Genomic DNA, 66,012 nt, shown 5'->3' on the forward strand with positions numbered 1-66,012 from the left:
ATGGTTTTATGTTTTACATTTAGGTCTACGATCCATTTTGAGTTAATTTTTGTAAAGGGTGTGTGTAAGGCCTGTGTCTAGACTGATTTTCTTACATGTGGATGTCTGGTTATTCCAGAATCTCGTTGAAAATAATATCTTAGCTCCTTTGTATTACCTTGGCTGCTTTGTCAAAATCATTGACTACATTTGTGTGGATCTATTTCTGGGCTCTCTATTCTATTCCATTGAACTATTTGTCTTTCCTTTCACCAACACCACACTGTCTTAATTACTATCGCTAGCTGCATAATGAGTCTTGAAGTCAGGTGGCATAGTCCTTCACCTTTGTTCTTCTCCAATATTGTTTTGGCTTTTCCGGGTCTTTTACCTCTCATATAAAATTTAGAAATGGTTTGTTGATATCTATAAAATAACTTGCTAGGATTTAGATTGGGATAGAGTTGGGAAGAATTGACATCTTGACAAATATTGAGTCTATATGTAAACATGGAATATCTCTCCATTTACTTATTTTTATATTTTGTTCATCAGAGTTTTTTAGTTTTCTTCATGAAGATTTTGTGTATACTTCATTAGGTTTATACTTAAGTATTTCAATTGGGGGGGTTATTTTAAGCAATAAATGGTATCATGTTTTTTATTTCAAATTCCACTTGTTCACTGCTGGTATACAGGAAACTAACTAACTTTTCTGTATTAACCTTATATCCTTTAACCTTGTTATAATTATTACTTTGAATTATTACTTTGAAGAATTTTTTTACTGATTCTTATAGATATTCTACATAGATGATCATGTCATCTGTGAATAAAGACATATTTCTCAATATGCATAATTTTTATTTCCTTTTCTTGCCATATTGCATGAGCAAGGACTTCTAGTTTGATGTTGAAAAAGAGTAGTGAGGGCAGCCTGGGTGGCTCAGCGGTTTAGCACCGCCTTCGGCCCAGGGCATGATCCTGGAGTGCCGGGATCGAGTCCCATGTCGGGCTCCCTGCATGGAGCCTGCTTCTCCCTCTGCCTGTGTCTCTGCCTCTCTCTCTCTCTCTCTCTCTCTCTCTCTCTGTGCCTCTCATGAATAAACAAATAAAATCTTAAAAGAAAAAAAAAAGAGTAGTGAAAGGGGACATTTTTGCCTGGTACCTGATTTTAGTGGGAAACCTTCAAGTTTCTCAGTATTAAGTATGTTAGCTGCAGGTTTTTTGCAGATTATTTTTAATCAAACTGAGAAAGTTTCCTTCTATTCCTAGTTTACTGAAAGTTTTCATTATGAATGGGTGTTGGATTTTGTCATGCCTTTCTCTGCTTCTATTGATATGACATACAGTTTTCTTTTTTAGTCTGTTGATGCGCTAGATTATATTAATTGATTTTTGAATGTGAACCAACTTTGCATACCTGGTAAAAACCCCACTTGGCTGTGGCATACAATTCCTTTTAGAATTTTCTGGATACTATTTACTCATATTTGATCGAGGATTTTTACATCTATGTTCATGAGATATATTGGTGTGCAATTTTCTTGAAATGCCTTTGTTTAGTTTTGATATTAGCATAATGTTGACCTCACAGAATGAGTTAGGAAGCATTCCTTCTTTTTCTATCCTCTGAAATAGATCGTAGAAAATTGGATAAATTTCTTCCTTAGCTATTTTATAGAATTTACTAGGGAACCCATCTGGGCCTGGTGCTTTCTCTTTTGGAAGGTTATTAATATTACTTATTTCTTTAATAGATCATCTATTCAGATCATCTGTTTCCTCTTGTGTTTTTCAAGGAATTCATTCATTTCACCTAGATTATTAAATTTACGAGCATAAAGTTGTTCATAGCTTTTCTTTATTATCTTTTTAACTTTCATAGAGTCTGCGGTATTATTCTTCTTTCATTTTTATTTGTTTCTTAAATAGCCTGGCTAGAGGCTCATCAACTTTTCAAAGAACAAGCTTTTAGTTTCATTGATTTCTGCTCTAATTCTTACTATTTCTTTTCCTCTACTTTGGTTTTATTTTTCTCTGCTTTTTCTAGTTTCCGAAGGTAGAACCTTAGATGATTGATTTTAGATCTCTCTCCTTTTCTATTATATGCATTCAATGCCATAAGGTTTCCTCTAAGCACTGTATCTCACAAATTTTGATAAGTTGTATTTTTACTTAGTTCAAAATATATTAATATTTATCTTGAGGTTTTTTTTCCTTGACTCATGTGTTATTTAGAAAGTGTGTTGTTAAAAAAAAAAAGTGTGTTGTTTAATGTCCATGTATTTTATGGTTTTCCAGTTATCTTTTGTTATTGATGTCTAGTTTAATTCCATTGTAAGCTGAGAGCAGACATTGTGGGATTCTATTGTTTTGAATTTATTAAGAGGTATTTTGTGGCCCAGAGTATGGTCTATCTTGGTGAATGATCCATATGAATTTGAGAAAAATGTACATTTTTATCTTCTGGATGAAGTAGTCTATAGATATCTATTATATTCAGTTGATTGATAGTGTGGCTGAGTTTAACTGTATCCTTAACTGATTTTCTGCCTACCAGCTCTGTCTGTTTCTGAGAAAAGGCTTTGGCACCTCCAACTATGGTAGTGGATTCATCTATTTCTTCTTTCTGTTTTATCAGTTTTTGCCTCATGTAGTTTCATGCTCTGTTGTTATATGCATACATCAAGAAGACATGGAGTTGACTCCTTTAACATTATGTAATGCCCTTCTTTTTTCCTGATAACATTCCTTACTTTTAAGTCTGGTCTGTCTGGAATTAACATAGCTATGCCTGCTTTCTTTTTGATTAGTGCTAGCATGGTGTATTTTTCTCTATTCATTTATTTCTCATCTACATGTGTCTTTATAATTAAAGTGGGTTTCTCATAGACAACTTATAGTTGGTTCTTGTTTTTTGATCCACTATGAAATCTTTTACTTGTTGCATTTAGACCATTGACGTTCAAAGTAGCTATTGATATAGTTGAATTAATATCTGCCATACTCATTACTGTTTTCTCTTTGTTCTCCTAGGTCTTTGTTCCTATTTTTTGTCTTCCATTCTTTTTCTGGCTTTTATGCTTTTAAGTGAGCATTTAATATGATTCCATTTTTTCTCCTTTATTAGCAAATCCATTATACTTTTAACTTTTTTTTAGTGATTTTCCTAGAGTTTGCCACATACACTTACAAAATTAATCCATGTCCACTTTCAAAAAACACTATATCACATTATGGGTAATGTGAGTACCTTATAATAACAAAATTATACTAATTCCTTCCTCTCCTCCTTTGTACCTGCTATTCATTTCACTTAAATATGAGGATGAATATGTATGTATATGTCCATAATACACATGTGTATACAAGTATACATAAATATCTGTGTGTATATATACATAATATATATAATTGAACACATTATTGCTGTTATTTTGAACAACCTGTTGTCTGTCAAATCAATTAGTAATGAGAAAATAAGTTTTTATTTTACCTTCACTTTTTACTTCTTTGATACTCTTTTTTCTTTAGGCAGATCTGACTTTCTGATCTATGTCATTTTCCTTCTCTCTGAGAAACTTCTTAGAAAATTTCTTGCAAGGTAGATTGACTGGCAACAAATTCCCTGAATTTTTATTTGAGAAAATCTTTATTTGTCCTTCCCTTTTGAAGGATCATTTTTCAGGGTACAGAATTCTAGGTTAGTGGGGTTTTTTTCTCTCAATATTTTTTTAAAGCTTTTATTATTTATTTATTTATTTATTTATTTATTTAGAGGGACAGAGAGCATGCACAAGCAAGGGGAGGGGCTGAGGGAGAGAGAGAGAGAGAATCTTAAGCAGAATCCATGCTGAGCACAAACCCAACACAGGGCTCAATCTCATGACCCTGAGATCATGACCTGAGCTAAAATCGAGAGTTGGACACTTATGCAACTGAGTCACCCAGGTGCCCTCTCTCAACATTTTAAATATTGCATGCCATTCTCTTCTTGCTTGCATGATTTCTGAGGATAAGTCAGATGTATTTCTTATCTTCATTCTTCTGTAGGTAAGATTCTTTTTTCCCCTCTGGCTTCTCGCAAATATTATTTATCTTTGATTTTCTATAATTTGAAAATGATATGTCAAAATATAGTGGGTTGTTTGACATTTATTTTGCTTGGTGTTTTCTGAACTTCTTGGATCTCTGGTTTGATGTCTGACATAAATTTGGGGAAATTCTCAGTCATTATTATGTCAAATCTTTTTTCTGTTCCTTTCTCACTTTCTTCTCCTGGCATTCTCATTATGTGTATATAACACCTTTTGTAGTTGTCCCACAGTCCTTGGATATTATGTTTTGGTTGTTTCTTGCTCTTTATTCTCTTTGTTTGTTGGCTTTTGAGGATTCTATTGAGATATCCTCTAGCTCAGAGATTCTCTCTTCAAATGTTTCCAGTCTACTAATAAGCCCATAAAAGGTATTCTTCATTTTTGTTACAGTGTTTTCATCTCTAGCATTTCTTTTTGGTTCTTTCTTAGGATTTCCATCCCTCTGCTTACATTGCACCATCAGCTGTTTCATGCTATCTACTTTGTTCATTATAGCCCTTAGCATATTAATCATAGTTGCTTTAAATTCCCCAATAACTCCAACATACCTGCCATGTCTGTTTCTGATGTTTGCTCTATCTCTTCAACCTGTGTTATTTTACCCTTTGATATGCTTTGTAATTTTTTCTTGATCGCCAATCTTGGTACATAGGCCTTTGGTAATGTGGGGGGCAGGGAGCATTCTACAGTCCTATGATTTTGTCTCAGTCTTTTACTGAGCTATGCCTCTGGACTGTGAACTTCACGAGTGTTTTTCAGCTTTTTGCCCTTTTTGAGTAGAAGAGGATGGCTAACATCCGTGGAGCTGGGTATTTCCCTTCCCCAGATCAGTTAGGCTCTGACAAATTTCCCCCAAGGGCAGGCTTTGTTCAGAATGACAGAGTGCTCTGGCTATTTCCGAATGGTTCCACTTCTCCTCCCTGTGCCAGAAGTCCAAGAAAGTTTTTCTCTGATACACATTATGGGAGCCTTGTGGAGTTCCTGGAGATAAATTTCACAATACTGTGAGATGCCTGGATCCCCTGGAGTTTTTAACTCCGAGTAGTCTGCACTGTCTCTCCTTCAGGCAATTCATCAACTGCAGTTCAGATTCTCCCATCCTGGCACTGGTTTCTGCAATATTTTTCTGTATGAGAGTCTCTGATCTCAAGCTTGTCTTTCCAAGGTTATTCCAATCTATATTTGCCTAACTTTCCAACCCTGAGGTTTGCCTAACTTTCCAAACCTTTGATGGGTTTGCCTGCATCCTCTCCTCTCTTACAGATCGAAGAAGAGTTGTTGATTTTTCAATCTGTTCAGTTTTTTACTTGTTGTTAGGGTGGAATAGTGACTTCCAAGCTCCTTATATGTGGAGCCAGAAGCCATAAGTACACTGCTGTTCTACACATTACAAATCTGCCAGGAAGAATTCTCTTTCCCTCTTGGCTAGAGAGACTTGGTGAGTCCTCAGGGACTTTAAGATACCACATTCTCCACACCATCCTGAAGAGACACTGAAGCCAGCAGCATCACTCTCAGCTCCAGGGAAAAGGCAGAGAGAGAGGGAGACAGTTGAGGGGGGTCATATACAAAAAGGAGACAGATTTCAACTTTTCTTAATGACTTTAATTGGAGACTCAATCTCTGTAAACCATAGTTCCAGCCTAGTTCTGTGGGACAGCATCTAGTTCTCCCTGAGGTCAGGGGAGGAGAAATGCATAATTGAGGTTGGAACAGGGAACCCCACTCTCCCTGGTCTTTAACTCCAAAGTAATTCCAGCAAATTATGGCTTCTGGGTAAGCCTTAAAGTAATTGTTAACGTCACCAAGCTGTAAGTTCCTTCCTTCTGATGCAAAATGTTCCTCCTATTTGGGGAACTCTTTCACAAAATATGTGGGATCAAAATATACCTCTGTACCTGCACTAAACATCTACAAGTAGGAAGCTTCTTGATGCAGTCATTGGGCTGGCTGCAACAACACTCAGGCCTGGAGAAGTTCACTCCCTCCCAAGTTCACTCACTGTGTCAACCCATTATCCTCTCCATCAAGCATGAGAATTTTCCCAGACCCTGTTCTGAGAGGATATAACCCTAGAAAACACCAAATACCCACTGCTTGATTTCCATGACCGAAGTTCTTTGAGGCCCCAACATAGGGCTGAATTGCAGTTTGCAGAGCTGTGTATGATAACAGCCATTATAGTAACCTTGAATTTTTATCTGCTGTTCTTCTTAAGAACAATTGAAAACACCTTCACAGTAACGATATCATCAGGTTTGCCCTCTCACCAACTCCAAAAAAGAGGAAAGAGAGCCCACCACTTCCCTTTACATTAAAAGGAAATATGAGGACTCGTCTATGGTTTCACTTCTCATCCGGGCAAAGGGCTACAGAAGGCTCCCATCTTCTCTGTGTAGACTCTATTTTCAAAATGCTGGAGCACAAAGATTTGAGTGTTTCTCTGTATTTTTCTTTTTTGTGTGTGTCTTTTCTCTCATTTCTAAAGGCATTTCTAAACTTAGGAATGCCTCCCAGTCTCCTCCATCCCCCTCCAGCCCAGAGCAGATAGCACCTGAGTCCTGCAAGAACTTTCGCTGCCGTCATGCCCCTAGCTGGCTCCAAGCTCTATTGGGTAGAAGATACCACATAGGCAGTGGCGATGTATTTCTTGCCATTTCCATAGGTGGACTTGTCCCAGGGATAGGTCTGGATGGCCAAGGGATATCCACCCAGGCTTAACTGGCACCTGTGGGGAAAGATGGCCAAGTCATAGGGTCCCACCGTGTCTTTCCATGCCCATCCCCTGAATGGGAAGATTAAGCCCAACCCATGTAGAAGGGCTCCACCCTGACTTGAACAGCCCCCAAGAGAACCGTCACAGCTTTCTCCAGCCATTGTCTCCCACTCCCCATGCCCAGGCAGCCCTTCAAAACCTATACCTTATTCTCTAGCTTCCTAAAGAACATTGCTCCGCATCTTTCCCAGAGCAGTATTCTAAAATCTCAGATTCTAGGGCAGCCCCGGTGGCGCAGCGGTTTAGCGCCGCCTGCAGCCTAGGGCGTGATCTGGAGACCCTGGATCAAGTCCCACGTCAGGCTCTCTGCATGGAGTCTGCTTCTCCCTCTGCCTGTGTCTCTGCCTCTCTCTCTCTCTCTCTCTCTCTGCATCTCTATGAATAAATAAATAAAATCTTAAAAAAAAATAAAATAAAATAAAATAAAATAAAATCTCAGATTCTAGAGCTGAATGCCCTGAAATTAAATGTCTGCTCAGGGTCTCAGAGGTAGTAGGACCCAAAGTCCTCAAATATTAGAAGGTGAAGCCCAGTGGTTTCAAGCTATACTCTCTGGGGCTTTCGAGTTCCCCCTCTCAGCCTTGGAGACCAAACAGAGAGGCTTGGAGCCCCAGGGCGACTCCATTTCTAACTGTTTCATCTATGAAGGTTCTGTACAAGATTTCATGTGGTTTTGCTGCTAAATAAAGTTTGACAACCACAGTCTTATCTAACAACTTCATCTCCCAAGTGAGAAAACTGACGTCCAGAAGGGTGATTTGTCCAAGCCAATGAGTTGCAGAATCTGGCTCTCCCGACTGTCCTGGCTGCAAACAGCATGTGGCCCCAGCCTGCTCCCCAAGCCTGGCTGGCCCAGTACTTACAGTTTGCCTGGCCTGGCAATGAAGCACAGGGAGTAGAGCGCAAATTCAAACTCGGGGCTGCTGCCAATGAAAGCTGAGCCCACTTCCTTATAGTAGCCATCCCAGTTGAACTGCATGGCAAGCACGTCGGGGTATGAATCCCACTGTGGAAGGTAGTAACGGGCCTGGTGAATATCACGAGGAGAGAGGTGGCAAATGGTAGCAGCTGGCCAAGATTTGGTGAGGGCCCATTAGGTGCTTGTGTGAGTTTTCTGGGGAAGCTAGATTTGTGACATCGACCAAGGGAACAGTCTGCTCTGCTAAGGTGTCTGAGTGTGACTTGGATCCTCTGTCTGGAGCTGTGCATCTCCCTGAGAGGCCAGAGCCAGCACTCCTGTGACTGGTACCAGGGCAGCAGAAACCATAACTGTTTCTTGTGGCTATCACATGTGGAGGAGAGGGACAATTTATTGTCCCCAAATTATTTCTTGGCACAGGGCAGCAAAGGTCTCTCTCTTTTGTTTTTAAATAAAATATATGGAGTTGAACTCAGACTAGCCAAGGCCACATTCTAAAGAAATTCAGGCAGGGGGTAACTACACATCTCTGAGACTCATCTTCCCATCTGAGAGTCCTCCCCTGCCCCGAGCCTCCCATCCAGAGACAGTGTTCTCTGCCTCCTGCTCTCTGCAGCTCTGGAGCATTCACTGGAAGGGAATCTCGGGTCCTGGCTGCCTAAACTCTGGCAGATAGGGGAGTCATCCTCACAATCCCCACTAGGCGGCCAACAAGAGTCAGGGTGAGAGGCAAGTGTGGCTGTTCAGAGTGCAGAGTGAGGGCTGGAAGTCTGGGTACCAATAAGGCTTCTCCAGCCCACGGGGTCCACACTCCGTACTCACAGGGCCGTCGTAGATGTGACTGTAATAGTCAACCAGGCCCTCCTTCTCCTGCATGTAGAAGCGGATCCAGTTATGGAAGCCGGTGACTTTGCCTTTTTTGATTTCACCTATAATAAAGAGTTCAAGGTGGGTGATATGGGCCTCCCCTCCAACACCTTTTGCCCCTCCCATGCCAAGGCTGTCCGCCTTCCTCGGACTTTGGCTCATAGAATGCCCATAGCCCAGAGGACCATGCAGAAGTAGAGAGCCACACCCCCAAACACATTTTTCTTCCTATGTGTATCCTTTGGGAGCCCCAGCATCTGGTCCCCTTTCCCCTTCAGAAACTCCAGAAAAGACGGTTCCTCAAAAACAGTTGCTCAGACCCCTTCCTCTTGGCCTGGGAGTGGACATGCCTGTCTCTGCTAGCTGCTTGGCAGCCGATTCATCGGTGCCTGATGCTGCCCTACTCCTGAGGGAAGCTGTCTCTCTTCATTCCTCCAACTCTTTCTTTCCAAGCAAAATGATCCCACCTGAGAAGACGTGTTCAAAGCCACTTGAGTCCTTCTCTTCATTGCCTCTTGAATAGAGCCCAAACCACATGTTCTTCAAATCATTGACAAACTCCTGTTCTGAGCTATAGCGATCTGCGCGGAGGAACATAGAGGACTTAAGAGAGGGGAAGGCGGGACCAGGTCCCAGGAAGCAGGGAAGGGCCACCTGCTCTAGCACATCAAGAGACACAGGGTTTCAACCAAAAGTGTATTCAATGGGGTGCCTGGGTGGCTCAGTGGTTAAGCGTCTGCCTTTGGCTCAGGTCAAGATCCTGGGGTCCTGGGATCGAGTCCCATATCAGGCTCCATGCGGGAGCCTGCTTCTCCCTCTGCCTGTGTCTCTGCCTCTCTCTCCATGTCTCTCATGAATAAACAAATAAAATCTTTTTTAAAAAACTGTCCTTTCAATAACTATGCACAGTGCCCCTGTTTTGTGCCAAGCCGTATCTACAGGCTGAGGATTCAACAGGGAATAGCAAGGACAGGATCCCTGCTTTCACAGTTTCCCTCCCAGTGGAAGAGACAGCTAATAACCAATATGATTGCAGATAAGTGCTATGAAAGAAATAAAGCAGGGTACCCCATGATGACCAGAGGTGGGTTGGGTTGGGGAGCTCTTCTAGAAAGGAAGATCAAAAAGACCTCTCTGAGTAGGTAGCATAGATCAGAGACCTCTGAAGGGTAAGGGATAGGCCACACAACATCGGGGGAAAGTTTCTTCTGCGTAGAGGGAACAGCAGGAGCAAGACTCTAAGACCACCTGGGCCTCGCGTTCAAAGAGCTAAGGGAAAGCCAGGGTGGCTGGAGCACAGTGAACGCAGGGAGGAGAGGAAGGACAGGAGGTCGGAGAGGTAGGAGCGATCAGGCCTGGCAAGCCATGCCCAGACGGATGGGTGTCAGTCACAAAGTAATAATACAAAAAGAGTTTAGAATTGCTAACCACGTTCTATGGGCCCAAACTATCTTAAGTGTTTCCAGTCCTCACATTGAATCTTCACATAAGGTGGGTGCTAATTACCCCCAATTTAGAAATGAGGAAATTGAGGCCAACTGGGGTTGTGTAACTCCCACGAGATCACAGGGTCGATAAGAGGTAGAAACGGCACTTGAGCCCATGTGACCATTACACATGTCAACTGTCTCTGAAGGACTTTACAGCTTCTCGGAGGCGAGAAAGCCACCGAAGGCTTTTAAGCAGGGGAATTATGTGATAGCTTTGTTTTTAAAGGCTCACTCTGGTTGTGTATATAAAAAGTCAGTGGGGCGTACGAGCAGCGGAGAGATCAGTTTTGAGGCTAACACATCGTCCAGGCCAGAAGGAGTGGTGGCAGCCGTGGAGGAGGGCTGAGAAGTGGGCGGACTGGGGGTAGATTTTGAAGGAGGGTGCGATGGACATTCCTGATGGAGGCCCAGGAGGCGGGGAGCCGTGAGGCAAAGAGAAGAATAGAATATAACTCCTGGGTTCAGGCCTGAGCAATGGGATGGACTGTGGTGTCATTGATGGGATGAGAAAGACCAAGGAAGGAGGGGTGGGAACCATGAGTTCTCTTCCCACTAAGTTCTTTTTTTCATTAGAAACACAGAGAGAGAGGGAGGCAGAGACACAGGTAGAGGGAGAAGCAGGCTCCATGCAGGGAGCCCGACGTGGGACTCGATCCCAGGTCTCTAGGATCACGCCCTGGGCTGAAGGCGGTGCTAAACCGCTGAGCCACCCGGGCTGCCCTCTTCCCACTAAGTTCTGAGTAGATGCATGAGAGAACCACAGGGGGTGGAGAGGCAGGTGGGACCCATGAGAAAGTCGGGGCCGGAGCTCTGACTTAGGGAGCCACAAGGTACCAACTGCTACTCAGACTCATGGGTGGAGGATACCAAGGAGATACCAGACACATTCCATCCTCTCAAGGACTTAAAACACGGTCAGAAAACGAGACAAAATGTACACAAAATAGCAGACAATGGTTTCACCCTCCGGATGGCTACCGCTGACCCGGTGCTAGGCCTTGCACTGAGCCCTTCATGTGCATTAACCCGCCAAGACCCCGTTTCACAGATAAGGCTCCGACAGGTAAGCTAATTTGCCCAGGCTCACACCACTAACAAGTGGTAGTAGAGTCTCCGTGGCCCAAGGCTATGTGGAGCTGCCCGCCCCCCACCCTCGCCCCCCGACCTCTGAGGACACGCTGGAAGCCAGTGGCGCGCTGGGGCTGGGGCAGGTGCAGCGTCAGCAACGCGGGATGTGAGCTAGAGCTTGAAGGACAGTCTGGATTTGGCCAGGGAGAGGGGTGAGGGCAGGATAGTAACGGAACAGCCTGGCCCCAGGCTAGGATGGGATCGATCCCTGGGTGCCTCATCTCAGACAAGTCACCTAGCCTGGGGCGGTGAGGGGAGGGTTTGCTGCTTCTCCCTGAGAAGCCTGCGGGCCTGCTTGGCCTCCAAGTTGTGTCTTGTGTTTGCTGCGGAGGAGCAGCAGGGGGCGGTGCTGGATCGCGCCCTCTGCACAGGGGCTGCCCGCGTGTCCCCAGCTTTACCTGCCAACCTCCTTGGGCCTCACTCGAAAGGGGAAAGGGACGGCAGGCAGGTGGGACCAGCCACCCCGAGCCCCGGGCAGAGGCCCGGACACAGCTGCCCATAGGGCCGGCCCCGGCGTGGAGGAGAGGACCTGCACACTGACCAGCACCACCTCCTGCCTTTCTGCGCCTCAAACCGTTTTTGGTCTGGTTCAAACGTCTCCCTATCTGGAGCCCCTCGAGCCACAGCCCCTCCCGGTAGAAGGCCCCTCTGGAACTCTTGGGGATTTTCTGTTGCTGCTTCCCCAGCCAAGATGCGGAGAGTCAGCATCCTTCCTGGACCCGGAGCGGGGGTGGGGGAGAGGCTTAGGGACCCTGCAGGCCCCCCACCAGGAAGGGGTCCGGCCCGGCGGGGTGGGGTGGGGTGACTCCCCCTCTTGCAGAGGCCCTGAGACTGAAGCAGCGAGTGGTGGGGACAAAGGACGCAGCTCCGAGTCAATCAAAAGAGAGGCGACTTCCAAGCAGACGGAGGCTCCCTCGGCTCGAGGCCCGGCCCGGGGCGGCCCGGGCTCCTCTCTGGCCCTCCCCGTCGGCCACTGGCCCCCAGGCCGCCCCCAGCTGCTGGCTTCAGCTGCCCCGCGGCGCCGCAGGGGTGCCAGGCCCTCCCCAGCCCTGCCCCGGGGCGGGGGGGGGGCTCACTCTGCTGGCGGAGGAAGCCGTCCAGTTCCTTGAGGACCGCGGTGCCCATGACCGCCCCGAGGAAGGCGTCCTGCTCCGCCAGCTGCTGCGCGCCCAAGTGCTCCCCGCGGCCCGTGGCCCGCTCGTAGTTGTTGAGGAGGTTGATGAAGGCCGCGTAGGTCGGCTTGGAAAACAGCTTCTCGTTGACGTACGTGAAGAGCCTGCGGGAGGCGGAGGGAGGCCCAACGCCGTGAACACGGAGCGGCCCCCACCCCACGGGGCGCCAGACAGGCCGGGGCGGGCATGCGAACGCAGGGGGCCTGGAGACGCTCTGGAAGCTTCCTCTGCTTCAGCCCTCGGAAGGCCAGTTCCATCAGCAGCCCAGTCAATCAGGAAACCCTCCCAGCTGGACGCCCACAGTCCCTCAAAATGCCTTTATTTGCCTCTGGGGACCTCGTTTTCTCTCTGCCTTGGATCCTGCCTGCCCCGAGGGGAAAAGTGCCAGGGTGGAAAGAAGCAAAGGCGGGGGCCCGGGGTGGCAGTGCTGGGGGCCACCGTGCGGGAAGACTGGGGGGACTCACGGTTCCGGGCAGCGGTCCACTTGGTCTCTGGCCTCCGAGGGCGAGATGCGGTTTTGGCTGTTGAGAATGATGTCCTGCTTCTGGGCTTTGTTGACGTCCGCCCTGTAGATCTTCTCAGAGATGCTCTGGAGCTCCTCCTTGGTTATGGCATCACTGCTGTAGGAGAAGCCCTCTGGGAGGAATTGGGGGGCTGTCTCAGCCTCAGGAAGGCCTGGGGGTGCGGGGCCTCCATGTGCCCCCTCTTCTGGGCACCTTCCAGAAGCCGGCAGCCAGGGAGCGGGGCCGCAGTCCGTCACCCTAGGGGTCGGAGGCCAGGGGCCTAGCGCCTAGAGGATACCTAAAAGCGGCACGTGGCCTTGCCCACAGAGTGGCCACACTGCCCCCTCCTCCTGGAAGCTTCTCAGACTGGCATGCCCCAGAGTGACCTGGAGGGCTTGCCAAAGCAGGGCAGTGGGCCCACCCCCAGCGTTTCTGATTCAGTAGGTGTGGGGTGAAGCCCTGGGGTCTCCCTTTCTAGTACATTCCCGGATGATACGGATGCTGCGGCTCCAGGGGCCCCACCTGGAGAACCATCATTGCCCCGGAGAGCTCCTCCGGCTCGGGGGCTGCGCTAAAGGGAGCGGGAGACTGACCGTGGTGGCCACAGAGGCCCTCGAAGTCCTGGCAGCAGTTCCCAAACTCTGGGCAGCGGGCATCGCAGTGGCAGGGCTGGTGCCTGTCGAAGGCCTCGTGGCAGCGGGCCTGGCAGGAGCTGGGTGCCGAGTACAAGTCTGGGACGACAGGGAGCCGTGAGTCCAGGGCAGACCCCTAGAGGTCGCCTGGCCAGCCGGTGGGGGGGGGGGGGGGTGTGTGTGCCTCCAGCACCCCCCCCCCCAGCCTCACTCCCTCCCTGCTCCTGTGCAAGATCTCCAGGGAAGGAAAACAAACAAGCTGAACTGGTGCACACCCTTCTGGGTCAGGAAGCCCTTTCCGAGAGGCCGAACACTACTTTGGGGCCTGTTGTTTTGCAAAGTTTCCCACTCTAAAAATAAAAGCTCTTCCACTTCCCTCCAGAGGCCCGGACGCCCTTTCCTGCCTACCCCCGCCGCCCCCCCCCCCCCAGCTGCCTGGCACGGCCTCTTACGCCGCCCTGCGCTGCCTTTAGGGTCCGCCTGGCTTAGGCCTGCGCCTGCTGCCACCAGGGTGGCTGCATCTCTGGGTCACCCCTTCTTTTAGCCTGAAGCCCCCCCCCTTTAGAAAGGCAGACTCACGGCCAGGGGGGGCCTCCAACATCTCTTCCTCCAGCTCCAGGAATGGCTCGGGCTCCTTGGGATCTTCTTCCACTGGAGGTCAGAGAAGTAGAGTCACTGGCCACCACCCCCCAGGCCCCCCACCGCCAGAGGGCGGAGAGGGGGGTTCCTTCCCTTCCCCTCCAGGACAAGCAGTGCAGGGGCAGGAGACACAAAACAGAGGCTAAGGCACAAGGAGTAAGTACCAAGTGACGAAGGAGACAAACTGAAGATGGAAGACAGAGGGGATGGGCCATTGAAGGCTGTCATTAAAAAGTGACAAGAATTTTCCAGGCAAAAAAAATTAAATAAATAAATAAATAAATAAATAAATAAATAAATAAATAAATAAATAAATAAAAGAATTTGCCCAGGCGACAATTCTCCCTGCCCCTCAAACGCTCTGGTGTCCAGTGTGGCACAAAGGGGATGGGGGGTGGGAAGTGGAGCCTTCTGGATTGACACCTCCCGTGTGGGTACGACTTCTCTCCAACCTAAGTTGACAGACGGAGAGGCTCGAGCATCTCCAAATGACAGGGAACAGGTCACTTAGGGAACATCCCTTACCTACCATAAGTCCCAGTCCCAGTCAAGGGTGAACTCCACCCAGGCCCTCGGGGACTAAGAACTGTTTCCTGCGATACCAACTTCCCTTCTTTCTTTACAACACTTGGCAATGGCGGTGGAGACTGGGGGGCGGGGGGTGCCCAGAAAAGCAGGTTCCTATTGCTGCCCTGCTCCCTTGGCCTGACTGTGGCCCGGGGCTCTGGGACCAGCAGGGTGGGTGGAGAGGAGGAGGAAGGATGCTCCTGGGGACTCTGGGCTCCTCTCCCTCACGCAGTGGGGGAACTTCCCCCAAAGAAGCAACACTATTCCAAAGAGCTTCAGAGGCTGTTGGTGAGTTTTCCGGGTAGTGTCCTGTTAGGAACATCGGAACCACGGGTCCGATGATGCATCGAGCCAACAAACCTCTTCTGATCACTGACTTCGTGCCAGGCCGTGTTCTGAGTGCTGACAACCCACGGGGTCCTCAGCCCAGCCCATGTCACGCTAACGAGACTCTCAAGGGCTGACTTAGAGTCTCAAGCATCAGCTGTATTTTTCCTGCCGGAAAAGGATTCAGAGTTGCAAATCAGACTTGGAGACGGACTGGCTCCTAAGCTAAGTGCTGTCCGCGCCGTGAGATGCCAGCCCGATGGTCCGAGGCGCACAGGCTCCCCTGGATCTGCCGGGCGCCGGGCGGGGGAAGGCGGCAGGCTCTGATTCTGGCCCTGAGCTCTGGACCAGGGCTTCCCTACGCGGGCCGGACCAACAAAATTTCAGCTAGTAGAGATGGTGTTTCCGTGTAAACTGAATGAGGGTTCCTTCGAGGTGGAAGCAGCTCAGTGGGCACATGGCTGGGCCAGCAGGTACCACCTTTGGGAAAACTGGAAAAAGGTACTCCTTTCTCTCAGCAGACACAGCTCTTTACCAAGGCACATGGACTAGCAAGAAGGGTACAGATTCGATTTTGGTCAACTTGCCTTCTCCGACAGGTGCCCTTGTGCAGTGCACAACCTGCACCACCATATGCCGTGGGCTTGCTGGCCGTTACCCACCGTGGCTTCAGTCAGTGATCACGTTTTGCAAACTGAGGGTCAGGGCACATGGTTTGACAGTGAACTTCACAAGGCTTCATGGCACAAAGCAGACCATTTATCTGGCGGTCTAACACGCTGGAAGCTTCCAAACAAGGGGATTATTCAAAATTATTTTTTAAAGCTATGTTGTTGGAGTAGCAGAGAAACAAGGGGCTCTTGAGAGCAGTGTGTGTGCCGTTTAATCACTGGACGGGGAATGACGGATTGGAGATGTTGCAGCCGCCTGGGTCCACTCATGCTAGGACGAGTGGTGTGAATCACAACAGTCCCTGTGACGCCGGGCGGTCTTCCTGGCGGCACACAAGCTGGAAAGCTCGACTCCATTTTTACACTGTTGCAACGTAAAGTGTTGAACAACGAGATGGGGAGTGTAATACGTGCTATCTTAATGTTTTATGGTTAATTATCATTTTGCCGTTTGGGGAATTACTTAAACTTTCAAGATAGTGTCGCTAATCCTGACCCTTCAGACAGATGTTCCAGGTAAATAACATCCGTTTCCTTGTAAGTTGGGGTCTTACACTGGGGACATCCTAGAGTATCTGGGACAAGTCCTGGCCAAATCCCCGACCTTTGCTCTGCCCTCAGTGTCCTCACTCAGGCCCCTTGAGCCCCACCACCAGGCTTGAACCCTGCTCCAAGCTGCTGGACACCCAAGCCAGCGTCCTTTCAGGCACTCTGGCCATGGGCATGGCCTGGCCCGCTGTGCCTCCTGGACCCTTCCCCCCCACGAGGAGCCTCACCACTGCACAGGTGCTCATAGTCCTCACAGCAGTCCCCATGCCGGTGACACCGGCGGTCACACTGGCAGGCAGCGTCCCGGTTGAATTTCTCATTACAGCGAGATGCGCATGACTCCAAGTTTCCTATGAGCAGTAAAAGTCACACACTCAGCTCTCTGAGGAGCCCATTCTCCTCATCGAGGTGCCCCCTGCAGTGGGGTTTGCAGACAGGGGCAGGGGCCCCACCTGGCAGGAAAGATCGTTGCTATCTGCAAGGAGAAATATATGCACAGCCACCCATGCGCCAGTATAAGCCTCATCCCCACCGCCCACCACCCACCACCCACCACCCACCCTATACCGCAGGGCTCATAATATAGATGAGGATCACAAACCTGAATGCCCAGGGAGGCCAGACCTTTAATATAAGCAAGTAAGAAGCGGGGAGGTGGTAGGAAGAGGTGGGGATCGTGACAAACTTGGAAGTGATGTTCGGTCTGAAATTGGCAGCCACCATCGGTCCCAGCCACTCCTGCCATATTGGGATGCAGGCTCAGTGTTGCTAGAGCCTCTAGGTTTTCAAGAGAAGCCTGAATTTTCATGTGACAGTTTCCAATTTTTACAAAATTCAGACAGACCGGGACGCCTGGGTGCCTCATCGGTTGAACATCTGCCTTTGGCTCAGGGTGTGATCCCGGGGTCCTGGGATTGAGTCCCACATCAAGGTCCCCACGGGGAGCCTGCTTGTCCCTCTGCCTATGTCTCTGTTTCTCTGTGTGTGTGTGTCTCATGAATAAATAAATAAAACCTTAAAAAAAAAAAATCAGGGCAGCCCAGGTGGCTCAGAGGTTTGGCGTCACCTTCGGCCCAGGGTGTGATCCTGGAGACCCAGGACCGAGTCCCATGTTGGACTCCCTGCATGGAGCCTGTTTCTCTCTCTGCCTGTGTCTCTGCCTCTCTCTCTCTCTCTCTCTCTCTCTCTCTCTGTGTGTGTGTGTGTGTGTCTCATGAATAAATAAATAAAATTTTAAAAATAATTTTAAAAAAATCAGGCAGACCAATGAAAGAAGTCTGTGTGCTGGTGGTGACCCACAGGCCACCCTTCATCTGTCCCATAGATGAAGGTAAGTCACTGCTGTCTCAGTGATCCCTCCTGCCCTCTCCCCTGCGACACCCCCTTCCTCTCATCCTGTCCCTTTTAGGTCTTCTGCTGGTTTGTTCTTTGTTCCCCTTTGTCGGGTCTCCCCTGCACCCTGAGTGCCCCGGGTCCCGACTTTCTGTTTCCTCTAGTCTTTGGCATGCATTTGAATTAGTTCATGCTTGGGTAGGGCATGAGGCGAGTATGGGTGAGAACTGGATTCTGGAATCGGATCCCTTGTGTAACCACAGACCACATCCCTTACTCCAGCCACGTGGCTCGCAGAAGCAAATGTTTGGTCCCAACGGGGCATGGACAAAAAAGCCTTTGAAAGAAATGGTACAAATCCACTACCACTCCTAAAATCACAAATGCCCACCCCAGCAAAGACAGCGTCGGGAGCACGCCAGAGCGACAGCTGGCTTTGGGGGCCCTTTCCTTCCACTTTGAGCTTTAAGGGTAATTACAGAGTCTTTGTTTCCACTTGAGGTTCCTGAGGTTTGGATCTCGGAAGGCTGGGTTTAGGGGCCAGGCTGTGGGCTACGGAGGATGTCAAGACCGGAGTCAGGGTTGCCATGAGCGTCGGAACTTGTAATGAACGCAGAAACCGAAACCTAATTTGCTTTAGATTGAGAGTTGTGGTTGGGATTTGGGCTTTCGTTAAATGTATTGATGAAGTAACAATTTTGCACCGATGCTTAGCGGAGGAAAGGGATGGGGGGGGCGGGTAGGTTTAAGACAACTTCTGGGTTGAAGAGTGTGTCAGGATTAGGAGAAGGGAAATGATCCCACTTTTGCTTTGGGACTCGGTTCTGGTGGTGATTCCACACAGGTCCGGAACCTCAACTTAAGCCTGGATGGGGTGGGAGGTGAATATCAAGGACACGGGTTTAGTTAAACTGGCTTGGGCAGTGGGGTTAGGGTTTACACAGTATTAATCAGGGTCGCATAGCAGGGCAGGGGGGGCTTGAGAACCTGGACTCCGATGCCAAAACTGCTTGGAGCTGGAATTCTGGTCCTGCTGCTTTCTAGCTAGAAGATCTTGGGCAAGTTATTTGACCTTCTGTGCCTCAGTTTCCTTGTTTATGAAAGTGTCATAACAATGGAGTCCACCTCACAGAACAGCTCTAAGACTCGAATATGTTGATTTTGGTAAAGCACTTGGTACGGAATGACACATACCAGCAACACACGGTGGTTAGATAAACAGTGACGGTGTTCCGTGCCCCCTTGGCTGGAGCAGTCTCCCTGGCGACGTGCTTAATCTGGGTTTCAGCGGGGCCGCCCCTCAGACTGGGGTGTCAGGGCATTTATGTGGCTGACAGTTTCCTAGCTGACATCATTGCTATGAGCCTGTGTTCTGCACATCAAAGAGGTGTCAGGTCAAGGTTAACCAGGTCCTGAGGCAGCCTCGAGTTGCCTCCGGGGCCTCCAATGTGGCCAGGAAGGCAGGCCTTTGATCCAGTGGATTGTTCTCGAAAACAACCAGGCCCAAGGCCGCTGGTCCCTTCAGGCTCAGGGGAACACCTCCTGAATCTTAAACGATGCTCCCTTGGAACCTGAATGCAAAGAACTCAAGGGGGAAATTTTTAGGCCGGGAGGAAGGCTCGGTCAGCTGCCTGCCCGGTCAGCCTGGCAGGACACCCAGAGTCCAAAGGGAGAGAATTCAGACAAATCAGGGCAAGGCTTACAATGGGCCAGATCAGCAGGGTCCCGGGAAAGAATTCACTTCCTTCCAGCCGCTGGCACCAGTTGAGAAGGGCGCCACGTGAATGGTCAGCTGTGGGGAGCTCAGGAGGCCACCCCCCACCGGCCCCGGCTCAGTGGACTTTTTCATCTCGGTTCAAGAGCCCTGTCCCGGTAAGAACCCCTGGAAACTCCGTCTGCTCAAGAGGACCTGGGGCTTGGGGGGTGGACGGGAGAGGTGGGAGGGACTTTCCTCACGGGCGTCTCGCTGTGCTGTTCTGGGGACACTCAGCAGGCCAGTCACCCTGACTCCACTGGGGCGCCCCCACCCTGTGCCTGCGGCCCACACAGGGCTCTGCGGGTGCCTCGCTCGCTGGCCAGGTGCTGAGTCACTGCTCGGCAGCCCTCCCGCCCGGCTCTCGGGCCTCTGCCTTTCTTCACTTGGGCCTTGCCCGGCTCAGACTCAGGCTTTCCCTCCAGCCCCCCCTTGAAAGGCTTAGGGCCTCCCCTCTCTCAGGAGATGCCCAAGCTCCCCGCGCTCTCCAAGACGGCCGTATGCTAGAACGCCCACCCGCATCCGCGCTGCCCCCCAGGGGAGTCAGGTCCCAAGCCTGGAGGTCCCTGTTGTGGTCCCCTGAGCCACCCTGAGGGCTGGAGCATCCCACACCCGTGCCCGTCCGGGAGCCCCAGAGGCTGTTTCCCTGGAGACTGGGCGCACCAAGAAGGCTCATTTCCAGGACCAGCTTCCTGCCTCGTTCATTTGGAACAACCAGTGATTCCTCCATATGGTCCATATTCCTGCATCTAAGCTCTGGGATGCTAGAACCCGGAGAGACAAGAGCCGAGCCTCCCCCCACCCCGCCCCAACCTTAGGAAAGAAGGCCTACCCGACTTCCCATCCATCCCACAGCCAGGCCCCATCACCACCCCGGGCACCACCCCAGGCGCAAGGGCTCCACCTGCACCTCTGAAGCTACTGTGGCCTCTGCCCCTGGGGGTGTCCACCACCCCCAAAGGTCTCAAGCCACCCTCCTGTCCTGAGAGCGGGGTGCACCGACCCAGCGGCCACTCCTGCACACTGAGCTGGAAGTTCTCACGCCCTTGCTGTTGGCTATCCAGCACCCATGGCCCAGGCGGAGCTGATTCCCAGCTGCTCCACGGTGGGGCCAGAGTAGAGGTACGCGGTCCCCCCAAGTTTGCGGGGGCCTGGGAACAGCTTTCTCCTCCAAAGGTTTTTGAACCTGGAATCCCACTAGGGGTCTCCTTATACACAACCTGACTGGAAATGAAGACATTGCTCCCAGGAAGATTTATAAGCATGATCGCAATCAAAACCCCAGTTCAGGGCAGCCCGGGGGGCTCGGCGGTTTAGCGCCTGCCTTTGACCCAAGGCATGATCCTGGGGACCTGGGATCGAGTCCCGCGTCGGGCACCCTGCATGGAGCCTGCTCCTCCCTCTGCCTGTGTCTCTGCCTTTCTCTCTCTCAATCTGTCTCTCATGAATAAATAAATAAATAAAATCAAGAAAGAAAGAAAGAAAGAAAGAAAGAAAGAAAGAAAGAAAGAAAGAAAGAAAGAAAGAAGAAAGAAAAGACTAAACTGTAAAAAAAAAAAAAAAAAAAAAAAAAAAAAAACCTAGCTCACTGAGATCTCAGTCCAGGTAAGATGCTTTTTCATTCACTGTCTTAATCAATCCTCACAAGGGTCCTATTTAGGACCAGCCCGGGTTGGGTGGGATGTGTATCAAGCTCTGATTCTTTGTCCTCTGGGCGGAGGAGGGCTGTCCCCACACCTCTCAGCTCAGCCCCCTCCCTTGGCACTCGTTCCCACTCACCCATTAACCAACCACCAACTAACACATCAGCATCAGCACTTTGCACAGCCCCTGAACAAAGAGCTGTGCTGTTCCTCTGCAGGTCCCATCCCCTGCACCGCTAGTCTCTGGAGGCCAGGATCCTTCTCTCTGCTCTACTTCCTCCAACACCGGGTCCAAGACCCATTCCTCTGCCCACTTGTACAGCCTAGAGAGCCCTCAGCCTAGCTCTCGGCCCAGGGCTCCTCCGCTTTCCCCCTGAGCCTGCCCATTCTCCTGAGGCTTTACCCAGAGCAAGGCCCCACCCCAAACAACCTCACCTGCCCCTGGGGCAGAGGAGGGAGTGACCAAGGACAGCCAGGCCACTCAAAGCCAGCAGGCCACAGCACCGGCAGCGGTCCCACAGACAAACCCTGGTGAGATCCAAAGTCAGGCTGGACTGAGGGATGTTTGGGTCTAGTCTTCCAAGGAGTCTAGAAGGGGCTTCCATAGGTTAGTCCATCAGGGACAACTAGACTCTGACACGGACAGGTCTAAGGTGCTCCATGGCTTTAGGACAGAGCTGCCCCTCCCTTGCCCCACTATGCTCACCCCCTACCAGGTTCCCTAACCGGCTGCTTTTTTTCTACAGGGCCCTTTCACACCCACCAGATGATGACTTACCAGCCCAGGCCAGGCTGCAGAGCGCGGCCACGATCAGGGGCACACAGGCCCTCATGGTGCCCGGTTGGAAGCCCCAAGTGGATTGGCTCTGGGACTTTCACTAGAGTCAGGTGAATGTCACAGCTCTCAAATGAGCCTTATTTCCCAGGCTGATCCTTTTAAAGACATCAGAACTTGTGGATCTGGAACCTCCAGATCCTTCAGGAAGAAAAAGGGGAGGGAGGGACCCCGGATGGATAAGAGGTGGAGAGGGGGTGGAGCCCTACAGGTGTTGGAAGCCAGAGGGAAGGTGACTAAGCAGGCAGGTAATTCCAGATGTTTAGAACAGGTAATACGAGCTGTTCGTAGCCAGAAAATAGGTCATGCAAGCTGGCACCTCAAGATGGGCCTAGTTGGGGAGACGGGGCTCTCCGGCCAAAGTGTGAGCGCCAATGGGCTTGTCTTTGGGTGATGTCCTCCAAACACCCACCGACCTGCCAGCCACTGTCCTGACCTTCCAAGCAGCTGCAGGCTGGCTTCATCTTTGAGTTCCCGGTGCTTAATCTGAGGAACTTAATAAGGGGATCATTATAAACCTGACAAGCAGTTAAGAGCTCAGGCCCGCGTTGAGGTCAGTGCAAGGAGAGACATAGGACATGTGGGTCAGAAATGAGGGCCCCTCTTATTAGCATCAGACCACCTGTAGCTAAATCACCCCAGAAATAGCTGCAAATGGTCTCTATTTCTTGCTGAGTCAGCATCTCAGGGGTTACAGGTTTCAGGTTCTCACAGGTTCCAATTTTACGAGGCCAGCGGTGGGCAAGAGCCCTAGAGGCAGCCAGAGGACGCACCCTTCCTCTCCTGGGGTCCAGGAGCCCACTCCTTTCATCCCCTACTTACACTCATCTTCCCGAGGACCCTCCCCTTCTCGACACTCCTTCCTCCCCAGGGCCAAGAGCAGAAGCACAGCAACATGGGGCTGCCAAGTTTCCCCTCCTAGAAAGGTAAAATCTGCTAAGTGAAATGCCCTTTCCAGAAAGAGCACTGCGTGGACATTCAGACTTCAGTAAAAGAGAACTCTCACATAAAAAGGCAAAATTGATAAACCATTGAGTCTATAGTGACTTTTTTCCAGGAGTGAAGTAGGGGAGCGTGTCCTCCTCGGCTGGAGTGCTTGAAATGTGGGATACTGAGCTCCGTTTCCTCATCTCTGGAATGATGGGGTTGGACCTGACAATCCCTCCCAGGTTCATTTTGGGGTTTCCCCCTCCACGCCCAGGGTGAGCCACCAAGGTTGCTTGAGGAGAATCCCCCAGCCTCGCTGTGTGGGGATGAGACCACATGTGGAGCTCCGGGGTGCAGAGGACAGCTGCGGCAAGCCACCTTGCAAGGTGACACGTCAGCTGGGACCTTCCATGGAGGAGGGTGGCTGGTTGAAGAAGTGGGAGCAGAAAGGCTGCTTGGCTGCTGGGGCAGGAGAACAGGCTGCAGCCACTGCTGGCAGGAGCCCGCAGCCCCTGGGGGCTGGTGGCACCCATGGGGATCTCGGACTCTGGTTAGTTTAGGGAATAAAGGAGACTGTCTCCGGCTGGGCCAGGAGAACAATGCCTCAGAATTTTGGGGTGGACGGTGCCTTCCAAGGGCCCTTGGCTGAGGCCGGATGTGTGGAGTCCGGCCAGGGCAGCCCCCTGTCCAGCTGAGCTGCCTGTGGGGTAGAGCTTCCAGGGCAGGGGTGCCCCCTCCCAATAGGGGAATTTTAGGTCAGTAGGGGGACGGTTGAGACTGACTCCATTGAGCCAGAGGGCGCATCTGAAAGACCTGGGTCCTCCAACAAGAACCACAATTCCAACTTTAAGGACAACCACCAACACCGATGGAGCATGTGCCGGCGTATCACACTCCACGAGCCTCCCATGCACCCTCTCCTCCACTCTCACTACAACCCTTAACAGTACTATTGTTAGCCTCATTCGCAGAGGAGGAAACTGAGGCACAGAAAGGTTGGGAGGTACAGCCAGGAGCACCTCAGTAAGTTATGCAGCAGGGCCTCCAACCAGATGCCACCCTAATGGGCACTGATGCCATGTCGGCCCACAAAACACATCAACAACCGCTTCATCACGTCTGGGGTCCGACACAAAGTGGTCTGGGCTCAGACCACGTGGAATTGAAGGGACCCCAGTGGTCACCTGGCTCCACATCTCTTAGGAAGTTGCAAGCCCTGCACAGCCCTAAGAGGCTGTCCTGCCTCCGCTCGCGTGCCTCTGTGCCTCTCAGGGCTGCTCATCCCTGCTCCCCAGATCTGACTCCCAAACCCCAGGACCGTGTAAGCCAAGACGTGCTGACATGGAGAAAAGTCGTTAGGACAGTAGGAAAAAATCCAGCTAGCCAACGTAGGAACACACATCTGTGCACTTGTGCAAAGATGCCTCAAGGTCAATTAGATGCACATTGATGTATACAGAGATACACGCATTAAATGCTATTTCGGGGGCGCCTGCGTGGTTCAGTCAGTTAAGTATCTGCCTTCGGCTCAGGTCATGACCCCAGGGTCCTGGGATCGAGTCCTATGTCGGGCTCCTGCTCAGTGGGGAGCCTACTTCTCCCTCTCCCTCTGCCGCTCCTCCTGCTTGGGCTCTCTTGCTCTCTCTCCCTGCCAAATAAATAAAATCTTTTTTTAAAATTAACATACAAATGGTATTTCAGACAGCAGCTGGCCTGGTCTGGACAGAAAGCTCTGCTGCTCTGCTTTCCAGGTTTTCCCCCAGTTAGGTTTTCACATGGGCTTTCCACCCTTGGTTAAAAGGAGTCCCAGGAGGCTGGGTCCTGGACACTTGGGGCCCGGAGGGGGTGGTGACAGGTGCATGGGGAAGTGATATTCCCGTGATGAGAACACCAACAGAGATGCCTCCTCTGATCAGGAAGTGGGGACAGGGTGCAGCTGTGGAGGGTGAAGGCACATGGGCAAGGATCCAGGAGGCAGCCAGGCCATCAGCCATGTGGGGAATGGGAGTTGCATGAGCAAATATTTACTGAGCACTCACTAGTATGCCTGGTGCTGTGCTGTCACTGGACTGGCAGGATTCAGGCCCAGCTGGAAAACTGCTCTTAGAACCTATTGGCTTCTTGTGGGCTGGAGGACAGAGAAGGCTTGGCATCGGACTGTGGGGCTACCAAGGTGGTGAGGGGTCAGGACCAGCAGGCTATGGGAGAGACGGGCCTGGGGAACTACCAAAGGGGACATATGCCGAGGCCGGCTCACCCACCATCCTTGTCCTCTGTGAAGCCAGGGTTGCGTCACTTCAGCACAAGGCCAAAACTGGAGGGGCCCTGCAGCTGGCCCAGGACAGGTAAGGCCTAGAGTCGCCTCCCAGGGGGACCCCTGGCACCTGAAGATGCTAGACCTCCAGCCTCCGTCCCACCGTGGCCTGGAAGTGACCCAGGATAGAGACCCAGGACAGTCACCCACACCTGGTCCCCTGTGAACCACCTCAGTCTGTAGTTCCCTCTTCATGAATGAGTTTTAGAGCGGCTCCATGCGTGGTTTTCTTTCACATTGATTTGTGTGTTGTGTACCACAGTAGGGTTTCCAGGTATTTCTTTTTAGGTTTGTGGGCAGCCCTGATAGTCAGCATCACCCTCTCCACCTGTCCTGGATGCATTAGTCAGACGTGCCACCTAGGCCATTCACCGGAGTCCCAGGCTGTGCTTCTGGTTCTGCTGGTCAAACCCCAGGCCACTCCTTTACCGACCATGCCCTTGCCTGTCCTGTCCATCTCCTACTCACCTCTGGTCTCAGAGCAAGGCCACCCTTCCATGAGGCCTGACTTCAGCCCTCCAGCCAGAGGACTCCCTCCCGCCTGTGGACCCAGTTCTTGATATTTGTCCCAGGTGCCTTTGACACATCACCGCACCTCTGGTGCTGTTGCCAACGTGGTGTCGGTTAAGCCCTGCACTGACATTTAATTTTTCATCCATACAGCCTGTTTCTTCAGCTCCCCTCTGAAATTCCTTTGGAGAGGGAGTCCGCTTCCCAGGTCCCCTCTACTGTTTGGTTTTGTCATTGAATATATGTTAAATAACCATCAACATGTACGAGGGACCAAGAATAAATGAATGAGCAAACTGAGCCTTCCAGCCCCACTTGTTATAAAGGCTCAAGGGAAGATAATGAACAAAACAGAGAGCTGATGGATCCCTCTTTGGGATTAAGAAGCTTCTTAATTTGCACCTGGTGGGGGTTTGGGGGCAGTGGGTGGAAATGGGGTCTTGGCATTCATCGTGCAGTTATGTTTTCATAGCAAACACACCCTTTGGGGTAGTATTTCATGTTTGTTTGGAACTGGTGGAAATTTAGGGGCATCTAAACCCCCAAGCCAGCCCCTTGGCATCACTACTGCAAGGGGCAGCCAACGCAGGGACCTGACAGGGCCTGGGATTCCAGCAGCTTCTGACTTCACAACGGAATATTACAATATACCTCAACCTTATCCCACTTTTTAGGATCCCTAAGTAACCACCTTCCATACATTCTTCTTTTTTTTTTTTTTTTTTTTTTTTTGCCAGTGGTGCTAATGTTTCTTTTACGCTGCCTAATAGTGTTTATAAAATAAAATTTCTGTTTCATGTCCTCAAACCCCAATAGGTTTGGGGAGGGTCTGGAGGCAGAGACAGGAACAAAGCGAAGCGATGAGACAGGCAGACAGAGATAAGGAGGTTCGGAGAGACAGCAAGGGAGTGAGCAAGGGCAAAGGCAAGAGGGCGAGCTAGAAGCAGCCGAGCAAGAGCCAGGCCCTGGCACGAAGCACCTCACCAGCCCTTTGCCCCGGGTGTGTTGGCACAGCTGGCCTTTCTGCCCTCAACAAAGACGACAGTGGAACTGGCAGGAGCGGTTCCTACCCATCGTGTGAAGATCTACGACCTTTCAAAATTGTCATAATTAGTGTCTAAGGGGGGGTGGATGATAGGCAATTTCCTCCTTTCTCAGCATTGGCTCATTCACCTGACTTCGCCAAGCAAAACGGATGCTGGGACAGCTCAGCCTCCAGAAGGGGAGGGTGACAACCCAAGAAGCACACAGAAAGCTGTGATTGTGGGAGCAGAACACAATGCTGAGACTACCTGGGTTCGAATTCCAGTTCTTCCACTCACCAGCTATACACCCCTGGGCACATTTCCTGACCTCTCTATGCCTTGGTTTTCCCCATAACTGTAAAATAAAGCAAGTAAGAGTACCTGACAAGGCTCTTGTGAAGATTGAATGAGGTAATACTGGCAAAGCTCTTAGAACAGTCCCTGGCACCTAACAAGATCAGATAAATGTGTGTTTTCAAAAACCAGGGCCAGCCAAGGCAATCTTCAGAAAGAAGACCAAAGCTAGAGGTACCACACTCCCAGATTTCAAGATACAGTACAAAGCTGCGGTAATCAAAACAGGATGGTACTGGCACAAAAATAGACACGCAGATCAATGGAACAGAACAGAGAACCCAGAAATAAGCTCACACCTCTATGGCCAATTATTCTATGACAAAGGAGGCAAGAATATACAACGGGGAAAAGACCGTCCCTTCAATAAATGCTGTTGGGAAAACTGCACAGCTAGTGCAAAAGAATGAAACTGGGCCGCTTTCTTACACCCTACACGAAAATAAATTCAAAAAGGATTAAGGACCTAACTGTGAGAATGTGAGATCTGAAACCATAAAATTCTCAGAAGAAAACATAGGCGGTAATCACTTTGACATCAGCCATAGGAACATTTTTCCAGCTATTTCTCCTCTGGCAAGGAAACAAAAGCAAAATTAAACTATTGGGACGACACCAACATAAAAAGCTTTTGCACAGCAAAGGAAACCATTAGAGAAGATATTTGCAAATAAGTTGCAAACGATACATCTGATAAAGGGTTGATATCCAAAATATATAAAGGACTTATACAACTCAACATCATAAAAACAAATAATCCAGGTAAAAAATGGGCAGAGTCTGAATAGACATTTTTCCAAAGAAGGCATAAGAATAGCCAAGAGACACACGAAAAGATGCTCAGCATCACTCATCATCAGGGAAATGCAAACTGAAACCACAATGAGATGTCACCTCACAACTGTCAGAACAGCTACACTCAAAATGACAAGAAATAACAAGTGTTGGTGAAGATTGTGGAGAAAAAAAAAAAAAAAAGGACCCTTACTACACTGTTGGTAGGAATGCAAACTGGTGCAGCCACTTTGGAAAACAATATGGAGAGTCTTCGACATTTTTAAAATAAAATTACCACGTGCTCTAATGACTCCACTACCGGGTACCTACCCAAAGAAAACAAAAACTAACAAACTAACTCAAAAAGATATAGGCACCCCTATGTTTATGGCAGCATTATTTATAATAGTCAGCATATGGAAGCAGCCTAAGTGTCCACAGATGGACGAGTGGATAAAGAAAGAAGAGGGGAAACAAAAAAAGAAAGAAAGAAGAGGGAGATGTATCTATATCTATATCTATATTTATATAGTCCGACTATTAGTCACAAAAAAAGAACGAAATCTTGCCATTGGCAACAACATGGATAGATCTAGAGGGTATTATGCTAAGTGAAATGAGTCAGCCAGAGAAAGACAAACACCATATGATTTCACTCATATGTGGAATTTAAGAAATAAAACAAATGAACAAACAAAGAAAAAAGAGACAAACAAAAAAACCAGACTCTTCAATACAGAGACTAAGAGGCGGTTACCAGAGGGGAGTGGGTAGCGGGGGGGAAGGGGGTGATATTAAAGAGTACACTTTACATGATGAGCACTGGGTGGTGTACAGAATTGATGAATCATTATATTGTGCATCTGAAACTAATATAACACTGTACGCTAATTATACTTCAATTAAAAAAAAAAAGCAGGGCCACAAAAGATCTAGTTTGGAGAGGATGGTTAGGGAAGCCTCCGTGAAAGAAAATGACATTTAAGACAGACGTGAAGCATGAGAAAGTGGCAGTTTCTCTAAACTCTTCATAATGTGATTCCTTTTTATAAATTTTAAAACCAAATTCGTATTTTAAAAATATAATGTGCTTTTGAGTATGTTCAAGCGTGTCACTTTTGAGTATTTCCAAGTTTAGGGAGATGACTCTCAGTGAGTCACACTGTCTAACTCACCTGGTTTGGTTGCCAAAGGGAACCACTTATTTTCTGGGGGCAGGGCTGTAGCCTAGAGGACTAAGCTTCCATCTGGGGGGAGCTCGGAGCTGGGTAACAAAACTCCCCTACTGCGTTGTCTCAGACTCTTCCCTTCCTATCTCTCCCTTAAAGTGACCATGAGAGGGGTACCTGGGTGGCTCAGTGGTTGAGCATCTGCCTTTGGCTCAGATCCTGATCCTAAGGTCCTGGGGTCGAGTCCTGCATCAAGCTCCCCTTGGGGAGCCTGCTTCTCCCTCTGCCTATGTCTCTGCCTCTCTCTGTGTATGTCCCATGAGTAAATAAATAAAATCTTAAAAAAAAAAAAAATGTGACCACGAGAAGGGTTAGGAGGCTGATCTTCAGAATCTTTCCAAGTTATGTATCTACACAACAAGGGCCTTCTACAACCAGAATTCAGGCAGGTGGCAATACTTAAGGGTAGGGGACTTTCTGAAAATCCTTCTGGCAAAATGGCTTGCAACTGACGCTCCCTGCCTCAGACAGTCCTGGCGGGAGGCCACCCCTGGGAAGATGCCCAGAGAGTCTGCAGCTTGATGACCAAGAGGGGTCTGTGCCCCATCATCTCTTCCATTGACTTGAGCAGCCTAAGTCAAGACACTGAGAGTGGGAAAACATCCCAAGTCCTTCTAGTCAAAATCCCTCTTTATAAATAAGGAAGCCAAGAGAGAGGAAGAGACTTGCCTGAGGACGAGGCCACGTGCCACTGGGCTCCACCCACTGCCACCCACGGAGGACTGCCCTGACACCCACCTGTGCTGCCTCAAGCTCCGGTTTACGAGGCACTTTTCTGGAAGGCAGAGTAAGCTAAAAATGCCTTGCTGTCATGACCCCAGCAAAAAGTCCTCCTCTCTCCACCCCTCCACGCTGGCTATGGTCCCCTCAGTGCCAGGAAAGCCTGCTGCCTCCTCCACTCAGCAACCCAGAAACAGTTCTGGCTGCCACAGCTCACACCCCAGTAAGGAAACTGAGGCCCTGAGTTCTCCCTGAGGGCCAAGAACAGGTCAAGCAGAGTCAGACGAGGCCCTGAGTGTAGGGCTCTTTCACCCAGGGTCCACACCGGTCAAAGTCTGAACATTCACAAGCAACTAGAATCCCACACCTTCCCATAAAACGTGGATCTGGGCTCTGAGCCACCCTCCCTCTTCTTCCGGGAGTCCCTGGGCCCATGCTCCTTCCCCAGTGTCCACCTACCACCAGCAACAGCATCCTTTCTGACCACGACAAGGCCACCTGCTCCAGGAAGTCCCTAGGCATGACCAAGAAATGCTCTCAGAGCACAGCTGAGTCAGACTCAGCTTCTCAGAGGGATCAGCTTTCATCATCACTCGGAGGGACAACAGCCATTCATCACCGAGGCCGTAGGCCCCTTCGCACCTGCCCTCAGGTGCCCCGTCCTGCCGGGCAGCAGGAGGTGGGGCTTGGGTCTCGGAGAGTCCAGAATCTCAGAGAAGGGTGCCTGGATTGAACAGGGTAACTGGACAGGCTGGGGCCTTAGGTCAGGCCCGTGGCCCTGGCACCTGTGCGAGAAGCCTAGTGCTTACGTATGGGGCAGGGAATGAGGTTGCATTTAGAAATGCGTTTACATTCTGGCCTGTCCGTCCCTGGAAGGAATGGGGGCCAAGAACAACTGCAGGGTCAGGGTTTGTCCCAGCCACCAGCCACCAGCCACCAGCCCCGTACTGTCCGATGCTCGGGATACTCAGTGGTTCGTACCAGCAGTGAGCGGTGAACAGCCCCAGCTCTGGGAGGCAGAGCTGTGCCTAAATGGCCTAAATGCTTGGGGTGAGCGGTGAGACCCTGCGGCCCTACGCATCCACCCCTCTCTGGACGTGTCCTCTGGGGCATCCTATCCCTTCTGACAGCCTTGCTCCGCGTCCATCTGCCCGGCCGGGCGGTCGGCTCCAGGAAGCCAGGACTACCTGTAGCATTCACAGGGCCCTTGCCACGTAAGATCTCAAAAATGGAGAGAGGGAGGGAGGAATGTACACATGCCTGGGCCCATTCCTCTAAGAGAAGAAAACATTGGGGTTCAGCGAGATTGCATCTGGAGTGCCAGGGGCACGAGGAAAAGACAGGGGTGAGCAAAGGTCCGTGGCACGGGCCCAGCTGAGACACACCCAGTCTCTTCTCCAGTCCATCTGCTTATTAGCCAGCTACGTGACCTTGGGCAAATCATTCTGTGCCTCAGTTTGACTGTAAAAATGGGGGTGAGGGGTAGAGATATGTGCCCTAATATCAGTCTAAAAATAATAGAGGTGGTGGGACGCGTGGGTGGCTCAGCAGTTGAGCATTGGCCTTCAGCCCAGAGCGTGATCCTGGGGTCCCGGGTTCAAGTTCCACATCGGGGTCCCTGCATGGAGCCTGCTTCTCCCTCTGCCTATGTCTCTGCCTCTCTCTCTGTGTCTCTCATGAATAAATAAATAAATAAAATCTTTAAAAATAATAATAAAAACTAAAAATAATAGAGGTGAAAGTATGCTGGAAAGGATGAAAACTATTCAGATCTAAACCCACCAGCATGATAAATGCTATGAATAACAGCAATAGTAAAAAGATTAATCTTTGCAGCTGGGGAAGCCTAGTGGCCCGAGGCCCGGGGGTTGTGGACGGAGAGGAGGGCTGGCTCCCAGGGAGAAAAGCCGGAGCAGCCAGAGGGTCAGACGGTCGGGCTCCCAGACTGCCCTCCCCTCTCACCAGATCCTGTTCGGCCTGCTGGAGAGGCATGACCCTCCCTGACGTGCACCCCGCGATTAGCGTCCCGGCCTTCGCAGAGAAGGTGAGGCCTAAGGGATGTGTGTGCATCTGAGAGGAGGAATTACCTGCTGCATTCTGCCCCCCTCCACCCTGGGGCACAGTGTGTATACACGCGCGCGCGCACACACACACACTTCTTCCTGCTTCATATCCTTTTAGGTAAGAGATTTTTTTTTAAGGCCTCATCTTATACTCCCCTCTCTCAGCACTCCCATGAGGTCATTCTCCCATCATCGCTGTCCTGAGGCTGGGACACAACTGGGAGACCCCCCCGCACACAGCCCAGGCTGCTGGACACAGTTCGATGCCCCCCACCCCACCCCTATCCCCCATGCCTAGGCAGTCAGGGAGGAGAAGGTGACCATGGCCCTTAGAGCAAGAAGCCACCATGACCTAGAGCCCTTCCCTCCTCCATGGCACCCAGCCCAGTCAGCAGGGTCCCAGCGCCCAGCCTGTGTCCTCTTGCCCGTCCCAGGCATTGTCTTCCTGGCCAAGCCTCTCCCAACAGGCTCAGAAGGTGCACCCGAGAGATTAAGGCAGCAGGGAGGTTGCCGGGCAGTCCGAGGCAGAAGGGAGGTTCAGGGCCAAAGCTCTTTCAGGACATAGGTGTGACCACAGAGAAGAAAAGTAGAAGCGATGATGGGGGACCCCAGCCCTGAGCACGTCCTGGGGTGGCAGGGCTTACCTCGCCCTGGAGTCTGAAAGGACAGCGGAGGGCTGTGGCCAGCGGGCTGTTCCAGCCTTTGCCAAAACCCCATCAGACTATGGGTTTTGGAGGGAAGAGAGCCCCTAGGAGTCCTGACGCACCAAGGCTTGGGCCTCCTGTCATGACTGCTCAGCTCCAGAAGCTTCGTGCCCCGTGGTCCTGCATCTCCACCCACAGGCAAGGGGACCAGTCGGTTACCCTGCCGTCTGCTCTACCCAGGCTCTCCCTGGAGAAGCGGGCTCTGCCCAAACTCCACTCAAGGTCTTGCTGCCCACCCACCCCGTCGGGCGGAGGACACAGGACTGCCAAGGCCGTCCCCTGGGCTCTGGAGTCCCCTGGGCTCTGCAGGCAGAGCTGCAGTTTGACTCGTTTGTCCCTAAGGGCTGCTGGACTGAGATCATCATGCCCATTTTACAGACGGAGAAATGGAGGCGGGCAACCGTTCCTCAACTCGCTGTGATTCTTTCAGAAACCGGAGGTACAATCCCAGCTGTGCTGCTTCCTGCCAAAGGCTCTAACCCTCTCCGGAAGCAGCTTGCTTGTGTGTCCCGACCTCAGGGGTCAGAGGTCTGGCAGTGCAGCGGGGAGGGGAGGGGAACTTGAGCAATATGGGGCCACACCTGCTGCCTGCCAGCCCCCAGGTATGGGCCCACTTCCCCCAGATGCCCGAGGGCCCTGCTGCTCGATGCCTACCCTGGGGTCCCCCCCAGGCAGAGAGGCCCAGCACCCCCTGCCGGGCTCAGGGTCACAGGAGGCAGAGAGGTGGGAGGCCCCACCTGAGGCTTCCCCACAGGAGCCCCCTGGGTGGGAGGCAGTGCCGAGGGCAGGGGCGAGGCCTGAATGCTGCAGAGCTGGCTGGGACCCTCTCAAGAAACTGGGTTTCCCGGGAGCCTGCTAGGCCTCTGCGGCCCTTCTGTCACTGGCCATGTCCCCGAGGACCACCCAGCAGGCCGAGCCGGGCTGCAGACAGGGACAGATGGACAGACAGCACTGCAGCCAGGAGGGGCGGGCCAAGAAGCCAGTTGCAGCCGGACTGTACCGGGGTCTCAGACCACGGCGGGGGCGCTGGCAGGGGCTCCAGGCCCAGCAGCGGCCGAGGCCCGGGGTCAGGGGTGGACGGCAGGCAGTCCCGGGGACCAAGCAGCGCGGGGACGGCTCGCAGCCCATCTGGGTCCACCCGGGCTCTTGGGGTTGGGAGGGCCTGGCCTTCGCTGACCCAGCCCAGCAGGGCCCGCCTCAGATCGCCTGGTAATTTCTGGAAGCTGCAAGGCCCCTGGGGATCACCACTCCCCTACACGCAGCCCCCGCCACACCTGCCTACCCGCCTGTTTATCTCCGGCTCCAGGGCCCTGGGATGAAAAGCAGGACCACTCCCCAGGCCCCCGGACCCCCACCCCAGTCCACCCCTGCCGCTCCCCCAGGCCCTCCCCCCGACCCCTGCAGCTCCCCACCACCACCCCTGCCTCCCTCCACCCCTGCCGCTCCTCCCAGACCCCACCCCCTGCCCACCCCTGCCGCTCCCCCAGCCCCCCCAGCCCCCACCCCCATCCCCCCCCTGACGCTCCCCCCAGGCTCCCCCTCCCATCCCTGCCGCTCCCCACTGCCGCTCCCCCATCCCCCCTACTGCCCCCCCGCCCCCGCTGCGCACCCCAGGGCCATGCCCCGCCCTGCCCTCCGCACGTCCCCTGGGGCCTGACGACAAAGCCTGGAGGCACAGAATCCGGGAAGAGCCTGGTGCCGAGAGCTCTCTATTGAACACAGAGTCCCAGCGCCTGCTCCGCGCTCCGCCCCGTTCCTTGGCCTGGGGCCGCGGCCGTCCACTCCGAGGTCCTCTTGGCCGCCGGCCCGGGTCACCGGTCATCGCAGGGCGCGGCCCCTCCGCCGCCCGCTCGGCCCGGTGCGCCCGCGGAGAGCCCCGCCCGGCCTCGGGCCGCCCCAGCCCTGCCGTCCTGCCCCGGGGCGCTCCAGCCCTGGCCGTCCTGCCCCCGGGGCGCTCCAGCCCGGCGCTCACGGCTCCAGCTCGCGGGACAGGCGGGACAGCTCCCGCTGGTTGTCGATGACCTTCAGCTGCTGGACGTACGCCCAGGTGCTGGCTGCGCTCCGGGTGCTCAGGGACTGCTCGGAGCCTGCCGGGTGGGGGGCGCGGTCAGGGTGACCCCGGGCCGCGGAGAGCCCCGCCTCCCCCCAAGGAGCAGAGGGCCTGGCTGCCCCCCCACCCCCCACCCCGCCGCTCCGCAGCCGGTCTTGAAGACTGCCCACCCCTCCAACCTGGGGCGGAAGTGTGGTTAGGGGCTCAGAGCCTGAAAACAACAGGGCCCCGAGATGGCACACAGCGTGATGCCCCTTGTCCTAAATTCAGAAACAACTGCTACTAAAGAATATTTGGTTCTTGGGAATATTTGGTTCTGAGCGCCTGCCTTCGCGCAGGGCCTGATCCTGGAGACCCGGGATCGAGTCCGGCATCCGCCTCCCTGCGTGGGGCCTGCTTCTCCCTCTGCCTGTGTCTCTGCCTCTCTCTCTCTGTGTCTCTCATGAATAAATAAATAAAATATTTAAAAAAAGGAACATTTGGTTCTCATAATATTTATAGATGAAGCATTTGAAAGCCTGTATATATGTGTATGTAGAGGCGCCCATATAAATGTATCTACGTAAACAGGTTACAGTGGCACAGGAGGAGGGAACGCTATGTAGGGAGAGGAGGCGACTGCCAATGGGCCGCTGCCTGCCTTGGGCCAGCGGTGTTCACTGTATTATCACGGACGTAAAATAAAGGGTCCATGATGACAGTGGTGTACGGACCGTGGACTATGATTAATCCCTCTTCATGCAATGGAAGGCCAATTAAACAAATCAGGCCTAGAGTAAGAGTGCCTGGGTCCCCGGCTCTCTCGCTGTACCCCAGCCTCCCAGGACTCGGGCCTGTTTGTGCATCTTTAACCGGGGGGATGACTCTCCACCTACCCCAGAGAGGCGGCGGGAAGGGCTCACAGCATCACAGACCAAGTGCCTGTAAATGCCAGCCCCGGCTGACCTGTCAGCCCCCAGCCCTGCCCCACTTACACGTGGATGTCCTTGCTGCCTGGCTGTCCTCGTGGAGGTGGGATACGCGGCTTCTGAGTGGTGAGAGGGGCACTGGGTGGGGTGAGAGGCGGGAGTCAGGGACACAGGGCCAAGCCGGAGGCTGGAAAGGGACGTGGTGGGGTAGGGGGTACCAGTCCTCTCACCGTTGCTGTGGCTTCGGCAGTGGTGCAGCATCCGCACGGCTCTGGCCATCATTCTCTGCAGGTAAAGTAAGGACGTAAGACCAGGCCCGAGGGGCAGGACCCTGGCGTGGCCCGTGGGGCAGCTGGGAACCAAGCCCCTTTGAGTGGGCGTGCTCCTAGGGACTAGATGGGGCCACGTCTGTGTGCCCCCAGCACACCCAAAGTCCCGGTGGGGACCCCTGGGAGAAACCCCAGGGACCAAGAAGGGCTTAGAGCGGGTGAGCTAATTAAGGCTGTCTGCCCCAGTATGCAAGGGAGCGAGGCAGGGGCTATTTTTTAAAAGGAGTATTCAGGATAAAGGAGTGTGGTCTGTGTATACAATGGAATATTTCTCAGCCATTAGAAATGACAAATACCCACCATTTGCTTCAACGTGGATGGACCTGGAGGGTATTATGCGGAGTGAAATAAGTCAATCGGAGAAGGACAAACATTATATGGTCTCATTCATTTGGGGAATATAAAAAATAGTGAAAGGGAATAAAGGGGAAAGGAGAAAAAATGAGTGGGAAATATCAGAGAGGGAGACAGAACATGAGAGACTCCTAACTCTGGGAAACGAACAAGGGGTGGTGGAAAGGGAGGTGGGCAGGGGGTGGGGGTGACTGGGTGACGGGCACTGAGGGGGGCACTTGGCGGGATAAGCACTGGGTGTTATGCTACATGTTGGCAAATTGAACTCCAACAACAACAACAAAAAATTTTTTAAAAAGCAACCCTAAAGAAAGAAATAAGAATAATTATGTAACTAAAAATAAATAAATAAAAGGAGTATTCAGCTTTGTGTTATTAATAACAACTCTAGGGATCCCTGGGTGGCACAGCGGTTTGGCGCCTGCCTTTGGCCCAGGGCGCGATCCTAGAGACCCGGGATCGAATCCCACATCAGGCTCCCGGTGCATGGAGCCTGCCTCTCCCTCTGCCTATGTCTCTGCCTCTCTCCCTTTCTCTCTCTGTGACTATCATAAATTTAAAAAAAATTAAAAAAAATAACAACTCTAGATCATCTCCCGCCCCCCGGCCCCCTTCCAAGGCCACAGTCCTATCCCCTAACCCACGCTGGGGCAGGCGGAGGGGCAAGCACCACTCTCCCCGAACTCACCATCTTCTCAAAGTTGATGAGATTCTCCACCAGTGTGTGGTTCCCCTCATGGATGAAGGTCATGTCTGCGGAGAGATGGGTTTTGCTTAGAGGTCCCCGAACTCCTTCCCCATCCCGCAGCCCAGGAAGGGGGAAGGGCCGATAATGGGGGCCTTGGGCCTGTCCCTGCCCTGCACTGCCCTCCTCCTCCTCTGGCTCCCCTCTGACCTCCCAGAGCAATTTCCCTGTGTCTCTTGGGCCTCATGTCAGAGGCCATCTGATGTCACCAGCACTTGTCACAACACCTGCTTCTAGCCAGCACTTGTCACAACACCTGCTTGTCACCAGCACTTGTCACAACACCTGCTTCTAGCCTGTGAACCCTGAATTCATATTTGTGCCCCCCAGCACCCCTGGATGTCGGGAGGACATCCAGACAGGCGCAGGAACGGGTGGGTGGAGGTGGCGAGGTGAGCCCTGGTCCACTCACCTTTGAGAAGAAGAGGCATGAAGGGGATGATGGGAGGGGAGAGCTTGGTGAGGGCCAGTCGATAGACTCGGTGGTTCCACGAAGGGTCCTGGGAGGGAAGAAGCCACAGTGAGGGAGGGACGGCCCCGCTCGGCATGACCCACCGCGGACCACGACACAACCAGACACAGTCCCCTTGGAGCTCTGCCTCCTCTGGGCCCCAGGTGTCACCCAGCAGACCGGAGGGGACCCAAGGCGAAGGGCAACCAGCAGTCTGCGCATGCGGCTTCCGGGCCTCCTGCTACCCCCTCCAGCACTCGTCGGGGCCATTTATCCCAGGGGCTCTGGGGTTTCATGGAAAACTCTCTCTCCCTCTCCCTCTTTCCTGTCTCTGTCCCTGTCCCTCTCTAGTGGGGAAATTCCTCTGAACCTCTTGAGTCCACAAGGTGAATTTTTTTCTCAAGAGCTCAGAGCCGGGCTGATAAAAGCCCCTTTGTGCCAGTTCTCTCCTGAGCACCCTCAAAACCTCTTAACCCCCTGGCAGATCCTGGCAGGGGTGTGGGAGGGGCAGGCAGCTCCTTAGCTCTTCCCTCATCTTCTGGCCTCGTCTAGCCTCGTCAGCACCTCCTGAGGGGCCACTGACAGGCCCTGGCCCACCGTGGGGCCCGGTGCCAGCACTTGCTTCCGGGGCACTGAGGCAGGTCAGCTGGGGACCAGCGTTCCCCTGACATTCCCCCGACGTTCCCCCGGCGCTTCGGAGCCCAAGGCCAGACACCACCTGCGCCCTGTCCTGGTCTTCATACAGGACCTGCTGGCCACACAGCCAAGGCCCCCCCGGCCCCGCCATACTTACCCACACTGAGAGATAGAATACACTGTGCACCCCATCATACTGCTAACACTCCATTCCTCAGCCAGTTCCCCAGACTCACAGCCCAGAGGCAACCTGGCTCTGGCCCAGGGCTGGAAACCCTGGAAGTGGTCAAAGACAGGTAGAGGGGCTGCTGGGAAGCCCAGAGCCAGGGATTTCTGGAAGGAGGAGCCAAGGCCCAGCACTCACCAGCAGCCTCTCGAGGGCCGAGTACAGCTTCCGGACTTTGTGGGGCAGCCGCTGTGGAGGAGGGGCAGATGGAGCCATCACCACTCTGGGGAGGGAGCCCCATGCCTCAGCAGCCCCCCCAGGATGGGCACGGGCCCTCTGCCTCACACCTACCTCCCAGGTGTGGGCCAGGCGGCTGATGGCCGAGTTGCTGAGGCCAAACATGACAGCGAAGAAGGAATTGAGATTCTTCTGCTCCTTGAGGCTGTGAGTGGAAGACCCAGAGGTCGTCAGGGGACACAGCCAGGCCCGCAGAGTTCCACACAGACAACAGGCAGCCTGGGGCCCGGGATCAGGCCTGGCCCGCACGGCCTCTGTGGGGGCCGGGGCTAGGTGGGTAGGGAGGCAGGGCCTCTGGGAGACCCAGGGAAGCAAGGGGACGGATGGCAGACTTGGCAACATCTGGACCAGGGACCCCGCCACACACCCAGCCACCCCACAGGCACTCACTGGGCAGCCAGCTTGATGAACTTCCTGAGCAGCTGGGCCCGCAAGCCCGGCACAGGGCAGAGACACAGCTCTGTGGCCACCCAGTACTGTAGCTCGTTGAAGCGGCGCATGAAACGCTCCAGGTTGGCAGTGGTGACGTCCCGCAGATGCTGGGGGCCCAGCACATAGTGGATCAGCTCCACCTGGTAGGGGACAGCAGGAGAGATCAGCCCACCCCAGGCCGGGCGCCCTCCCCCACCCCGTTCAGCTCCGCTCCCCGCACCTGGTGGATACTGTTGAAGAGGTTCCAGTCGTGGTCCGTCAGCTGGCCCGCCAGGTCCTTGGCGCTCACCAGGTCCAGGCCCTCAGCAGAGCCCACGGTGGGCCCCAGCTGCTCGGGGTGTGGGGTCTGTGGATAGAAGAGAGCCCAGGAGGGGTACCTGAGGAATCCAGGGGGCAGGCTCAGGGTAGGAGGAGAGAGTTTGGGGCTGGACTCCATCCCCATGGTCACAGGGATGTCGGGGAGGAAAGGGTCTACTGGGAGGAGGGCTTCCCAAGAAGGCATCTTTCCTCCTGCCAGCTCCCCAATGCTGAGACCCCCTCCTTGTAGGGCTCCTGCCTCCTGGGGAACCCGCAATGAGGAGAGGTCTTCTTTTCCCTTGAGAGCTCTCAACCAGCTCTCTCCCTTCCCCAGCAGCTGGAACCTTCCATCAGCCGAGGCCCTCTCCTTCCACTTCCTTCTTAAGACCCAGCAGCAGTCAGAGCCAGGCCCTTCTTTCCTCCCTGTGTGACCCTCCCCTGCACGCACCTCTGTCCGGCCCCAAACAGCTCTTCCCTGGCCCCGTGCCTGTTCCTACCAGCTCATGCACTTCCTGTGGGTTGACAACAAAGAGCCGCTCGTTGAGCCCCAGGGATGTGGCCACACCACGGGCATCCGGCTGCAGGCCAATGGCATCTGCAAAGACAGCAAAGGCTGGACCAGGCTGGGCTGGTGGTGGGGGGCGGGGGTTGGTTGGCAGAGACGGAGGCCAGGGAGCCACCAAAGGCAGGGTGGAAGCCCCATGTGGGAGGCCACGAGGTCGCTTCTCCCAGAAGCCCGGTTGGAGCTCTGGGCAGGTGCTCTAAACGCACAGGTGCCTACGCCTGCACATCCAAGGAAGACGAAAAAGGATTGTTAGCGAGACAAGCAGAACCCGGGCAACGCTGGAGCCTCCCGGAGCTTCCTCCTTTGTCGAGTGGAGACAGCAAGACCCACCCTGACTACTCACGAGTCTAACAGGTTGATTTATGTACGTTGTGGTGACACGTACCCGATGCATCTAACGGCCCTTGGAACACTGGGAAGTGCCTCACCAGGGCTTGGTGTTGACCTGCAGCAGCGTCTACTGACTGAGCCAGTGTTTCTAGGCATGTTTGAACCCCCAGTCTTAGACCAGGAGCCTCCAAAGTAAGATACGCAAGACCATCATGGGTCCAAACAGTAACAGCTCCTCTACTTTGTTTTTGTCATCTGTTCCGCATTTCTACTTTGTGGGTTGCTCCGTGATTATATAATGCGAGTGTGGGAATATATGTATATGACTTTTAAGCAAATACACACATAGCAGGGGGTTTGTAGTAAAAATATCGGTCACCCGGGGCGGTGATCTCAAGAGTTCCGGCGGCGTAGTAGGCTCTCCTGTCCTTGGGCAGCGGCAAGTGTCCGGGTGGCCACCAGAGGGCGGTGCTCCCCAGACCAGAGCACAGGTACCCCGACCTCATCCGGTCTCCCCACTTCCCCAAGGGGGAGAAGAGCTTGCTTTTCTGGCCTCCTCTCCCAGCCCTTATTCCCTGGCTGCCCCTAGTTCCGGTCCTCCTAGCGGAGAACCAACAGCGGTCTCCGGTGGCCCAGGTCCCCTGAAAGCAGGTCTCGGGAACTCTCAGGCTGCATGTCCTGCGCCCCGTGCTAAGGGTTTTATGTGCACCTGCTCTCCTCTGCTGGCCCCAGCAGTCCTGTGTGATGGGCACAGCTGTAGCGCTCATGTGACACACGAGGACTCGGAGGCTCAGAGAGGGTGAGTGTCCTGCTCGGATCCGGATCACACAGCCAGTCAGCAGGGGCCCCTGGGATCCCAGCCCAGGTCTGGGGGTGCCGTTGATGCTCTTAACCGCCAGGCTTCTCTCTTACCTGCCGTGGCACCTCCAGCCCCTAACCCACTGCTGGCCCGCAGCTGACTCTCAAATACGTTTGCTGACTGACAAAATGAAGGCAGGCCACCTTGGTTCCAAAGCCGGACGCTCTCACCTGCTGTGCGAACTTGGGAAAATTGCCTCATCCCCCTGAGCTTCAGGTTCCTTGTCTGAAAATAGGGTGAAAGCACCTGTCTCCTAAGGCTGGTACTAGGGTACAACGAATGAATGAGCATGATAACCCCAAAACCTCTGTAGGAAGCGTCGCGCCAGCGGCCGTTCCCAACCCTAGAATAGATAAGCTCACTCAATCCTCAGGCTTCCTCTGTGCAGGGGGCACGCCTATCACCCCATTTTACAGATGCTGAAAAGAGCAGAAGAGATGAAGTTTCCTGCCCACGGACACACAGACAGGGGGCTAACGGGCGGGGCTCCAGCGGGGCTCTGGGGCACCACACGCAAAGCACTTTGGAGAGACATAAGCTGCTCTCAAATGCCAACCATCGTTAACACTGATGAAGACGGTCAAAATAATGATCTCAATTCGGGGGGCGGGGGGGAATCTGGGCAGGGATCTGAGGGCCCCTCCCTCAGGGCCACCCCCACCCAGAGACCCAACTCACCACCTGCAGAGTTGACCTTCACCAGCACCTGCCCCTTGGTCCAGCCATCCTCCTGGGCCAACGCTGCCATCACCTCTCTCACCGAGGCCGTCACGGGCAGCTTCAGGGTGAGCACCGAGTGGTCCGGCCGGCAAATGTCATAGGGGACTGGGGAGGAAGACCGGGCTGGGCTGCAGGAAGGGGCTTCCTGACCCCCGCACCCAGAAGTGAGCGCGCAAGTGTGGCAGCGGGAGGGGCCCAAGGAGGCAGGACTGCGTGGCAGGGGGGGAGGCCTGTGGATCCCCTGGGGAGGGGGAACCTGAGCTGCGGGGAGGGAGGCCCCGGGGGGCACACCCTATCTGGCAGCCTGGAACAGAGACCCCGAGGAGAACGGCGTGCCCCCCTCGGCCAGGCCTACTAAGGTCAGGGTGACGACAGCAGGCCGCAGCTACGCCTGGCTGGCGGGGACCACCAACCTTTGTCCCCGACTCGAATGGCACGGTTGCTGCAGAGGAGGGGCTGGTCCTGGCCGGGGAGCCAAACAGGCATGTTCCTGGCCTGAGAGGAGAAGAAAGTAAGGCCCAGAGGACACCGAGGAGTGAGCAGAGCCGGGCAGAGGACTCTGTCCCCGGGAGCATGGGGCCACATGGCATACACACCACCAGCTGCGTGGACCTGGGCCGGGTGAGGCGTCAGGCACCAAGGCTCCCCGAGGAAAGGCAGGTCAGCGCCCCTGTGTGCGGGGGCCACCCCTTTGCCAAACAGGCCCGGAGCTGCCCTAATATGGGCACACCTCAGCTCTCGGCCCTGGGTTTCTCTTCCTTTTCCTCCCCTGGCTACCAGCGGCTAGTTGTCCATTTGCTGTGTGCCAGGCTAAGGCACAGGCTAATTCTAAGGACCTAAATATTCACAATAGGGACGCCCGGGTGGCTCAGCGGTTGAGCACCTCCCTTCGGCCCAGGGCGTGATCCCAGGGTCCCGGGATCGAGTCCCACATCAGGCTCCCCGCATGGAGCCTGCTTCTCCCTCTGCCTGTGTCTCTGCCTCTCTCTGAGTTTCTCATGAACAAATAAATAAAATCTTTTAAAAGAAAATAAATATTCACAATAGCTTTTTGACCAAAATATTCTTCTTCTTCCCCTTTCATAGATGAGAGAAGTGAGGCTCGGGGAGGTTAGTAACACGCCCAAGGCCACAGAGCTGCTACGTAGCAGAGCTGGAATCCTGGAAACCTGTGGCTGGAATCCCTCGGTCTGCACCGCGATCCAGCGACACCCGGCTGCCCTGTCCTGTCCAGCCCCGCAGGCCTTCCTCGTGGGCCCCACCAGCTGTCCTTCCAACTCCCGTCTGGAGTCTTCCCCCTCCCAGCTCTGAATGCAGCAGACCCTCCGGATGCTCCGTGTCGACACTTCCAAGTCTCAGAGCTGTCCTCGGCCCCCCCCCGCACGGGGACAGACCGCCAGTGTCGCCCTCTCTTCCAAGCCCTGCCCTCAAGCACCCCCTTGGATGCTTTCCTCCCTGGGCTCCATCACCCCAAACTCAACGCCTCCCTCCGACCAACCTCATCCTGCTGCCAGCCATTCTCCCGGGCGTGCGTTCCTGCGTCTCCTTGCCCCCCACCCCGACCGCCCCCACCCGGCTTCCCCCAAGCTTATCATCTTGTTCTGGGGGTTCCTGTGAGCCCCTCCTCCCGGCCCAGGCCAAACCCCAGTTCCATCTGCCCAGCTGCCTCCCTCCTGTGTGCTACAATGGCCCAACCATTCTCCACTGTTAGCCATTAGCCCTCGTGTGCCCCCGCTCCCCTCCCAATCTGCCTGACAGGGTCACCTTCCTAGTGCAGCTTCAAGGCCCCCATCGGGCTCCCTACTCAGAGCACCCACTCGACCTTGGCTCCGTGGCTCGCATCATTCAGAAGACAAGGACCAAACCCCTGACCATGGCCCACAGGGCCCTACATGCCATGGCCCCCGCGTGCCTCCCTCTGGTGGCTCCGTCCCACACTCCCACCTGTGGGGTCCCTACTGGGTGGACTCCCCACCCCCTAGAACCTGACTACGCCCTGTAGCTCTCAGCTCCTGTGGTCACTGTCCCTGATCCTGACCCTGTGTCAGCCCTTCCCTTCTCTGTTTTCAGAGACCCCCGCCTTTGCCATTATACATCATGACACTGCGCGGCAGCTCTGCCCTCGCTTGACTGTGAGCCCCACGAGGCCAGGGGTGGCTCCCCCCACAGCTGCACCATCGGCACCCAGCACCGAGCCCGGCACACACATGACGGTGATTCCACACTCATCCCTGAGCATCAGCCACAAGCCAGGCAGCGTGGGAGCCCTGGGGAAACAGAGGTCCAGACCCCTCACTCCTGAAGCCAGGATTCCAGTGGCATGTGACAGGCACTGACAGGCAATAAGCAAGCGACAAAGAAAACAGCTCCACCTGGTGCTAATGCTTTGAAGAGAATCATAGAAGACCCCTTGGCAGGGGCAGGGGGTGGGGAGGGGCTAGGGATAGGGAGATGGGGGCAGGGGCCTGAGAACCCAACATTTTGGCTAGGTCAGAAAGACAAGGGCGGGGGGAGCACAAAGAGCCAGAGAAAGAAAGTTCCAGGCCCTCAGGTGGAAACCAGCTTTTCTGCTGATAATCCAGAGAAGGAGCCTGTGAGAGTCTCCAGCAGGGAGGGGCAGGGCCTGGAAACCAGCCCCATCCTACCTTTCCAGTCCTTTCTCCCAGCATTCTGCTAGAAATCTCTGGCTCCCAGAATGCTGGCCACCAGGAACCCCTGGGCCTCGGAGGCTGCCTTCAGGCATCATCCCTCACTGACCCCCCCAACTGCTACCTGGCTCTGTGAACATGGTTGACCTCCCCAATGCAACAGAAGACCCTGGGGGGGAGGCAGGGGTGGAGGCGTGACCCTCGCCCTCTGTGTCTCCCACGAGGCCTGGCCCGAGCCACACACAGTTCCTGTTCTGTGAACTCCTATCCCAGCCCCCGGGGTGTGTCTGTGGGTGGGGATCCTTCCCAGGCTGAGCCCCGGGGGTGGAGGCCAAAGGAGGGACAGAGGAAAGAAGCTGGGGCCAGACACAAGAGGGAGGAGCTGGTCCGCGCAGACACCTTCATCTGAGGAGATGCATTCCCACAGCCGTTCTCCAACCTGGGGAGCAAGCGAGAAGGGCAATGAGATACGAGGGACCCCTGCAGGCAGGGCAGGACGGGGCGGGGGCAGGGCCAGGCGCTGGCTCTGGATTCCATCTGCCCTCAGCAGCCGCCCAGGTGTGCAGATGCGGCAAGCACCAGCCGAGAGGCGCAAAACTAGGCTTGGAACCCAGCCTGTGCATCCTGTGATCCTCCCAGGCCCGCGGCGGAAGGCGAGGGCGTTCCCCGAAGGCATGTGCCCCAGTGTCAGACTGAGCAGGTGCCACTGGAGGGGAGCTCTCCCTGAACCTCACCTGGCCCCATGGGGATGGCCGGGAAGGCCAGGAGAGGCCCGAGGGAGGCCGGCAGGACGGGGCTCAGGGGTGAGTAGGAGCAGAATGGAGAAGTGGGAAGAGCAGGTGCGCTCGGGAGAGTGCCCGCCTGGGTGGCGCAGGAGGACGCGTGACCCGGCGTGAGGGTGAGGCCCAGGGGACCGGTGAGGGGCTGCTGAGAATGAGCAGGGCCGGACAAATGGGCAACCACAGCCGACACTCTCGCGTGGCACACACCGCCCGCAGGGCCCCGCTCCGGGCCCTTAAGGCCCTGTAGGATTCCATCCTTGGGAGACAGGCGCTCTCCTAGTGTGACAGACGGGACCCCAAAGCCCGGCGAGGGGGGACGTGCCCAGGGCAGCGTGGCCACGGGTGGTGCGGCCTGGATTTCAAGCCTCGGGTTTGTGTGGGTGCTCCAGAGTTGGTGCTGGGTCCCCGCCGTGCATATGCAAAGTGAACTCAGAGCCAAAAAGCATCACCTGTGGTGTCGCCGCCTCTCTGGCCACTGCTCCCGCAGCAGGATGCAAAGCCGGGTGTCTCTGCTCACCAGGTCTGAGAGTTTCTGGGAGGAGCCGAGATTCATTGACACGGATGTAGCTGTGCCTACAGCCCCGTCCAGCCCTGCCTCGCCCCCAGGTACCTGGAGAAAGCCGGTGGCCACGGGGTCGGTGTAGAGCATGGGGCCATACAGGGCCACCCACTGGCTGACCAGCCGCAGGATCTGCTGCCTTTTGTTGCAAATGTAGGTGCTGTGCTCCTGCTCACTGCCTCCCGAGGGCTCCGCGTGGAAGGTGGGCACCAGTCAAGGGAACCACAACATCCAACCGGGCTACCCACCACACTTCAGGCAAAGGAGGGGCAAGGACGCCCAGGACCCGCGGACAGGCTGGCCTGGGCATGAGGCTGGTACTTCGGAGGGTTCAGCACAGCCGTGCTGCAGGCGATCCCTTCTCCCTGTTCCAAACAACATCCTCGTCACCCTGGGGCCGGAAGGATATTGGTGCAGGAGGGCAGCACAGAGCTGGGCACTGGGCATGAAGACGCTGTAGGTCAGGAGGAAGTCACTGAGGAATGTCTCTGGAGGGCAGGGACAGGGGAACAGGAGGGAGCGTCAGAGGGCACGTCTACTGAGCACAGACATACGCAGAGCTGGGGTGCCCCTTCTCCCCACCTCATAATGGGCCACGTACCAGCAATGCCCGGGCCCTATGACAGCACTCCCCACCCCAGCCAAGAGCACAGGAATGAGGACATCCTGCCGACTGGCCAAATGGACTAGCCCAGCACCCAGTGATGTCACATTCAGGGTGTCTGGCCCTCGCCCAGTCTACTGCCCATCCAATGAGTCACACAGCAGGCAGGGTATCTCTGGCCCCTACCTGTTGGGTCATGAGCACTGGAATCAGGTCGCATGGCCTCCAACAGCAGTTCTAGGATCTTCTCTGGGGTGCCAGACATCACCGTATACCTAGCAGAGATGGCCAATCCATAGCACGTGCACCACCGCTCCCCACTGCCCACATCTGAACAGACATCAGGAATCCCATCACCCTTCCCTATTTGCCAGCTCTGTCCCACCCTGGGGTTGGAGGGAAAGCTGGCTCTGGGGGTGCATCTTAGCCTTCCCCCCACCAGGGGTAAGACATGGGGGGAAGGGAGTAAAGACTGGGAGACAGAAGGACAGAAGGTGGGTGAGAGAGAAGGTGTGCAGAAGGAGCGGGGCAGGTGTGTTACCGGTTCCTGCCTGGGGTCGGGGGGCGAGAAGGGCCGGCACCCTGAGAGGCTCTCTCCAGTACCAACACCACTTTGCCATGTTCTTCTAGCCTCATGGTCTTGGCTTCCACATCCTGGAGAACAGGCCACACCTAGGTATCAGTCCACACCTTCCACCCACCCCGCCCCCATCCTTGGGCATCTTCCCCCAACCCCATCCCAGACCCTGAGCCCCACAAGGCTCCGGCAAGGACATTCGGCCCCTTTCCCACCGGTTCAATGGCCATGACCTTGGATCCGCCCCACTCCCCGCCCTGCCCATCATGCAGGCTGAGCTCTCTCCTCCACCCATCCCTCCCGGACCTCCTTCTGTGGCTCCCACTCTCCATTACGCGTGGTCCCCCACCCCTCTGTAACTGCCACCCCACCCACGGTCTCCCACACTGAGCTGGAGCTCTCGGGTTTCACTGACCGTCCTCACATGCCCGTGTTCCAGCATCACCTCTAAGCTTCTCTGGCCCCTACCTTCCCTCCTCCCTGTAGGCCCTCTCATCCCTGCCCTTTACCCCCTCCCACTTCTCCAAAGAGGTGTCCCTGCCGTGTCCCCTGCCCTCCCCATCCTCAGCAACGGCACCTTGATGATACGGTTGAAGTCCTGCTTGTCCACGCGAAGGAAATGACAGTTGTCTTCTCGCAGGATGATGGTGGCCGCCCGGGGCGCGTCGTTCACCAGAGCCAGCTGCCCAAAGTCATCTCCCTCATGCAGGGTGGTCACCAGCCCCTGCAGCCAGGTCTCGGTCACAGCCCCACCAGGCCGCCCCCCTCACCCTCGTCAGAGCAGACCCACAGGGGGCGGGGGACAGCCCCCTAGGCAGGAGGAGACCTGGGAGATTGGCAGTCTTAGGTCCATTCAAGGTCCGGCCCGAGAGGGCTTGGACGGGGGAAGCAGGTGCCACCCAGGGGGTGGGGAGAGACGCAGAACTCACCTTGCCATGGGTCACCACGTTGACAGATCCCTTCCAGATGATGTACCACGAGGTGCCCTTGTCTCCCTGGCTGAACACTGAGAGGAGCACAGATCAGACACGCCTGGGGTCACCCTCCACTGCTCCGCGGCCTCCACCACGACCAGGCCGCTGGTGCCCGGCTTCCTGCCCACCCCATCCAACTTACACACGGTCCCCGCTTTGCTGTGCGGTTCAAAGAGCAGAACTGCCGCTAATTCCCGCTTCACCTGTGAGGCAGGGAGAAGAGGGTCAGTGGTGCGAGTCCAGGGTAGGAGGGGCCGGGCTGGGGGGAAGTTAGGTCCGAGGGCACAGGTACCCGGGGTGGGGCGGAGATGCGGCTAGGTCGGGTGCCTGGGACTCAGCAGGAGACACCGCAGGGGGACCCGATGGGCTAGGAGAGGCAGGAGGACTTTTGGACAAGGATGCCAGGAATAGGAAATGAGATGGAAACTTCCTTTTTTTTTATTTATTTATTTATTTTTTTTAATTTTTTTTTTTTAGAGATGGAAACTTCCAAGCCACAGGCCGAAGGGCAGAGAAGTAGCGCCTGGCTCGGAGGTGGGGCCCTCGGGGGTCCCAGGGAGAGGAGGCCCCGGGGAAAGGGTAGAGGCGGGCGGGCTGACCGAGTTGGAGAGATGGGCCACAGCCTTGATGTGCAGCAGCTCCTCAAAGATGAGGTCCAGCTCCTCGTCCGTGCGCTGACCCGGGCTGCGGGTATAATGCACCGTGGGCCTGCGAGCGTGGGAGCCACGTCGCCCACCACGCTTGGGCCTGGGGCCACTCGGGCCCCAGCAGTGATCGCTCCCAAGCGCCCACCATGCACCGGCCAAGCCCCAGGTGCCTCACATGCATTATTTCAGCCCACCCTCACCACCACCACCCCCATGACGTGGGCATCGTTATCCTCCTCTGACAGAAGAGGAAGCTGGCATGGAGAGCCCCGAGGCCACCCAGCCAGTGGCCTGTGGAAGTGGAATTTGAACCCAGACCTGCCCACAGACTCAAAGCCTACCCCCTCTCGGCCACCGCTGCCCCTGAGCGGGCAGGGTCCTTGTAGGCCCTCGGCCTCGCCACCAACGGTTACAAAGGAAGAAACAGGTTCAGAGGTGGGCCGGGGGGTCCCCAGATCACACAGCGAGGAATAAGAGAACCTCTCAGGGATGAAACTGAGAGACTACGGAGACTACGGAGTCTGAGAGCCGGGCGAGGCCTGGGGTTGTGGGGCGCAGGGCACCCGACTCACGGCTTTCGCAGGGCCACGGTGAGCAGGGCGTCGGGGCCCCGCTGGGAGAGCAGGGCCACGGCCTCGACCAGCTCCTCCTCCAGCTCGTGGACGCCCGCGGGCTCTGGCTCCGGCCCGGGAAATCGGTAGAATTGGGTATCTCGGTCCTGGAAGGTCCAGTCGTGTTTCACTGCAGGGCAGAGGCCCAGGCGTGAGGGCGGAGACCAGCTGAGGCCGCGGGCGTGTGAGGCCCCCATCAGGACGCCCGCCTCCCCCACCGCCCTTCCCCGGGACTGCCCGGTCTGGGGGCCCCCACGCCGGGCCCACGCTCACCATGGCAGAGGGCACCTTCATCCAGCAGCACCTGGCAGATTCCAACGGCCTGGCTCCGGGAGTGGACCCCGAGGCCCAGGGCCAAGATGCCATCCACGAGCTCCCGGCCAGAGCAGCACTGCCTAGGAGAGGTAAGGGGACGGGAAGAAGGGGGAGAATGAAAAGGCAGGAGGGCCTTGGGACGCCCGGGTGGCTCAGCGGTTCAGCACCTGCCTTCGGCTCAGGGCATGAGGCTGGAGACCTGGGATCGAGTCCCGCATCGGGCTCCCCATTGGGCTCCTGCTTCTCCCTCTGCCTGTGTCTCTGCCTCTCTCTCTCTCTCTCTCTCTCTCTCTCTCCCTGTGTCTCTCATGGATAAATAAATAAAATCTTAAAAAAAAAACAAAAAACAAAAACGGGCAGGAGGGCAAACCTTCTGGCAGAGAAGTACCCTTCTAGGCCTGCAGCTGGGGTAGGCTCGGAGCCCGCCACAGAGCAAAGGGGAGAGAACACGGCCGCGCTCACCGATAGAGCCGAAGGTGGTATTTCCGGTCTCGGATAAGGGTCGGAGAGGTGGCCAGGAGGTGTCGATGCAGCTGCTTCCCCGCCCTGAGCACCCTCTCCGTGGAGGCCTAGGACAGGGAGCAGCAGAGCTGGCTAGGCCCCGGGCCGAGGCCCTGAGGTCCCCTCCCGGCTCCCCCCGGCCCAGCTGGTACCTGCTCCAGGCTCTCGCTGAAATCCAGGGACTCCTCGCTGTCGGTGAGTGGCGTCTAGGGGGGGAAGGCCTGCCCGTTTGTTCCAGCTCCTGGACCTCAGCCCCCCACCATCCCCGTCTCTCTCACCCCTAGCCCTGTCCCCAGCTCCAAACAGATGCATTTAGCTACTCAGTCAACCAATGAACGGATACTCCCTGAGCACCCCTCTATGCCAGGCATCCGCCTCTTCCCACCCTATCACCAGACCCCTGTCCTCCTGGACACAAGCACTGCACCTCGACAGGTGAGATTCCCACGCAGCTTACTCAGGGCCCAGGTGCGCCCAGGCTCCCAGGTAAACCACACCTGTGTAGGGGAGAGCGCTGAAAGAGCATGAGGATGGTTGGGCCACCTGGCGGCTCAGTGGTTGAGCATCTGCCTTTGGCTCAGGGCCTGATCCCCGAGGTCCTGGGATGGAGTCCCTCATCAGGCTCCCCGTGGGGAGCCTGCTTCTCCCTCTGCCTATGTCTCTGCCCCTCTCTCTGTGTCACTCATGAATAAATAAATAAAAACCTTAAAAAAAAAAAAAAAGAGCATGAGAATGGGAAGTAAAGAAAGGTCCATGACAGGGGGAAGGGGGCAGGGGGAAGGGAAGGAACCAGGCAGGTGCCGTGGGTGGGGTGAGATCGAGAATGTGAGCACTTCTGGAGATTATGCACGGCTGTCTGGCCATCCCAAGCATGCGTGACTGAGCAACACAGGCTCTTCACCCCAAGACTTTGTGACCCCATGCTCCTGGCCTAGGGTCACAAAGCCTAATCCCGAGCCAGGGTTTGTTCCCAGCCACGAGACTGTGGGACTCCTGGACTCAAATCCTTGCTCCTCCTCCATTTACCAGCAGTGTGACCCCCAATATATGGTTTAACCTCTTCATGCCTCAGTTTCCTAGTCTATTAAATCTATAAAACACTCGTAATACCAATACAGAGGCTTTGGGAAGGGTTCTGTGAGTTAATGTGTGTTGAATGCTTAAAGCACTCCCTGGCATAGAGTTGTAGGTACTTGTTAGCTATTATTACTCATCTTCGAAGCCGAGGGCGGGCTGCTTGCTGGAGAGCCCCCATCCTCTCTGCGACGCTGCTGCTAGACCTAATCCTGCAAGAGTGAGTAAGACTCGGCGGCACCCAGGACTGGCTCTGGAAGACGGGATTTACGAGGAAACACGTTAACAAGGCTTCTGTGCCCTTGGGATCAACTGAGCCATCCAGGACCCTGGGCTCCTGTGTCCTGGGATGTTGGCCATGAAAGCGCCTTACGATCCTTCTTTTTCTGCCACCTGAAAACTGGAATTTGTGGACGTCTCTGGACAGGACGCCGTCCCCTCCTGAGCCCTCCCAAAGGGTGAGTACCTTACAGTTCACCAAGCACCTCTCTCTCCGTGATTTCCTCTGATCCTACATAGAATAGGACCAGATGTAAAGTCGGAGGATCAGGGATCGTCTGCCCTCTCTGACTCAGGAAACAGAAGTCTTGGGGTGAAGAGCCTGTGTAACTCAGTCACGCGTACTTGGGGTGGCCAGACAGCCGTGCGTAAACTGCAGAAGTGCTCACATTCTTGATCTCACCCCACCCACCGCACCTGCCTGGTTCCTTCCCTTCCCCCTGCCCTCTTCTCACCAGCTCTCTCTCTCCTACTGGGCCCTGAAAAGGACCTGGCTGGGGAGCTGGGGCACAAGCAGGCCTGGGGCCAGAACCCCCTGTCCTGGCCCTGGCCTCTTCCCACCGTGTGCCAGGCAGAGGCCTGAGGTCTGGCACACACAGGAGCCTGGCCCCGGGCTGGGCGGAAGTCACTAGGTGTCCCTAGGGTATCCCTGCCCGGGTCATGGGGCCCAGCCTGGTGCCAGACACAGAGCCCTAGAGACTTAGCAACAGGAAATGAGGAGGAGGAGGAGGAGGAGGAGGAGGAGCCAGGGAAGGAGGAAGGGCAGGAATGCTACCCAGCCAGCCCCCTGTGTTGGAACAAACAGTGCCGAGTGCTAATGACTTGTTGTTCATGTCAAAACGTCCAGGTGGCCCCGGTCCCTGCCTCAGCTCTCTTTGGTGCCCACGACCCAGGCTCCAGCATACGCTCCCTTCCTGGTATTATTCTGACCCTGGAGGGCACATCAGGAGGAGAGGTGCCAGCTCATGAGGCCAGACTGGGCACACCCCAGATCCCAGATCCCAGATCCCCAGGCTTGTTGAAGCCATTTCCTGCCCTGGCCCAGGGAATAAGCATGTGGGTCAGAGGAAAGGGGGCGCGGGCCCATCAGAGCCGAGGAAGGTTCCTGAAGGCATCCCTCTCAATTTGCCGAGGAGAGCGGGAGCCCAGAGAGATGGAGTAACTCACCGGGGGGTCACACAACTACTCAGGGATTCAAGATCCTGCTGAGTAAGGAGCACTGACCCCGGCGGAGGCGCCTGGCTCCTCCTTCACACCAGGAGAGGGAGGCTCAGACGTTCTCTAACCTGTCCCGAGTTGGTGAAGGGGGGCCCCAGGATTCACACTACGCCTGTCTGATTCCAAAGCACGGGTCCTTAGCCGCTGCGCACTACCGTCTCCCAGGCGCCTCCGTGGCCTCACGTTTCCCCCACTTGGTGCTACGGACGGATAAATCCTGCCTTCAGGAACGTTCCACGGGCAAATAAGTTTGAAAAACATTGCGTTAAACAAAATTCCATGGGTTTGTTATCGTAGTCCCTCTGGGTCCCTCTGGGTCCCTCTCTGCACTGGGAACATCCTAGGATGGGGGTGGTGGTGGTACTATTCAGGGGATGAGGTCAAGGCCGGGGGGCTCGCCATCCAAATCTCAGTTCCCCATTACCACCCGGGTGTGTGACCTTGGCTGCTTATTAACCTCTGTGTGCTTCAGTCTCCTCATCTGTAAAGTGGAGTTCCTGATAATAGGAACGATCTTATAAGGCAATTATGAGGGTCAAATGAGTTAATAGCATGGAGCGTTCAAAGTGATGCTTGGCTTGTTGGTAACCGCTTAGTAAATACTAAGTAACTTTACTGAACTTCATTATTTTATGATGGGGGCCTCTTACCTGGACACAGTGCAAGCAGTGCTGTACCCCGGCTGACCCTGTCTCTGATCTGATAACCCCGAGTGTCACCTCAGGGCTTCTCAGTTGGAGAGAAGTGGCTGGTATGGGTAGGGGTGAAGGCCTTCGCCCACTGCGTCCCCTCCTGCCCGGACAGGAAGGACTCAGGGTAGAAGAGGAGGTGGTAGTTAGCTTCCCTGGCACCAGCACCATAGCCTGCCCCACCCTCCCTCCCTGTCACTCGATGTCAGAGCCACACTGGAGGGGCTGGCGCAGAGCCAGAGAGCCTCGTGGGGACCTGTCAGACCAGTTCCCTTGGGCCATGGCTTAGGGTCTCAGGCCAGGGCTGTGTGTGTTGGGGAAGGGGGAGGACGCATGGGGAGGGGTGATGCTTCGGGGTGTCAGGGTTACAATCTGCAGCCAAAGAAAGTACACCATGAGCTTGGGCTCCATAGCCAGAGCACCAGGGACAGAAACCGAACTTAGTCTCTTAGCAGATGTGTAACCCTGGACTGTCACTTAGCCACTCTGTGCCTCTGTCTTCTCATCTGTGAAATGAGATGATGACGAGCATCTATCTCACAGGGTTATTGTCAAATTACTTGATATGACAGAGGTAAAGCCCTTATAATAGTGCCTGGGACCCAAGTATTAGACAACTATTAGCTGCGACCATCGTTTGGACAGGCGGGACGAAAGCATGGCTTCTGAGTTAGAGAAGAGAGCCACCTCCCCCAAAACAATCACTCAAAGGGAAGCACCCCAGGCTTCTCTGAGCTTGTGAGACCCACCAGAGGTATCCTGATCCTGCCCCTGCCTCTAGATAAATTGATCCTTCTCCGGCTCCCAGACATGGGACACCATCTCCTCTCCCTCTCATGTTTTCCAGAGGAGGCGGTCTTCCGTCCCATTCCAGCACCATAGTTGGTAAATCCTTTCCCTACATAACCTCAGGCCGCCCTGCTGCAGCCTGCTTTCATTTTCTCTTGTCCTGATCTAGTAGCAACAGCAAGTGCTCTCTTCAGGCCTCAGGGGGTGGATGGGCTTCCCCCTCGTTTTCTAAGAGGCTGTCGTGGCCTGAACAACTCCCTGCACTGTCCTCCTAGGCTCCACCCCTCTACGGACATCCACCCTTTCTTTACCCTGCAAGTCCACACTCCCTGTCAGCCGCCAGTTCCCTCATGTGAGCCCCTCCTAGGCCAAACGCATCATCTACAGGTGAGATGTGTAACTTCACGGGTCCCCAGAGCCTCTTAAACACGGCTGCAGTGGGCTGAAACCACCTCACCAGCATCCCCTGCGTCCCGCCCCGTTCCCCAGAGGTGGTCACCAGGAGAGGGTGTGGCCCTTGCTCCTAGCCCTAAAAATCTAAGTTCCCTTTAACCTCCCATTCCTACCTACACCCCACAAACCTGGCAGGAAAGGGGCTGTTTCTGTGACTTTCACCCCCTTTACATCCCAGCCACTCTCACATCACCCTTCCAGCCTCTCCACATACCCCAGCTCTTCAATTCTGGGGGTTAGGAGGGTCAGGAGACAGCCTGGCGGCCTCTTCCACTGCCTGTCCCAGACTTTGGGTCCCAGGGGAGCCTCCAGTGACCTCATTGTCCTGGCACCTGCCCTCTCCCCTACTCCCCACCTTGCCTCTACAAGCTGGGAAGGGGACAGGAAATGCACAAGTAATTATAGCCTGAGAGGGAAGGAGGCAGGGAGGGTTCCAGCCCACAGGCTCCAAGCAGTAGCTACTGCCAGTGACCTGGAGGGGTGGGGAGATGGCTTAGCCCAGAAGGGGCCAGCTGCCGTGCTCCCCCTGGAGCCCCATCTTGAGCAGGACCCAGGCCTAAAAGGTCCCTGATTGGGAAGACCCAGGAAGGGAGGGAGGGTTTGGGGGAGAGCTAGGGACTGACGCCTCGGTTATCCTCTCAATTCTGATTGAGGAGCCCCCCTCCCCCCCACCATCACGTTGGCAGACCTCATTCTTCTCACTCAGCCTCATATTGTGATAAATATAAATGGCAGTAGGGCAAGAGGTAGGAGGAAAGAGGCAGAAGGTGGTGGTCATTGTCCTCAAAGGAACTTGCAGATAAGAGACCTAAGTGACAAGCTCTCCCAATTTTGTCACCTGCTCCTGCTTTCCCTCTACCCCTTTGCCTGAGTACCCTCCCAGCAGCCTACACTCGCTCCCAATGCTGTCTCCATGGCACACAGAATAGACGCACCCCGAATCTCAGGTGACTCTGGGAAGTCTGGGTGGTCGGAGAGAGCTTCTCTGCGGATCTGGATCCTGCAACCAGGATCCCGTCCCCCAGCCTGCACCCCTCCCCAGTGCCCCCTGTGCCCCCCTCCTCCCCTCTTCTTCTTTCTTTCAACTCCAGGATGTTCTTCCCCAGCAAAGGGAGACCCCAGCTCCGGTCTCCAAACTCCTCAAAATCCTCCCCCTGAGCCCCCCCCCCAGAGCCAGATGCCAAGCAGCGCGCACATGCCCACCTCTCACCCCAAGATCAAGAAGAACTGGCGCAGTTCAGTCGCTCTCCTAAAGGAGAATGTTGCCACGGCGATACATCCAGAACAGCAGCCAAGCTTACCTCCCCCTCCACCTTGACCCGGGCCCCAGTATTTCACACACGCCTCCCACCTCCACGCGGAGGACAAGCTGGCACCTAACTCACGGCGCAGGGAGGTGACAGGTAAATGACAAATCCCCTCCCCCTCCCCCCTCGCCAGCACGGGAAGATGTAAGATGTGAGGACCACATGCGCACAGCCACACGCGTGCAGCTGTGTGAGCCACCCACGCACACGGCGACCAGGCTGCTGCACCCACCGTCCAGCCCAGCCGCAGCCCCGACACCCCCAGCAGCAGCCAGGCCGTCCGGCAGCCCTGGCACCCAGCCCGGCCCCGGCTGACGACGGGCACTTACCCAGCGGAGCCCCTGGATGCGGCTGGGACGCTGGTGCTCGAGCAGCAGCTGGTAGGAACAGCTTCGGGGCCGGTGCATCCTCTTCAGCACCATGTTGAGCAGGGTCCCCTCGGGCACCACGTCCGGGAGGCCTCCCACCTGTGACGCTCCTAGAGCCGGGCTGTCCTCCACGGCCAGGCCCACCTGCCAGCGGCTCTCACCTGGCCAGCCCACCTGTGACGCAGGGAAGGGAGGCAGAGAGCCATGGGGCTGGGGCTGGGGCCGCCGGACCGGGGCACAACCGCCCCAGGCAGAACCACTTCCTCGCGGTCCTCTGGACTGGTCAGGCGGAGGTGCTGCAAGGCTGCCAGGAGCCGGGGGAGGGACAGGAAGACCTTCACTGGGGCCTGCCGGTCTGGCGCGCTTCGGGGTCTTCCAGCTGGCCGGCCGACATCGGCCTTTCTTCCCGGGCCTCTTTGGACTTCTGCCCCACCCACTGCCCTTGGCCTCCAAGGGATCCCCGCCACCTCCCAGCATGAGGCTGTGGACTCCCTGGAGCCCCCAGAAATGCGGCTTCGCCTCCAGCCCATCTTCCCCCGTCTCCCTGGCCCCTGCCCAGCACTGTCTCCCCACCCACCCCCCTACCCACCATGTCAGCCTCCCCTCCTGCTGCTCCGCACCCTGACCCCACCTTACCCACCTTCATATTCCTTCTCCAGCTTGCACAGCCCTGTAGGCTCTTGCAAAAGGCTGGGGCGGGGCGGGGAGGGGACCCTCAGCGGGACCCCGACTGCTCCTGAAGGGGTGCGGGCTGCGAGCCCCAGGCGAAGTGAACGGGGCTAATTCCTAGCTGGACCTGCTGCCTGCGGGGCCACGGGCCAGCCGGGGTGGGGGGGGGAGAGGCTCCCTTGGGGGGGAGCGCAGGGGGCGTGGGGGGAGCCCCCCCAGCCAGCGGCGAGGAGCCCCGAGCCTCCGCCTCTGTCCCAGACGAATGAGCCAGCTGGCACGGGGCGCCGAAGCGAGGCCGCAGCTGGCACCGGGCCGGGCGGGAGCTGTCACACCCCCTGCGCTGCCCGCCCCTTCCCTCCCGCGACGCGCTGCGAGCGCGGGGAGGCGGCGCCCGGCCCGACAGGGGGGGGGGGGGGGGGAGGGGGAGGAGTCGCGGCTCGGGGCGGGCGGGGGCCGGAGCAGCCCGGGGCCAGGAGCGGCGCGGGGCGCGTGCCGGGATGCCGGGGTGCCGAGGTCCCGGGGTGCCGGGGTGCCGGGGTCGGGGTCCGGGGTCCCCGCGCTGAGCCGCGCCACAGGCCGCCACGTGGCCGGGAGGAGAAATGCAAACAAGGAAACCGGGGAAGGGGGAGGGGGGTGAGTCATTGCGGCCCCACCCGGGAGGGAAATCCGGGCTGGGGCCGCTTCCCGGCCGGGGGCGTCCTGCCTCCTGTTTCGGTCCAGGGTCCCGAACAGCCCGGGGGGAGGGGGGAGGGGGGAGGGAGGGGACTGGGCTGCTTCCCCGCGGGGAATCCCGCTGCCGAGCTCCCCCTCCCCCACCACACACACACACACACACACACACACACACACACACGCACGGGCGCCGTGGGGAAGTTGAGGCTAGGGAGGAGAACAGGGGCTGCCCCCCGGGACGCGGGAGGGGGGAGGGGGGTGGGAGACCCGCGCCCCCGGCACGCCTCCTGGCCGCGGGGCGGCGGGAGCAGAGCCTGGGGTAGCAGAGCCCCCCCTGCAGGCTGGGGCTGGGGTCGCCTCCCCGGGCTTGGGTCCCCAGCACCGCGCAGACGCCCCAACCGCCCTCCGCGCCCCACTGCAGCTCCCGAGGGGGCGGGGATGGGGGGCCCGTGGCTCCTGGGGGGTGGAAGGGAGTCGCACGCCCTGCCCGCAGCCTTCTAGGACTCACTCTTCTGGCCCAGTCCCTGTCCCTATCCCTTTGCTGCTGAGCCTGCCTGACCCGAGGGGGGCGGGTAGGGGACACTAACGAGGCATCCCGGCCCGCCTGCTTTGGGACTGGGAGCCCCCATCTCCCACCCATGATTATGTTCTCGTGTTCTCGGAGACAGATCTTAACGGTGATTAAAAATCTCAGTTGTAAGGTGTATTTTAAAAATCCACCGAGGAGTTCATCAAAATGAAAGTTTTTAAGCCTCTCCACTCCTCTCCCCACCCCCACCCCCAAATTCAAATTCAGTCCTATACTCCTCTCCCCACCCCCACCCCCAAATTCAGATTCAGTCCTATACTCCTCTCCCCACCCCCACCCCCAAATTCAGATTCAGTCCTATGGGCGTGAAAATGGAAAAATCTGCATTTTGAGCAAATACCCCAAGGTTATCTGCTGGGTTCACGTTTTGAGAAATGATGGTGGGACTCGATCCCGGGTCTCCAGGAGTCTCCAGGATCAGGCCCTGGGCCAAAGGTGGGCTCCAAGCCGCTGAGCCACCCAGGGATCCCCTGATGGAGTTTTAAATGCCCCTTCAGGAAAGGAGGGGAGCCTGAGAATAAGTTTGGCCCCAGGCCCAAACCCACACCCAAGTTCTGGGAATTTGGAAGAAGGGAGAACAGCTTAATTGTTGGCAGGAAAGAAAAAGAGGCTGGGGCCACAGGGGTGCATGCAGAAGAGAGTTGAGGTTTTAGGTTGCTGGGATTAGTGACCCGATCTGGAAGGTTTAACAGAGGAGTTTCAGGGGACTGGCAAAGGGGTCAGAAAGGCCCCCCCCCCCCCATTCCGTCTTTATACTTGCCCTTACTTGGGCAGGTGGAAAAGGAGCTGGGAAATGGAGTAGGACATCTGCGGGCCCGCAGACCTCCCAGCAAGCCACCGTAGCCCACAAGAGCCTGGCACTGTTCCAAGCGTTTCGTGATCGCTGCCCCTCGCTCCCCTGTGAGGCAGCACTGCCATTATTCCCACTTTATATAGATGGGGAGGCTGAGGCTCAGAAGTATTAAGTGACATGCCAAGGTCACCCAGCTAGCAAATGATGAGCTGGGGCTTCAACCCGGGTTGCCAGGCTCCACTCAACCACCATGCTATCCTGTCTTGTTTTACATCATATTCATTCTCCTAATCTGGACCATATGCCCAAAAGAGAAAGCTATGGAAAGGGCAATTGAGTGTGTGTGCAGGGGTTGGGGTGGGAGGTACAAGCGTCCAAAGAAAGTCATTCACATCAGTGCAAACCAAAGTGTCTCGAACCCACCTTCCCCCCACCTGTGTTCTCTCTCAACACTATTTTTTCCTTGCCTTTCTTTTCTCACGGCTCTTTCTCATTCCCCTTCTCCCGGGAGGCCGAGAGGATGGCCCAGGTGATTGCCTGTTCGCTGGCAGCCAGGGCGGACCATAGGCATTGGACCTCCCCCTTGTCCTGTTCTTACTACGGCAGGCAAGCCCCCTGCCTCCCACCGAGGCAGATGATGGGCCCCGGGTTTTGCTCAGGATTCCTGGGTGAAGGCTGCCTAGCAGAATGGCCACTCAACAGATATTTAATCAGAGCAGAGGCCTGCAGGTGGTGGGGGACAAGGGGAGTGTGTCTGAGAAAGACACCCCAAGACAGATGGTGAGGCATCTGGGGAACAATCTTGCCCTGCCCTGGTGCACCCTTCACCCTGTCCTGACTGTCATTAGATGCCTGGGGGCGTGTTAAGATAGACAAATAATAACAGTTACCCAGCATCAGGCCCTGCTCTTGATCCTTTACATACATTCACTTTTTTAATCATTACAGATAGGTATTATTGTCATCCCATTTCACGGATGACAGAAGTTGAGACACCAGAAAGGTCAGATGGCCGACCCCAGGTCCCCTAACTAGGAAGATGTAGAGCAGAGAATGCTTCTACCCAAGCCATCAGGAGTCTCATGTGCTTGCCATTTTGCAACCCTGCCTCTCAAATACATGGACAGTTCCCACGAAAGAGAAAAAACCCATATCCAGAGTCCTTTCCCCCATAACTGGGTGCACAGGCTCCAGGGGGAAGCGGAGGGAGAGGCAGATGATGGAAGCTGAAGTGCAGGGCCCCTTGACATGGTCTACCCACGCGATGAGCTCTCTGGGTAGAGAGAGCTTCTGGGCCCCTGGCCTGGACTTGGCTCTCTTCTGCCCACAGGGCCTCTTTGCTGAGCTGTCTACTTGCCTGGCCCACAGCTTCCTGGATCTTCACTGGGCGCCTCTCAGGTAGGCGTGTCTGTACTCCCTCCTCCTGCCCCAGGAGCCCCACCGCAGCCTAGGCCACCGGCTAGATCCCTCCATCTCTCCCCCACATCCAATCAGCCACCAGCTCCGGTTGAGCCAACGGAGGAATAATGTGTTACATTCAGCCCTCGGTGGGCGGTGGGTGGGTGGGCGCAGTGGTGGCCTCTTCCAGCACTTGCTGTTGGTGGGGGGGTTGCTATGTCACTCTGTAGACTGCAAGTCTTCATCCCAGAACGCTCTCTTCTTGCAAGTGAGGACATTGAGGCACAGAGAGGTGAAGTTAGCTGCCCACAGCCGCGCAAGGGCATTTGGTAGAGCCAACCTTGGGCAGCCAGACTGCTGGGCTCACATCACCCCTCTTGCTACTGCCTCCCCGCTGCTGCTCTAGGCCTCGCCCTCCTCAGCCTATCCTGCTGTAGGAATGGGAGTGCCAGGAACGCTGCTCAAAACTAGGAACACTCCCCCCCAAAAAAAAAATTTTAAAAAAACTAGGAACCCAGAACTGAGCAGACCCCCGGCTGCAGGGCTACAGGGCCAAGCGGATTTTTCTTTATCTGCTTAACACACCCATCTGGTCAGGCCTTCCTGCCCAGCACAGCATCTGATGTAAAGATTAACGGTGCAAACAAAATGAACGTGAACTGTGGGAGACCAGCTGGTGACCAACGGAGGGCCTATACCCTGGGGACCAGGGGAGGGAGAGGGGCTGCTCTTCCAGCTCCCGGTAGCCCAGCTTCCAAGGCATTTGGTTCCATCTCCCTCCCTCCTCGCTGCTTCCCTACCTCCTCCTCTGTTCCCTGTCTTGTGGCTGGTTGGTGGGACAGTGGGAGGTTAGAGGAAGCTTTAACTAAGGGGCCTCCAGTGGGACTGCAGAAAAGGACCAACTTGGAAACCAAAGGATGGAAGGGCTCTGCCTGGGAACCCCGGCCTGCTGTAGCCTCCCTCAGCATCTCTGGGATTCCACGTTGGCCATGGCTGGCCCACAAGGGAGGGGGACGAGAGCCCAGTGCCCTCATCGGGGCTCTACCTCCTGGCTCTGGAAGGTTTAAAGTCTTCCAGTGCTTGCCCAGATACCTTCCCCTGAGGGTGGTTCCAGTTCAGTTCCTCTGCCCCCTCCTCCCTTGCCCATTCCTGGGGTGGGGGGCAGAGGCAGGGAGCTGGAACGCTAACGGGGCACAGAGCCAAACCTTCCCAGGACCAGCAGGTCAGAGCCAGCTGATCATGGGCCACTTCGACAGTGGCGAGGCCACCAAAGGAGAAGAGCAATGGGATCCTGCTTCCTCCAGGTGGGGGAGGTTGGTAAGCTGGGAGGGAAGGCGGGCAGGGGCTGGGGACCAGTGGGGATCTGATGACTGAGGCAAGGGCAGGGACCCCACGCGTTCCTGGAGGCGCATTCTCCTGGCTGGTGCTCAAGCTAGTCATGTGTGACAGACGCAAGGAAACAATCACTGAGCAGGCCCGCGGTGGTGGTGACGGTGGTGGCCGGAGGGTAAGGAGAGGCTGGGAGAGCAGGAGGAGAGGCAGGGGCAGGTCTGGAGCTGTGTGGGAGGGAACAGGCCTGCCTAGCAGGCAAATGTGCTGTTCTATGAATGTGCATAAAGTAGGAGCTGCTTTCTCCGCCCAAGGTTCAGCTTCTCGAGGGCTCCGTGTGTGTGTGTGTGTGTGTGTGTGTGTGTGTGTGTGTGTGTGTATTCCAAATACCCAGGAGACTCTGCATCTGACCTTGAGTGATCAGTGTTCAGAAGTGGCAGCTCCAGTCTAGTTGTAGCCACTGTGGCTCGGGCTCAGGTGCCTCTCCTTCTCCCTCACTCTGTCAGAACTTCCAGCCTACACTTGCCTCTGCCCCAGCCCACCCCACTCCTAGCCCTTCCTGAGGCTGACCACCCACGCCACCTCCTCCCCCTTGCCTCTTCCCAACATTCCCGGCCTTTCCAGAAGCCTAGTCTCTCAAATGCTCCAATCTTCCAACCTGTCCTGGGCCTGTGGCCTTTGTTCAGGACTCAGACTCTGCACGCACTTGACCCTCCCGATTTAGACACCTGGCTGGAGCAGCTGCAGGAGCCCGAGGGAGGGCTCCTAGGAGGGCTCCAGCCCCTGCTTGTGAGATGCCCACTTCTCTCTGCGTCCAGAACACTGGCTGAGGAGGGCCAAAGATGTGGGTGATCGGGCAAGCAGGCCAGGGTGGGGAACCCCTTCCTAGCCTCAGAGCCGACCTCAATCCTGCCCACAAATCCCAGTCAGGAAGTGCTAGGGCCAGAGGAGAAGCTGAAGAGTCCGAAGACTTGCCAGCACCAGAACCGCCGCCCTTGTCCTCTCTCCTGAGACCACACGGTAAAAGCCCAGAGGAGGGTACAGAGATGGGGTCCAGCGAGGGAAACAGAAAAGAGAGGGGTCTATACTTCCGACGGAGAGAGAGAGCCATGGGTGGCTCCCTCCACCCCTGGTGTCAGTCTACACCACCAGGATAGAGAGGCAGCACCAGCCGCCCAGACCTCCCGCGCCAGGCCCCGGGCCTCAGGAAGTCCTTCCTGCTCTTGGGCTTGGCGCCTCCTCCTCTAGAGACCTCACGTCCAGAGAAATGGAGGGTGGTGTACTGCACCTAAACACGATGTGGGGGGCAGGTATAGGGAACCCCCTTGGCATTTTTGTTCTCATTCCACAGAGGCTTCTAGAGGCCTGAATTCCGATTTAATCTCCCCTGATGCTTTTGGTTCTCCCTAGGCCCCAGGCTCCTCCTCGGGCCTCAGCTGGAAGCAGGTGCTTGCCAGGGTGCCCCACAGCCTGCAGGGCCGCACACCCAGCACTCACCACAGCTGACATCAAGCCACTTCCTAGTCATTACCAGTGATGCCTCCTCCGAGAGAATGTGAGCTCCTGAAGGGCAGGCCCTGGCCCTGCTTTGTTCACGGCTGCACGCCCTGCACAGTCCGGGCCTTGTGAGCCAAAGGTCCTCAAGAGAGGTTTCTTGAGGTAAAAGAACTGCCCCCTCTCCTGTACGAGCCCTTTTCCACCTCCCTCATGCCTCCCCCAGATCTGTCTTTCTTCCTGGTACCTGTCCAGCCAGGTCTTGACTTGACTCCACTCCTCACCCTGCAGCGGGCCATTGCTAGCCCGCCCCTCCCTTCCTCCAGGAAGCACCCTCAGATCCTTGGGTCCCATGCTCTGGGTTGGGCACAGGTGACAGCCTGTTTCTTATCCCTTTACTTCATCCAGTGTCCTTGCAGCTGGACCAGGGCAGGACCCCCATGTATCGATTAAGCCTCTGTGATGACTTCCTCAGTTAATCAATCCGGTCACCAAACTCGAATCAAAAAGACAGGCTGTCCACCGCCCCGAGCCAGGCTTTGTCCTGCAGGAAACGTCAGCACCCTCCCCTCCTTGCCCTCAGCCCCAGAGCTCTCTCACTCCCCACAGCTCAGAGACTAAGTCCACCTTGGAGGTGAGGTACAGGCTCTTTCTCCCCACCTCCACCCCCACCCCCCAGCCAACAGCAACCCCATGGGGAAAGGGAAAGAGAGTTGGAGTAGGTACCTGTGCTTGAAGGTTCAGGGCAGAAGATGGAGGTCACCAGGACACCCGCCGGGCCCCACGCTGCTCTACTGCACAGGGCTGCGGCTGTGATCACACACACACTCCCCCTGCCCACCCCCTGCCTCTGATACTCACTTAGCACTTGAGTTCAAAGACCTGCTGCCTGTGCTCAGCATCTTCTCACACGGCACCCTGCCCACTATGTGGACTCCTAGGCTGTCAGTGGGCAGGCAGAGGAAGTGGGGTCTCACCGAAAAGGCAGACTCAGAACAGTTTCACTCTCACCCTAAGAGGCAGAGACAACCCCTTCTAGGGGCAAAAAGCAGCCGCAGCCCTGGGGAGGAGTAAGGGGGGTGGGGGACAGGTGAGGCAGGGGGGTGGAGGGGTGCAAAGTGACCTCCTCTGGGGAGTCCTCGACTCAACATGTTTTCCTACCCCCTGGACAACTGAGATGCTCATGATGGGGCCAGATTGTCCCTTCGGTGGCTCCTCCTCTTAGAACAGGCCTTTCTGCTCTGGTCTGTCTGGCCTCGGGCGGAAGACAAAGTAGCAGGATGCAGGGCTGGAGTGAGGGGATGATCCGATTCTGGATCCTCAGCCTTGAACTCCACGGGAGCTGGGCGTGAGCAAAGGGCCCGTGTGATGTCTGGGGAGAATCCTGTGGAACTAGCCACCGAAATTCAAGCCCGGGAGATTTTTTGGCCCAACCTTGTAAAGCTGGGTCTCAAGGCAGAGATTGGAGGGTGGAGAAAGCTGGAGAAGGCTGGAAAAGGCTACCCCCTAGAGGTAGGACCAAAGAATTCTTTATGGACAGCAGGCCGTGGTTATATTTATTGTACAAATCTGTAGGGAGTTCCTCCCCCTGCACCTGGCCGTTGACTGGGTACTGGGAACATGGAAGCAGTCAAGGCAGACAATAACGTGACTATCACGGCTCGCCCTAGACTCAGGGATTTCCTGGAATGTGGAACTTCTAGTGGTAAAACCAGGACTGTCCTGGGCAAAGCCAGAGGAGTTGATCCCTAACAAGTAAAGCCCCTGCCCTCATGAAGGTTATATTCCCAAGGGTTAGGAGGAGTGGGGGTTAAAGGATAAATGAACACAATTTCACCCAGTGATGGGTGTCATGAGAGACACCAAACTGTGTGGCAGGTTGTGCTTGAGACGAGAAGGACAGCACTGCGCCTCTGAGGAAGTACAGTCTGAGCTGCTGAATGATGATGAGGAATTAATCTTATGGGCACTCAGAGAAGAGATTGATTTCCAGGCAAAAAGGCCCTCAAAGGGACGCCTGGATGGCTCAGCAGTTTACAGCGTCTGCCTTCGGCCCAGGGCGTCATGATCCTGGAGTCCCAGGATCGAGTCCCGTGTCGGGCTCCCTGCAAGGAGCCTGCTTCTCCCTCTGCCTGTGTCTCTGCCTCTCTCTGTGTGTGTCTCTCATGAATAAATAAATAAAATCTTTAAAAGAAAAAAAAAAGCCCCCAAACCCAGGGGCAGGACCAAGCTTGACACATTCGAGAAACAGAGAGAAGTCCCGTGTGCCAGAATCGGAATGAACGGTCAGACTAGTTGGAGCTGGCGAGGCCCCAATCAGTTCACCCCACGAGAGATGGGAAGCTCACGGAGGGAGTAAGCAGGGGAGCCCCTTGTTCTGCTTGTTATTTTTCAAAGATTGTGCCAGCCGCTGACTCGGGGGCAGGGGGAGCCGAGGAAGACCAGTTAGGAGACCCTCGCATGGGCAGGTGGTGATGACGGTGGCTGGACTAGGGTGGTGACAGGGAGAAGGAGAAGAAGGACAGGGCAGCCCCAATGGACTTGCTAAGGAGTTGGAAGTGGGGAGGAAGGAAAGGGAGGACTCAGAAATGACGCTGGGGTTTGGGCCTGGAGCCATATGCCACACAGCCCTAAGCAAGGTCATGCCCCAGAGGGCAGGCGAGGTCACTCTGGGTAGGAGTAGGGAGCAGAGAGGAGGAAGCCCTGACAAGTCCAGTAAACTCAGTCCACTGGAATACAGCTTTGTCGGAGGAGATATGTGTCTGGAATGCGCCCGCTCTGGGGGAGCGAGGAAGGAATGTCTTAGGAGGCAAGACGCTGCAGGTGAGAGGGAGAGTCTGTCTTCATGCTGGTGGGGCCCAATTTAAAAGTGATTCCTGGGGCGCCTGGGGGGCTCAGCGGTTGAACATCTGCCTTCAGCTTGGGTCGTGACCCCCAGGTCCCAAGATCGAGTCCCATATGGGGACTGCTTCTCCCTCTGCCTATGTCTCTGCCTCTCTCTGTGTGTCTCTCATGAATAAATAAAGAAA

The 66,012-nt window shown here is 55.4% G+C and overlaps 2 protein-coding genes and 1 long non-coding RNA gene across 5 annotated transcripts; 1 reads left to right on the forward strand and 2 right to left on the reverse strand.

Annotated features, from left to right (window-relative positions):
- Positions 1-5,662: 5,662 nt before the first annotated feature.
- On the reverse strand, positions 5,663-27,677 carry ENDOU (endonuclease, poly(U) specific). Of its 2 annotated transcripts, none has more exons than XM_038577454.1 (10): positions 21,826-27,677; positions 16,547-16,669; positions 14,146-14,217; positions 13,528-13,665; positions 12,896-13,067; positions 12,336-12,535; positions 9,109-9,222; positions 8,597-8,703; positions 7,719-7,861; positions 5,663-6,807 (listed from the first exon to the last, which is right to left on the reverse strand). In XM_038577454.1, the coding sequence occupies exons 1-10, from the start codon at positions 21,878-21,880 to the stop codon at positions 6,687-6,689; spliced, it is 1,245 nt and encodes a 414-aa protein (XP_038433382.1). In that variant the 5' UTR covers positions 21,881-27,677; the 3' UTR covers positions 5,663-6,686. The 2 variants fall into 2 exon arrangements, with proteins under 2 accessions (XP_038433382.1, XP_038433384.1); XM_038577456.1 differs by lacking the exon at positions 21,826-27,677 and adding an exon at positions 18,846-20,800.
- On the forward strand, positions 18,929-22,906 carry LOC119866386. Of its 2 annotated transcripts, none has more exons than XR_005380096.1 (3): positions 18,929-19,523; positions 21,794-21,935; positions 22,754-22,906. It is a non-coding gene; the product is annotated as an uncharacterized LOC119866386 (long non-coding RNA). The 2 variants fall into 2 exon arrangements; XR_005380095.1 differs by lacking the exon at positions 18,929-19,523 and adding an exon at positions 20,993-21,578.
- Positions 27,678-34,185: 6,508 nt separating the features above from the next.
- On the reverse strand, positions 34,186-56,794 carry RAPGEF3 (Rap guanine nucleotide exchange factor 3). The gene is given in 28 exon segments (NM_001099944.1): positions 34,186-34,592; positions 35,530-35,601; positions 35,694-35,748; positions 36,835-36,899; positions 37,304-37,391; positions 38,343-38,393; positions 38,496-38,586; positions 38,832-39,013; positions 39,094-39,219; positions 39,668-39,765; positions 41,603-41,749; positions 42,058-42,139; positions 44,692-44,731; positions 45,524-45,606; positions 45,685-45,835; positions 46,043-46,121; positions 46,424-46,512; positions 46,779-46,891; positions 47,392-47,538; positions 47,744-47,820; positions 47,931-47,991; positions 48,388-48,472; positions 49,008-49,176; positions 49,320-49,441; positions 49,824-49,930; positions 50,015-50,068; positions 56,001-56,213; positions 56,680-56,794. Coding segments are annotated over 27 exon segments (2,646 nt in total). The 5' UTR covers positions 56,094-56,213; positions 56,680-56,794; the 3' UTR covers positions 34,186-34,473.
- Positions 56,795-66,012: the final 9,218 nt, after the last annotated feature.

This window comes from Canis lupus, chromosome 27 (assembly GCF_011100685.1).
Source record: "Canis lupus familiaris isolate Mischka breed German Shepherd chromosome 27, alternate assembly UU_Cfam_GSD_1.0, whole genome shotgun sequence".
NCBI lineage: Eukaryota > Metazoa > Chordata > Mammalia > Carnivora > Canidae > Canis > Canis lupus.

What these genes read in the sequence shown, in the direction of transcription:
- ENDOU (XM_038577454.1), bottom strand. Translation starts at nt 21,880, where the DNA reads ATGAGGGCCTGTGTGCCCCTGATCGTGGCCGCGCTCTGCAGCCTGGCC. An exon ending in CTGCAGCCTGGCCTGGGCTG is followed by an intron (nt 16,670 to 21,825) that starts GTAAGTCATCAT and finishes TACTGCTCATAG; the next exon opens with GAAACTTGGAGTCATGCGCA. An exon ending in CTTTGAACACGTCTTCTCAG is followed by an intron (nt 8,704 to 9,108) that starts GTGGGATCATTT and finishes TCTTTATTATAG; the next exon opens with GTGAAATCAAAAAAGGCAAA.